Source organism: Stomoxys calcitrans, chromosome 1 (assembly GCF_963082655.1).
Source record: "Stomoxys calcitrans chromosome 1, idStoCalc2.1, whole genome shotgun sequence".
In the NCBI taxonomy this organism is placed as follows: Eukaryota; Metazoa; Arthropoda; class Insecta; order Diptera; family Muscidae; genus Stomoxys; species Stomoxys calcitrans.
The window spans coordinates 245934474-245996010 of NC_081552.1; the positions used below are offsets into that span (position 1 = coordinate 245934474).

General features: G+C 37.9%; 1 protein-coding gene across 2 annotated transcripts; it reads left to right on the top strand.

The window, feature by feature from the left end:
• Nucleotides 1-827: 827 nt before the first annotated feature.
• Nucleotides 828-57603, top strand: LOC106086947 (protein melted). Of its 2 annotated transcripts, none has more exons than XM_059360179.1 (11): nucleotides 828-2332; nucleotides 36798-37052; nucleotides 37111-37362; nucleotides 37561-38273; nucleotides 38355-38707; nucleotides 41359-42071; nucleotides 42140-42386; nucleotides 51563-51732; nucleotides 51854-51982; nucleotides 56552-56833; nucleotides 56898-57603. In XM_059360179.1, the coding sequence occupies exons 2-11, from the start codon at nucleotides 36948-36950 to the stop codon at nucleotides 57153-57155; spliced, it is 3222 nt and encodes a 1073-aa protein (XP_059216162.1). In that variant the 5' UTR covers nucleotides 828-2332; nucleotides 36798-36947; the 3' UTR covers nucleotides 57156-57603. The 2 variants fall into 2 exon arrangements, with proteins under 2 accessions (XP_059216162.1, XP_059216163.1); XM_059360180.1 differs by having other exon boundaries at nucleotides 51581-51732.
• Nucleotides 57604-61537: the final 3934 nt, after the last annotated feature.

Sequence of the window (61537 nt, forward strand, 5' to 3'; positions counted from 1 at the left end):
GAGGTGTTACAAACTGGATGATTAGATTAGTATACCTCCAACTTTTGGCGGTGAGTATAAAAATCTTAGTGAAGATAATGATTACTTTCCAAACATTATTGGTTGTTAAACGAAATTCGCCCTTAAATGATAGGCCGTTAAAGGAGACGAAATTCACTTCTTTTTTAATTTTTGGCAGAAATATCTAATTTGTACTTAAACAATTGCCAGGTAAGTCAAAACTAATGTACTATTTTTGATGTGCCTATAAACAAAAATTTAGCGCCCAAAACTATTTTTTTTAGTAATACATGGCAAATACCTCAAATGTAGTTTAGGAGTTCAAAAATATTCTATGGATTCATTCACAAGTTAAATATTAAATGCAATCTCAACAGACTATGTTCTCTTGGTTTTTTTTTCTCCTTCAAATCCATATTTCGATTTCAAATTTTTAACAATTTGTGACGCTTGTTTTCTGCCAGTCCATATTCACCATTTTCACCACTGAGATTATATGAATTTATGAATGAATTCCGACATAGGCTAGCTACTACATGCTGTTAAGAGAATCAGAAAATTTGCCATTGAGGTGAGTAGATTTATGTGTGTGTGTGTACAAGTAAGTTCTAATAACAACAGGTGTCAATTGGATTTAACCCATAACAGCGAAGAGACCAATGAATATCCAAAGAGGCCTTTTAAGAGCAAAAGAGAGAGAGAGAGAGAGAGAGAGAACAAGTGTCAGAGTTGGCAACTTAGAGTGTGTAAGTGAGTGTTGGCATCTCAGTGTTGTGTGTGCTGACAAAAGACCTTTTTGCCATTGCGCTTGGGGATTTTGTTTAGTCTTTAATTTGGCCTTAACGCGATTGGTGATTTGATTCCGCTCTTTCTTGGCTGCCTAAACCCCTTACTTAACCAGTCAGTCTCAGTTTTAGTGTTAATCTGTTTGTGGTGGCACTTAGTCTGTTGGTCGTTTCTCATACCTTTTGTTTGTCACAACATTCATTAAGCCAGACAGCCATAACCCATACGGTGGTCGGTTAAGAGTTTGTGTGTGTGTGTGTGTGTGCGTGTGCACTAAGCAGCAACGTCAACGTCGTCTCGTCAAAAGGTGATCGCGAGTGTAAAGAATTGTGAATTGGTCTGTAGAAAAATGGTGGTAGAGTGAATGGTGTTTCAGTGAAACAAGAGATAAGCGGATGCCAAAAAAAAAAATAAATGCTATAATACTAGCAGCAATAGTGTGTTTGTTGTTGTGTGGTGGCGATTCTTTAATAGTGGCTAAATAATAGTGAGTTAAATAAAATAAAAAAACCAAAAACCCAGCCCAAGCAGTTAGGCAGGTATATTAATATACAAAAAAAGATTGAATCACACCACTCAAGAAAAAGAAATAACAAAAAAAAATTAAAGATAAAATCGGGAAATATAGCACATACCTACATGCATACATACGTATGCAAATGTGTGCTGGAAAGAAAACCTGAACGTCAGTCTTTTTGCAAATAACCACCAAAAAGTATAAAAAGTCGCCAAAAGTTATCAACAAATATATTGTTTTTATTTTTTCTTGTTGAGAAAGAATCGTATGAAAATAAAACAGTGAGGTCAACAAATTTTAAATAACAACAACTCCAACAGCGAGCAAACACACTTGAAACAACAAACACGCTGTGTACTTGTTTAACAAGAACGAACACCAACACCAGCGACGCCTGCCGCGCGCCGTCAAAACCATCTTCAGTTTTGTAGTAGCAGCAGGCAGTGACAAAATTCGCAACGTCAACGAGAATTGAGTGTTGATTTCGTAGACATTGAGTAGTCAAAATAATGTGGAAAAGCAAGTAAAGATTCGCTGATCCTCTGCACAAAAAAAAAAATAGAGAAAATCTCAACATCAGCATAAAAATATTCGCCAGCAATAAAATCTTAGGCCATTTCAATTCGCCAACTAGCAAACAGCAAAATTACACCAGACAGAACCCCACCTTTTAACCGCAACAGCAAGAGCAAAAAAAAAGAAGCAGAAATTCAACCAGTTTCAGAACTCAAGCGTAAACAAGTTTACTTTAGTGGTGTGTAGTGGAGCCCCTTCATCATCTTCCGCTTGAAAACGCTGTGTGTTAAGGCCCCATTCGGCCCAAGCCGAGTGCAGAACAAGCCAGGCCTCGTGGTTTACCTTAAAAAACCGTTTTTTATTACTTTATTTTGTGTGTTTGAGTTGTGCTGTGTACGCTGCCACTCATCCAGCTAGCCATTCCATCCTATACCTGTTGTTGCTTTTGCTATTGTTGTTGGTGGTTGAGGAAACATGTTTGCCAACTCTGCTGTTACCAGAAATGAAAAAATGGTAAGTGAATACCCGGAATCTAACGGTAGATGCATGCATGCTTCTCAATTCCCCATTTAGTTTTCACTTCATCTAAACGTGACCATCAGCAGCAAACTCTACAATATGTAGTTGTGCTAGATTTTCCTCTTTCCACTCTTTCTCTCTCTCCGCAGTATTTTTTCTAACTTCTTTTTGAAAAGGGCTTGAATCTCCCCACCCACATCTGCCTCATTTCATAGTGCAGAGTTGTGCTGCATTATTTCGTCAAAATATCATAATTTAACAATTGGTTTTATTTTTTTAATATTTTCTTTTGCTTATTTGTGTTATTTTGGCATGTATTTGTATGTGTGTGTCTCATGAGTTGCTCTCTCGCTCTCAGTGAGTACGTTGGAATGGTTGTTAACATATAAACAGTGTTACCAGACTATTTGCTATTTTTCAAGAAACCTTGGAGAACACAGTAGAAGTCATTTTATAAAATTTCAGCCAAATCGAATAAGGATTTCGCCGTTTAGGTGCGGTTTCATAGGGGAGCTGTATAAGGTTATAGACCGATTCAGACCATATTTCACACGTATGTTGAAGGTGATAGGAGAAGCCGTTGTACAAAATTTCACCCAAATTAGATAATATTTGCGCCCTATAGAGGCTCAAGAAGTCTAGATTAAAGATCGGTTTATATGGCAGCTATATCAGGTTATGAACCGATTGGAACCATACTCAGTTGTTGGAAGTCATGACGAAACACGTCGTGCAAAATTTCAGCCAAGTCGGATTATAATTGCGCCCTCTAGAGGTTCAAGATGTCAAGACCCCAGATCGGTTTATATGTCAGCTATATCAGGTTATGGACCGATTTCAACCATACTAAACATTTTTGATGGAAGTCATAACAAAACGCGTCATGCTGACTTTCAGCCATATCGGATAAAAATTGCGCCCTGTAGTGGCTCAAGAAGTCAAGATCCAAGATCGGTTTATATAGCATCTATATCAAAACATCCACCATATGGACCATTTACAATTTTAACCGACCTACACCTATAAGAAGTATTTGTACAAAATTTCAAGCGGCTAGCTTTACTCCTTCGAAAGTTAACATGCTTTCGACAGACAGACGGACGGACATGGCTAGATCGACATAAAAAGTCATGACTTTCGTCATTCTGTTTGTAACTTCTCGAAATATTCGTCTCAGACCCCATAAAGTATTTATATTATTACTTTATGACGTCTGAGACGAATATTTCGAGGAGTTACAAACAGAATGACGAAAGTAGAATACCCCAATTGAGCGGTCCCGAAAATTAAATAAAATGTTCACCGAACTCGCCTTTGAATAAGTCTATTGTTACGCGTGCTATGTGGCATTTGGCACCGTCTTGTCAAAACCACATGTCATGCAAGTCAAGCTCTTATATTTCGGGCAAAAAAAAGTTGGATATCATTTCACGATAGCACTCACCATTCACAGTTACGTTACAATTCGCATCACATTTGAAGAAGTACGGTTCAATAATGGCACCAGCCCATAAACCTCACCAAACTGTGACTTTTTCTGGATGCACTTGAAATGTATCAGGCTGATCTTCACTCTAAAATCTAAAATAAATGCTTTTTCTAAAATCGACAAGGAGCTTTGTCGCGCCAAAAATGAGCGCTCGTTTTGGTAATTGAACTCAATAAATTGCAAGTGTTGTTGGTTTGTAAGACGATTCATGGTTAAATTATAGACCAAACTGAAGATGTTTGACAGTGAAACAAAACACAAAACTTGCGTGAGCTCTTTAAACCAGTGTTTCCCAAAAGATAATAGCTACAAAACCAACTTTTACAAACGGGTTTTATACCCACCAGCGAAGGATGGGGGTATATTCGTTTTGCAAAACACCGAAATATCCATTTCCGATCCTATAAAGTATATATATTCTTGATCAGCGTAAAAATCTTAGACGATCTAGCCATGTCCGTCCGTCTGTCTGTTGAAATCACGTTACAGTCTTAAAAAAAGAGAGATATTGAGCTGGAACTTTGCACAGATTCTTTGTTTGTTCATAGCCAGATTAATTTCGAAGATGGGCTATATCGAACTATATGTTGATATAGCTGCCATTTAGACCGATCCGCCGATTTAGGGTCTTAGGCCCATAAAAGCCACATTTATTACCCGATTTTGCTGAAATTTGGGACAGTGAGTTGTGTTAGGCCCTTCGACTTCCTTCTTCAATTTGGCCCCGATCGGTTCAGATTTGGATATAGCTGTCATATAGACAGATCTATTGATTTAAGGCTTTGGGCGCCTAAAAGACACATTAACTGTCCGACTTCGCCGAAATTGGAGCCACTGAGTTGTGTTAGGCACTTTGACATCCATCTTCAATTTGGCTCAGATCGGTCCAGATTTGAATATAGCTGCTATATAGACCGATCTCTCGATTTAGGGTTTTGGGGCCATAAAAGGCGCATTTATTGTCCGATTTGGGTCCATAAAAAGCGCATTTATTGTCCGATTTCGCAGAAATTTATTTGGGACAATGAGTTGTGTAAGGCCCTTCAACATTCTTTTTCAATTTGGCTCAGATCGGTCTTGATTTGGATATAGCTGCCATATAGACCGATCTCTCGATTTAAGGTTTTGGGTCCATAAAAGGCGCCTTTATTGTCCGATTTCGCGGATATTTGGGACATTGAGTTGTGTTAGGCCCTTTGACATCTACCTTTAATATGGATATAGCTGCCATATAGACCGATATCTGAATTTAAAGTATTGGCCCCATAAAGGGCGCATTTATAATCCCATTTTACTCAAATTTGACTTTTCAACATTTGTGTCGTATATGGTTCAGATCGGTTTATTTTCAGATATAGCTACTAAAAAGATCAATATTTAGTTATAGACAATTGAACAATGACATGTACTTATTAGTATTTGCTCCAAACCGGAACATATTTCAACATAGTTGCTATAGGGCATAAGGTATGCATTTTTCACCGGATTTGGACGAAAGGTGGTTTACATGTATACCCGAAACGCCAGATCTCGGAGATGGGGCCGAACTTTGGATTCCCACCACTATTCAAAGTTCGGCCCGGCCGAACTTAACGCCTTTTTACTTGTTGTTCTTAGGTTACTATATAAGAGCTCAAAAATTTTCGCTGAAATCGCATCACCCATCTCCGAGATCTGGCGTTTCTGAAAATTAGGTTAAGGGGGAGGGTCCGCTCCCCCTTCTGATATAAAAAAATAAAGTACCCTATTTTCACTACGGGCCCATAATGCAATATCTTTGAAAATTTCAAGAAAATCGTTCAGCACTATACGGAACAGAAAAACAAACAAACACAAATTGATTTTTATCTATATAAGAAGATATCATCAAAGTTAAATTTTTTTTAAGATTTATAAAACACAATATCTACTCTAACCTTGTCTTAACCAAAAAATTAATTTGGATTTATTCGAAATTTTTTTGTTGGTTAACTGTTTTTGCCCATATAAAGAAATTTTCATTAAAATGTTTTCTTAAAGGAAAATTTCATCGAAATTTTTTTTAGTATTATGTATTGGGTTGCCCAAAAAGTAATTGCGGATTTTTTAAAAGAAAGTAAATGCATTTTTAATATAACTTAGAATGAACTTTAATCAAATATACATTTTTTAAACACTTTTTTTCTAAAGCAAGCTTAAAGTAACAGCTGATAACTGACAGAAGAAAGAATGCAATTACAGAGTCACAAGCTGTGAAAAAACTTGTCAACGCCGACTATATGAAAAATCCGCAATTACTTTTTGGGCAATCCAATATATCTTTAGAGAAGATTTCATTAAAATGTTGCCCTTAGAGTTAATTCCATTGAAATGTTGTTTTTAGTGAAAATTTTATTAAAAATTTGTTTTTTAGTTTAGTGAAAATTCATTGACATTTGTTTTAGTGAAATTTTCAATCTTCAGCAGTTAACCAATATCTTTCTCGTTACTTTTCAAATAGTGTGGTAACTCTTCATTTAGCTACGTTTCTCACCTGTTTATAAAAAAAATATGAAAATCAACAACAATAGCGGCGAGTAATTTCAATTTATTTGTATTTGTTGTTTTACTTCACTAAAAGAGGAAAACAATAAAACGTACAAATACCCTCAACCATGTTTATCTAAACAGGTAAATTATGCGAGTCACCTCACATTATGTTCTCTACTGGGCAAGACCGCTCACTACTACTACGAACTACAAATTATAAACAATGTGTATGAGAAACACAAAATTCTCTTTAAGAGCGATCTCTAAGAAATCTCTTCAATCTTTGGTATAAACCTCACATATACTAATGTTTAAAAACTTGGTAAACACAATAGTAAATGAAAGAGAGAGAGAGAGAGAGCGCGCGAACAGAAGAGATCCAGAGAAATTGCTTATTGGCAATCTATGAGAAATGGTTAGTGGCTTCAGTTCCTGCTTTTAGCCATCGAGTCTAGGCATATTAACCATAAAATAAACACAACACATCTAATGGCCATGTAATAAAAGTTCATAAAATTAACGGATGTCTCTGGCATAGAGTTGCATACCATGTCCCGGTGCATTGATGCACTTGAGGTGGAGCATGCGGCTTGAAAATGACAAACCAGAAACAGACAAGCCATTGCGTTGTAAACCATCAGGAAATTAAATGGCGGCCAACTATCATTTTTGCTATTTTACAAAGCAGACTTATTTGCAGAATTTTCAGTGTCTTCTACAATGTAGAGAGGGTTTTGGAAACGGTCGAGAGGGTTTTAGGAATGCAGTATAATTGGAGGTGAATCTTGAGAAGAGAGGGAGAAGACAGAGGATAGGTCAATATGGGCGATGGGTAATTATTCAAAAAGTATTTACCCGGTAAATTGGGTAAAAACCTGTGTATTTACCCATTTATACCCAAAAGCTGGGTATTTATAATTTTGCAGATATCTTGGGTACACAAATTTTTTCAAAACTATTTTTGATGATTTGGTATTCTTTGTATACAAACCTGATCTTCTGATCTCATAAAATCGGATGTTAGTTGTATATAACCGCTACATAGACCGATCTCCAGACTTAAAGTCTTGAGGCAATAAAAATGGTAATTTTTCATCCGATTTCAATAAAATTTGGCACAGTGAGATCTGGTAGACCCCTTCCCATTTCTGTGAAGTGTGGTTCAGATCGAACTATATTTGGATATAGCTGCCCTTAGACCGTCCGCCCGATCTCCCGATATATGGTATTGAGGCCATGAAAGATCTATTTTTTACCCGAATTCGATGAAATTTGGCACAGTGTGTTCTGGTAGACCCCATACCCATTCTTGTCAAATGTGGTCCAGTTCGGACCATATTTGGATACAGCTGCCATATAGACCGTAAGACAACTCACTGTCCCAAATGTCAGCAAAATTGGATTATGGGCCTAAGACCCCAAATCGGGGGATTGGTCTATATGTCAGCTATATCCAAACCTGGACCGATCGGGGCCAAATTGAAGCAAGATGTCGACGGGCAAAATCGGATAATAAATGCGCACTGTCCCAAATTTCGGCGACATCGGACAATAAATGCGCCTTTAATGAGCCTAAAAACCTACAACCGAGATATCGGTCTATATGGCAACTATATCCAAATCTGAACCGATCTGGGCCATATTAACGGAGGAAGTCAAAGGGCCTAGCACAACTCACTGCCCCACATTTCAGCGAAATCGGATAATAAATGTGGCTTTCTATGGGCCTAAGACCCTAAATCGAGAGATCTGTCTAATATAAGGACTATATTAAGATATAGTCCGATATAGCTCATCTTCGAACTTAACCTGCTTATGGACAAAAATAGAATCTGAACTAAATTTCAGCTCAATATCTCTGTTTTTAAAAGCGTGTCTGTTGAAATCACGCTACAGTCTTTACCGACCGACGACTGACCGTCTGTCTGTCTGTCTTTCTAGATCGTCTTAGATTTGTACGCTGATCAAGAATATATATACTTTAAAGGATCGAAAATGGATATTTCGATGTGTTGCAAACGGAATGACAAAATGAAGGTATTGTATAAAGGTATTTGCCCAAAAAATACTCAAACGTTGGCTATTTACCCGGTAGAAACCCATCACCTAACCATGCATTTTAGGAAGAACTATCGCAATATCGGATAGGTGGGGGTAATCGTGGGGAGACCACCATGGCACAGTTATTAGCATGTCCGCCTATGACGCTGAACGCCTGGCGTGATAATCAGAAAATTTTTCAGCAACGGTTATGCCCTTACTGATGTTGGCTACATGTGTGAGGTATTCTGCCATGTTCAAATTTCTCTACCAAGTGATGTCGCTCTGCGGCACGCCGTTCGGACTCGACATAAAAGAGAGGTCCCCTATCAGTGAGCTTAAACTTGAATCAGACTGAACTCATTGATATGAGAGAAATATCCCCTGTTCCTTGATGGAAAGTTCATCGGGGTAATCGAGGGGTAATCGAGCACAGGGAACTGAACTGCAAGATTCGCATTAATGAGCGTACGTAGAAATTTCATACATGTAGGTCACCATGCAGGAGAGCCATACATGATACGTAATCTTTTCGGCCTGCTACGATCTGCTTCCAGGTTACATAGTAAACGCTAAGACATCTTCCTGCCTTATTATTCTCCAGTTGTGTTGCCCCGCTCAACTCACTCTCTGTAGCTGGAACCGCCGTTTTAATGTTGATTTGCTGGAATAAGTTTTGTTTTCAAAAATTCCAAAGAATCAAACGACCTTTATGAAAAAATGGAAACCAGTAAACTTTAACATTACCACCATCTACCTAATGTTGAAGCTCATTTTTATAACCAGAACATGCTCATCAGCAAAGAGTGATGTGGTCATCGCTGCTAATAATAAACATCAGATGAAACCTCCACAAAACAGCAGAAGGCAAAAAGGTTTGAATTCAGCTTAGCTAAAGAGCAGTAGAAATTTACGCAAAAGCGTTAATCATTACGCCAAACTGCCTTTCAATGTGGTTCAATTACTCAGATCTGTATACCCTACTCCATGACTATGGTACAGGGTATTATAACTTGGTTCGTAATACCCAGAAGGAGAGATGGACCCATTGATAAGCATACTGATCGACTCAGAATCTCTTTCGATTTAGCTATGTCCGGCTGTCTGTCCCTGTTAATTTGTGTACAAACTACAAGTCGCAATTTTCATCCGATTGTCTTTAAATTTGGCACATACATTTTTATTCTTGGCGCAGAGACGAAACCTATTGAAATTGGAAAAATCGGTTCAGATTTGAATATACAATAGCTCCCATATATATGCTCGTCCGATTTGCAATAATATTGCAATAAAATGGTCATTTGTTAACCGATTCTCACGAAATTCGACAGGAAGGATTTTGTCTTAAATTTCGACATTTCTGGTGAAATTCATAGAAATCGGTTCAGATTTAGATATAGCTGCCATATATGCATATCGACCGATTTTCACTTCTAAAGCCACTGCAAGCGCATTTATTGGCCAATGTTGCCAAAATTTCGTACAACGCCTTCTTCGACGACCACCACAATATCTGACAAGTTTTGGTAGAAATCGGTTCAGATTTGGATATAGCTCCCATATATATGTTCGTCCGATATGCAGTAATAATACAATAAAATGGTTATTTGTTAACCGATTCTCACGAAATTTGGAAGGTAGCATTTCCTCTTGAATCTCGACATTTCTGGTGAAATTCATAGAAATCGGTTCAGATTTAGATATAGCTGCCATATATGCATATCGACTGATTTTCACTTCTAACGCCACTGCAAGCGCATTAAGACCACCACAATATCTGACAAGTTTGGTAGAAATCGGTTCAGATTTGGATATAGCTCCCATATATATGTTCGTCCGATTTGCATTAATAATACAATAAAATGGTCATTTGTTAACCGATTCCCGCGAAATTTGAAAGGTAGGATTTCCTCTTGACTCTCGACATTACCATTGAATTTTATAGAAATCGGTTTAGATTAAGATATAGCTGCCATATATGCATATCGACCGATTTTCACTTCTAAAGCCACTACAAGCGTGTGCCCGCTCAAGTTGAGACGGATTGTTTAAGAACCCACCTTTTTTTGATATATGCCGAGTTACATTAAAATTGATTCAGAATGTGTAATAGCTCCCAATTTATACTTATAGTGTAGGTGTCGGGCGGTGACGACTGTCTTTTGCCTTTCGTTACTGGTTGTATCTGCTGGATTTGGGTATTTTTGACTTTTGTTTTATGCCCTCTACCATCCGATGGGGGTACACTAATTCCGTCTATTGTAACACTCTATTTGTAACACCTCGAAATAGGCGTCTAAGACCAAATAAGGTATATATATTCTTGATCGTCATGGCCGCCCGTCCGTCCGTCCGTCCGTCCGTCCGCCCGTCCGTCCGTCCGTCTGACTGTCGAAACTAACCTTCGAAGCTAAGCTAACCTTCGAAGCAGTAAAGCTAGCCGTTTGAAATTTTGCACAGATACTTAAAATTGATGTACATAGGTCGGTTGGGATTGTAAATGGGCCAAATCGGTCCATGTTTTGATATAGCTGCCACATAAACCAATCTTGGGTCTTGACTTCTTAAGCCTCTAGAGGGCGCAATTCTCATCCGATTTGACTGAAATTTTGCACGTGGTGCTTTGGTTACACTTCCAACAACTGTGCTAAGTACAGTTCAAATCGATTCATAACCCGATATAGCTGCCATATAAACTGATCTTTTGTGTTGACTTCTTCAGCTTTTAGAGGGCGCACTTCTTATCCGACTTGGCTGTAATTTTGCACGTGGTGTTTTGCTATCACTAAGCCGCTAGAGGGCGCAATTCTCATCCGATTTGGCTGAAATTTTGCATGAGGTGTTTTGTCATCACTTCCAACAATTGCATTAAGTGTGGTGTTAATCGGTCAGGTTATAACCTGATATAGCTGCCATATAAATCGATCTGGGATCTTGACTTCTTGAGCCGCTAGAGGGCGCAATTCTCATCCGATTTGGCTGAAATTTTGTACAACGGCGTCTCCCATGACCTTCAACATACGTGTTCAATATGGTTTGAATCGATCTATAGCTTGATACATATAAATCGATCCGAAATTTGAAACAGTGAGTTATGTTAAGCCCTTCCACATCCTTCATCAATTTGGCCCAGATCGGTTCAGAATTGGATATAGCTGCTATATGGACCGATGTCTGGATTTTAGGTTTTAAGCCCATAAAAGGCGCATTTACTATTCGATGTCGCCGAAATTTGGAACAGCGAGTTATGTTAAGCCCTTCCACATCCTTCATCAATTTGGCCCAGATCGGTTCAGAATTGGATATAGCTGCTATATTTACCGATGTCTGGATTTTAGGTTTTAAGCCCATAAAAGGCGCATTTACTATTCGATGTCGCCGAAATTTGGAACAGTGAGTTGTGTTAAGCCCTTCCACATCCTTCTTCAATTTGGCCCAGATCGGTTCAGATTTGGATATAGCTGCCATATAGACCGATCTCTCTATTTAAGGTCTGGGGGCCATAAAAGGGCATTTATAATCCGATTTCCCTGAAATTTGACACAGTGACTTATGTTAGGCTTTTCGACATCTGCGTCGTATATGGTTTAGATCCGTTTTTTTAGATACAGCTACTAAAATGACCAATATTTTGTTGTACACAATCGAACAATGACTTGTACTCATTGGAATGTGGTCCAAATCGGAACATATTTCGATTTAGCTGCTATGGAGGCATAAATTGCACATTTTTCACCGGATTATGACAAAAGGTGGCTTACATATATAACCCAGGTGGTGGATATCCAAAGTTCGGCCCGGCCGAATTTAACGCCTTTTTACTTGTTTTGTGTTATTTTGCATTCAATCTTTTTTAGCAGTTTGACTTTGGTTCAAATTAATGAATGGCATAGGGTTTGGTTATGCATTTAAGTTAAAAACACCACAAAAAAAAGAGTTTTGGTAAAATTAATTTGAAAATTAGTTTCATTCACACAATACTCGTTGAAACTAGTTTTGAATTTTACCTGAGAGTTTTGTTTTTGCTAATTAAATTCCATTGGCTGCTGTTTTCGGTGCACCTTTATCAGATGTACGTGCCCAGCACTAAATCGTTGGACTGATTTAAGTTTTTAGGGTTTGACATTAGGCTTGTTTTTTGTTTCGTTGTAGGTTTGTTTTTTATAGATTTTTGTTGAATGAGTTTTTGTTTCTATTTTGTGCTCTTGTTTTGCCTGATTTCAAAATTAGCTTTGGAGATTTTCTAAAATAGCCCTGCATTTGAGTGTGTAAATAGATTACAAATGATGTCATCATCATCATGATCAAGAATGATTTCATCTAGCAAGCAAAACGCCCTGGAGTTATAAGCTTAACCATGTAATATCGTCAAAAGTTTTTGTGTTTTTCTAAAAAAAAAGCAAAGAGTTTAACAATGAATTCCAAATATTTGGTTATTCGTTGTCTTTTTCGCAACCCTTCAAGGAATGTTTGATTTGATTTTTGTTCAGAAACAGGGTTGTGGAGTTCAAGTTTTGTAGCCGAACTCGCAGTCCGCTTAGGAGTTGAGCAAGCGATTCTGAGAAAATACAACGACTTCGACTCCAAACCGGAATTGGTCGGAGTCCATTTTGCTCAACTATATTTTGCGCTACCCATTCCTGAATTCCGGTTCCGGATGGGTTTTCATAAGACTACTCAACATGTCTGTTGCGCCAGGTATTTGGAACATATATGGTACAGTTGTTGAAGTCGATCCATTATATGATATACAAAAGTTCCCTAATAAACCAATCTCGCCCTCTAGAGGGCGCAATTCCTAACTGATTTGGCTGAAATTTTGAAATAGCCCTGTCAGTCCTTCTTTCAAAAGCACTCTTGGTTTCGAAGGAGTAAAGCTAGGTGCTCGAAATTTTGCATAGATACTTCTTATTAGTGCAGGTTAGTTTTTTTTAACTTTTTTCATATATTCGCGTGTTTAAATCGAATGTTCCACACAAATGTTCGATCATTTCAAATAGGGTTTCAAGAAAGAAATTACCAGTTTTTCATATAAATCAGGACACATATGCCACACCACTGGTGGACGCGTTTCGATTATTGGTTAGATAATTATTTTCAACATCATCGTGGATCTGTCTGTCCATCTGTCTGACCAGCCTATAGTTAACATCGCACAGTTTGTTCTTGTTTAGTTAAGATTATGTAAAATCTTTTAACTAATAAGTTTCAGTGCAATGTTACTCTGAGCAACATCTCTGAAGATGGGTTTGCATTTAATCATACTTAAATCGAATAGAATCCCTGTTGGGTAAACTTTCCTCCGTCGCCTATGAAGTTAGAAGAGAATGAGCAATGGAAGCTACCTTAAACATGTTTAATCAACAGAAAGACCATCCTGAATAAGGTGAACTCAAAACAAATAACCCGATTTAGACACTTAAGCGAAGTCTATATAAACAATACATTTACAAAACAAAAACACAATACTTTATTGTTGCATATCTGTGAAATTTAGGCTTACCCTTCTCTCCTTCATTTTTGCTTCAATCACAACTTGTATTTCCTTATTTTATTGTATTGTCTTGGATTGGTTTTCATTTCACCACAAAAAGCAGAAAAAGCGCCAGACAGCAACCACCACAACTCATTAAACCGGAAGTTAATTGGTATGTATACATATCTGGTGTTGCGGAGCAGCTTCATTATACACTCATCGGCAATTCAAGATTTCAGTAACAACAAAAGTCATGATGATTGTCGACAATCCGACGATTGTGATGATGACAATGACGATGGTGATGATGCTGATGTTGTTTAGTAAAAACAACTCCAAAGCAAAGTTAATATCGTAGTTGTTTATTTATTTATTGGCTGTTAATTTGTCACTCTTTCTCTTGGGAGTGTAACAACTCCATAAAGAGGAGAAATTCAATAAACGGATTTACAATTACAAAGAAAAACTCCACTAACCACATCCTGATATTCAACCAACAACTTTTTTTTCCCACTTACCGGTTGTCTGATTTTATAATCAGTCAATGACATTTGTACAAATTTAGGGTTTTATAACCATAACGAAATTTAAAACTTTTCCTATTATGAATGCAGAAGTTTGCTTTTTAATTGTGGTACAAGTTTTTGCAAATAAAGACATTTTGTTTTGTTATGTGCGTATTATGTAAGGGTGATGTACCAGCAGTCAATGTTATGCGAATAATATGCAATTTATCCAATTGGTATGATCAACGGCGAACACTGACCTACTCGAGGTATCACCTGGAGTAGCTAATTTGTAATTTAAATTAAACTAAATTAATTAATTCAAATTAAATTAAATTAAATTAAATTAAATTAAATTAAATTAAATTAAATTAAATTAAATTAAATTAAATTAAATTAAATTAAATTAAATTAAATTAAATTAAATTAAATTAAATTAAATTAAATTAAATTAAATTAAATTAAATTAAATTAAATTAAATTAAATTAAATTAAATTAAATTAAATTAAATTAAATTAAATTAAATTAAATTAAATTAAATTAAATTAAATTAAATTAAATTAAATTAAATTAAATTAAATTAAATTAAATTAAATTAAATTAAATTAAATTAAATTAAATTAAATTAAATTAAATTAAATTAAATTAAATTAAATTAAATTAAATTAAATTAAATTAAATTAAATTAAATTAAATTAAATTAAATTAAATTAAATTAAATTAAATTAAATTAAATTAAATTAAATTAAATTAAATTAAATTAAATTAAATTAAATTAAATTAAATTAAATTAAATTAAATTAAATTAAATTAAATTAAATTAAATTAAATTAAATTAAATTAAATTAAATTAAATTAAATTAAATTAAATTAAATTAAATTAAATTAAATTAAATTAAATTAAATTAAATTAAATTAAATTAAATTAAATTAAATTAAATTAAATTAAATTAAATTAAATTAAATTAAATTAAATTAAATTAAATTAAATTAAATTAAATTAAATTAAATTAAATTAAATTAAATTAAATTAAATTAAATTAAATTAAATTAAATTAAATTAAATTAAATTAAATTAAATTAAATTAAATTAAATTAAATTAAATTAAATTAAATTAAATTAAATTAAATTAAATTAAATTAAATTAAATTAAATTAAATTAAATTAAATTAAATTAAATTAAATTAAATTAAATTAAATTAAATTAAATTAAATTAAATTAAATTAAATTAAATTAAATTAAATTAAATTAAATTAAATTAAATTAAATTAAATTAAATTAAATTAAATTAAATTAAATTAAATTAAATTAAATTAAATTAAATTAAATTAAATTAAATTAAATTAAATTAAATTAAATTAAATTAAATTAAATTAAATTAAATTAAATTAAATTAAATTAAATTAAATTAAATTAAATTAAATTAAATTAAATTAAATTAAATTAAATTAAATTAAATTAAATTAAATTAAATTAAATTAAATTAAATTAAATTAAATTAAATTAAATTAAATTAAATTAAATTAAATTAAATTAAATTAAATTAAATTAAATTAAATTAAATTAAATTAAATTAAATTAAATTAAATTAAATTAAATTAAATTAAATTAAATTAAATTAAATTAAATTAAATTAAATTAAATTAAATTAAATTAAATTAAATTAAATTAAATTAAATTAAATTAAATTAAATTAAATTAAATTAAATTAAATTAAATTAAATTAAATTAAATTAAATTAAATTAAATTAAATTAAATTAAATTAAATTAAATTAAATTAAATTAAATTAAATTAAATTAAATTAAATTAAATTAAATTAAATTAAATTAAATTAAATTAAATTAAATTAAATTAAATTAAATTAAATTAAATTAAATTAAATTAAATTAAATTAAATTAAATTAAATTAAATTAAATTAAATTAAATTAAATTAAATTAAATTAAATTAAATTAAATTAAATTAAATTAAATTAAATTAAATTAAATTAAATTAAATTAAATTAAATTAAATTAAATTAAATTAAATTAAATTAAATTAAATTAAATTAAATTAAATTAAATTAAATTAAATTAAATTAAATTAAATTTAATTTAATTTAATTTAGGGTTTTATAACCATAAACCATTAATTTAATTTAATTTAATTTAATTTAATTTAATTTAATTTAATTTAATTTAATTTAATTTAATTTAATTTAATTTAATTTAATTTAATTTAATTTAATTTAATTTAATTTAATTTAATTTAATTTAATTTAATTTAATTTAATTTAATTTAATTTAATTTAATTTAATTTAATTTAATTTAATTTAATTTAATTTAATTTAATTTAATTTAATTTAATTTAATTTAATTTAATTTAATTTAATTTAATTTAATTTAATTTAATTTAATTTAATTTAATTTAATTTAATTTAATTTAATTTAATTTAATTTAATTTAATTTAATTTAATTTAATTTAATTTAATTTAATTTAATTTAATTTAATTTAATTTAATTTAATTTAATTTAATTTAATTTAATTTAATTTAATTTAATTTAATTTAATTTAATTTAATTTAATTTAATTTAATTTAATTTAATTTAATTTAATTTAATTTAATTTAATTTAATTTAATTTAATTTAATTTAATTTAATTTAATTTAATTTAATTTAATTTAATTTAATTTAATTTAATTTAATTTAATTTAATTTAATTTAATTTAATTTAATTTAATTTAATTTAATTTAATTTAATTTAATTTAATTTAATTTAATTTAATTTAATTTAATTTAATTTAATTTAATTTAATTTAATTTAATTTAATTTAATTTAATTTAATTTAATTTAATTTAATTTAATTTAATTTAATTTAATTTAATTTAATTTAATTTAATTTAATTTAATTTAATTTAATTTAATTTAATTTAATTTAATTTAATTTAATTTAATTTAATTTAATTTAATTTAATTTAATTTAATTTAATTTAATTTAATTTAATTTAATTTAATTTAATTTAATTTAATTTAATTTAATTTAATTTAATTTAATTTAATTTAATTTAATTTAATTTAATTTAATTTAATTTAATTTAATTTAATTTAATTTAATTTAATTTAATTTAATTTAATTTAATTTAATTTAATTTAATTTAATTTAATTTAATTTAATTTAATTTAATTTAATTTAATTTAATTTAATTTAATTTAATTTAATTTAATTTAATTTAATTTAATTTAATTTAATTTAATTTAATTTAATTTAATTTAATTTAATTTAATTTAATTTAATTTAATTTTTAATTTAATTTAATTTAATTTGATTTGATTTAATTTAATTTAATTTAATTTAATTTAATTTAATTTAATTTAATTTAATTTAATTTAATTTAATTTAATTTAATTTAATTTAATTTAATTTAATTTAATTTAATTTAATTTAATTTAATTTAATTTAATTTAATTTAATTTAATTTAATTTAATTTAATTTAATTTAATTAAAATTAATTAAATTAAATTAAATTAAATTAAATTAAATTCAGTGTAAGCGGATAATAAATGCGCATTTTATGAGCTCAAGACCTTAGATCGGGAGATGGGTCTATATAGCAGCTATAGGCCGATGGGGGTCATATTGAATGCCGATATCGTAGGGCCTAACACAGATCACTGTAACACCAATCAGCGAAATCGGGTAATATATGCTGCTTTTACTGGTCAAAGGAAACAAATCGGGAGATCTGATTTGATTCCTTAGGTCCTGGTGCTAAATTTCAAATGCGCTTTTCATGGCCCCAAAACCCTATATTGGGAGATCAGTCTGTATAGCAGCTATATCCAAATATAGATCGATCTGAACCATATCGGAAACGGATGTCGAGAAGCTTAGCATAGCTCACTATGCCAAATTTCACCGAAATCGGGTAATAAATGCTCTTTTCATGTGCTCAAGTCCGTAGATCGGGAGATCGGAGATGTGGCAACTATGTCGAAATATAGCCCGATCTAACCATACCCAGTACGAATGTCGAGGAGCCTAATGCAAAACATTGCGCCAAATTTTAGCAATATCGGACAATAAATGCGCCTTTTATAGCCTCTTGAGCTTAAATAGAAAGATCGGACTATATGGGGGGCTATAAGATATAGTCCGATATAACCCATCTTCTAACATTACCTGCCTATGGACAAAAAAAAAAACAATCTGTTCAAAGTGTCAGCTAATTATCTGCATCTTAAAGCCTGTAGGGTGACTTCAACAGACAGACGGACAGGGATAAGTTGTCTTAGATTTTTACGACGATCAAGAATGTATATATTTTGTAGGGTCGCAAATGTGTGGAAATGCGGAATGACAATATGAATATACCAACATCCATCGGTGGTGGGCGTAATAAAATGGGAGATTAAAATATTTTATAGGAAATTCCATGGAAATATACACTCGACGTTTTTTTACTATCCTAGCAACTATTTTTTGCCTGCTCAGCAGTAATACGTGTTCAACAAATTAGCAAGTTTTGTTGTTGAAACAGCAGTTTTTGCTAGTTGAAGTAGCAGGCGGAAATGTTTGCTGAATCAGCAGTCCTTTGTTTGCTGAAACCGCAGTCATGTCTGGTTACCCATTTACAGCAGACAGAAAACTGCTGTTGTAGCAAACATTTTTGCTGTTTTGAAGAACAAATTTTGTTGAGTGCATGCATATCAAAATGTATCTCACAGCTGATGTTCCAATTAATTAATTAATGGATTTTCCCAGACAATTTCTCCCACTTTAAGTCTTTCGTGATACGTGCTTTAGAACTATGCACATAAACATTTACAGCATATTAATTATTTGCAGGCATTGACATTGCCTTTAAATGTCTATTGGCTGTCTGTCATTTAACGTTATCTTCAAAATCCGTGTTTGACTACAGAGACATGGTCCATAAAATCTGAACTGAGTTAGAAAACCGCTAAAACGTTTCGTCAAAATGAAAGGGGCCTGCACTCCTCGTTTTAGGAACATAAAATAATTTAGATTCGCCGTTGTCAGTATCATTGTGGCTGGTGTTTAATTTATTTAACTTTAATTTGCATTCTGTCCCGTCTTCTCTCGTCTATTGTATTTTTGCTGAGGCAATGAGATTCTTGTGTAAACAATGCCAATGTTATTATTTTGTTTGCACTCACATATCGTGTATTCTGTACACCCTTGCCTATTTTAAAGTTTCTCGCATCTTGTTTTTCATTTTGTTGCGTGGGGATTCCCCATAAATGCTAACCAAAGGGGCCAAATGAATGTCAGACAAGCAATCAAATAAGAACATGGTTACTGATAGCATTCACCAGGTAATGGGGGAAAAAAGCAGCAAATTCGCAAAAAAAAAGTGTTTATTAAAACTGATATGGTGACAAATTAATATTGAAGGAAACATTTTGAAAACTAACAATCTTTTTGGAAGTGGCAAGAAATGCAACTCTAGCCTTATACACCTGCAAGAGAGCCATTGGCGAATGTTGGGGGTTTAAACGGCGCCTCATGCACCGGCAGTATACTGCAGTTCTCAGACCTATAAGTCCAAGTACTTTTCAATACCCCTTGCCGAAGGATGGGGATATATTCATTTTGTCATTCCGTTTGCATCCCATCGAAATATCCATTTCGAACCTATAAAGTATATATATATTCTTGATCGGCGTAAAAATCTAAGACATGACTCTATCAAAAATCCACTAAAAATCTAAATTTCACTTGAAAAACTTAAAATGGCTGTATCTCCTAAACTATGCATCGTAGAGGGTAATGGGCCTTAATTCGTGACTACATCAAAAATCCATTAAAAATCTAAATTTCACTTGAAAAACTTAAAATGGCTGTATCTTTTAAACTATGCGTCGTAGAGGGAAATGGGCCTTAATTCGTGACTCTATCAAAAATCCACTAAAAATCTAAATTTCACTTGAAAAACTTTGAAAACTTAAGCCATGTCCGTCCGTCTGCCTATTGAAATCACGCTACAGTCTTTAAAAATAGAGATATTGAGCTGGAACTTTGCACAGATTCTTTTTTTGTTCATAAGCAGGTTAAACTCGAAGATGGGCTATATCGGACTATATCTTGATATTGCCCCCGTATAGACCGATCCGCCGATTTAGGGTCTTAGACCTATAAAAGCTACATTTATTATCCGATTTCGCTAAAATTTGGGACAGTGTGTTAGTTAGGCCAATCGACATTTTTCTTCAATTTGGCTCAGATCGGTTCAGATTTTGATATAGCTGCCATGTAAATCGATCCACCCATTAAGGGTCTTTGATCCATAAAAGTCACATTTATTATTCGATTTTGCTGAAATTTGGGACAGTGAGTTGTGCTGGGCCCTTTGACATCCTTCTTAAATTTGTCCCTGATCGGTTCAGATTTGGATATAGCTGCCATATAGACCGATCCTCAGATTAAGGGTCTTAAGCCCATAAAAGTCACATTTATTATCCGATTTTGCTGAAATTTGAGACAGTGAGTTGTGTTGGGCCCTTTGACATCCTTCTTCAATTTGTCCCTGATCGGTTCAGATTTGGATATAGCTGCCATATATACCGATCCTCCGATTTAGGGTCTTAGGCCCATAAAAGCCACATATAAAAGCCGATTTTGCTAAAATTTAGGACATTTCGTGTGTTGTGTTAGGCCAATCGACATTCTTATTCAATTTGGCTCAGATCGGTCCAGATTTGGATATAGCTGCCATATATACCGATCCTCCGATTTAGGGTCTTAGACCCATAAAAGCCACATATAAAAGCCGATTTTGCTAAAATTTGGGACATTTGGTGTGTTGTGTTAGGCCAATCGACATTCTTATTCAATTTGGCTCAGATCGGTCCAGATTTGGATATAGCTGCCATATAGACCGATCCTCAGATTTAGGGTCTTAAGCCCATAAAAGCCACATTTATTATTCGATTTTGCTGAAATTTGGGAAAGTGAGTTGTGTTGGGCCCTTTGACATCCTTCTTCAATTTGTCCCTGATCGGTTCAGATTTGGATATAGCTGCCATATAGACCGATCCTCCGATTTAGGGTCTTAGGCCCATAAAAGCCACATTTATTACCCGATTTTGCTGAAATTTGAGACATTGAGTTGTGTAAGGCTCTTCGACATCCTTCTTCAATTTTGCTCGGATCGGTCTATATGTGGACATTGCTGCCATATAGACCGATCCTCCGACTAAGGGTCTTAGGCCCATAAAAGGCGCATTTACTATCCGATGTCGCTGAAATTTGGGACAGTGAGTTGTGTTGGGCCCTTTGACATCCTTCTTCAATTTGTCCCTGATCGGTTCAGATTTGAATATAGCTGCCATATAGGCCGATCTCTCGATTTAAGGTTTTGGCCCCATAAAAGGCGCATTTATTGTCCGATTTCGCCGATATTTGGGACAGTGCGTTGTGTTAGGCTCTTCGACATTTTTCTGCAACTTGACCAAAATCGGTCCAGATTTGGAAATAGCTGCCATGTGGACCGATATCTTGGCCCCGCATTTACTATCCGATTTCACTGAAATTTGACACAGTGACCTATGTTAGGCTCTTCGACATCCGTGTCGTATATGGTTCAGATCGGTTTATTTTTAGATATAGCTACTAAACAGGCCAATATTTTGTTATACACAATTGAACAATGACTTGTACCGATTAGTATTTGGTCCAAATCGGAACATATTGCAATAATAACTGCTATGGGACATAACGTATGCAATTTTCACTGGGTTTCGATGAAAGGTGGTTTACATATATACCCGAGATGGTGGGTGTCCAAAGTTCGGCGCGGCCGAACTTAACGCCTTTTCACTTGTTTCATTTCATTCTTAAGTGTGTGTTGGCGCCCCAAGTGGATAAAAATAATGCTGCAATAATTTATTTTTAATTCCTTTTGAATTCTTCGAGTCTCTTGACGACTTACAACAATTATGACAAATAATTTTGAATGACCACCATTGTCGTTGCTTGGACTTGAATCGAGTGGGACGTGCACTGCAGCTAAGCATAGGGGGCTGCTGCTGGGTTGATTTAAAATTAGACTGTATGACTGATTCTGATGTTGTGTTTGACGGTATTTTTGGTTGCGGCCAACTCATTTGAATTTTCTTAGCTTGTTGCTGTATTTTCTGCTGAAAAATAATTGTCGTCATTGCGGATTAGCTAAACATTTGCTGCTGCTTTTGCGGCTGTTGCTGCTTTTTGGTGCTGCCTTCTAAGATGCCGGTACTGCTTTTTGGTCTCCATGCATTTCAAGCATGCAAAATATTTGCTCATTTGGGTGATGGATGGGATGATGGAAAGGCACATACCATGCTTGATTAAATGGTATGTGGCTAATCCCTGGCTTTTGTACGCTCAAGTTTTTTTTTGTTTGTTTTTTGGTATTTGCTTAGCTTAGCTCATTCCTTGGGGTAATTACATTTGAAAAGTTGCTTAAATACCAAACAAAAGCATTGAAATAGAATTCGTGTGATTAGCATTGACATTTCTATTGGTTTAGAAAAGGTAAAAAAGGAAAGTAAATAAAGTACTTGGCAATATGAAATGACACCAATTATCGCTTGAACCCACTTTAAGCACTGAAAATAAAGTTTGCCCAAAATTTAAGATTTTTTCTTATTTCTTCATGGATGACTGTTCAATTATTAATTTTTGAAAAATTATTTTTTATACCTTCCGCCATAGGATGGGGATATACCAATTTCGTCATTCTGTTTGTAAGACCTCGAAATATGCGTCTAAGACCGCATAAAGTACATATATTCTTGATCGTCATGACATTCTATATCGATCTAGCCATGTCTGTCCGTTTGTCTGTCTGTCCGTGCGTTCGTCTGTCCGTCCGTCTGTCTGCACTTTCGAAGGAGTAAAGCTAGACGCTTGAAATTTTGCACAAATACCTTTTATTAGTGTAAGTCAGTTGGGATTGAAAATGGGCCATATCGGTCTATGTTTTGATATAGCTGCCATATAAACCGATCTTGGGTCTCGACTTCTTGAGCCTCTAGGTGGCGCAATTCTCGTCCTATTTGACTGATATTTTCCACGTGGTGTTTTGTTAACATTTCCAACAACTGTGCTAAGTATGGTTTAAAATCGGTTTATAACCTGATATAGCTGCCATATAAACCGATCTTGGATCTTCACTTCTTTAACCGCTAGAGGGCGCAATTCTTATCCGATTCATAACAAGAAGTCCCCATGGGTTTTGAATATGCTAGGATAAGAATAGCATCCTCTTGAACCTCAAGAGGTATATTCGGTAGATCGGTTTATATGGAAGCTATATCAGGTTAAGGATCGATTGGAGCCAAACTTGGTACATCTGTTCGATGTCAAAGGAAAAGGCAACGTGCACAATTTCAGACAAAACGGATAAGTGTTGCGGTAACTAGAGGCTCAAAAAGTATATTCGAGAGATCGGTTTATATGGGAGCTATATCAGGTTTTAGACCGATTGGAACCATACCAAGTGCATCGGTTTGAGTTCATAGGAAAAGTCATCGCGCATAATTTCAGCCGAATCGAATGAGAATTACCCCCTCTAGAGGCTCAAAAAGTATATTCGAGAGATCGGTTTATATGGGAGCTATATCAGGTTTTAGACCGATTGGAACCATACCAAGTGCATCGGTTTTAGTTCATAGGAAAAGTCATCGTGGTCCAGATTTGGATATAGCTGCCATATAGACCGATCTCTCGATTTAAGGTCTTGGGCCCCATAAAAGGTGCATTTATTGTTCGATGTCGCCGAAAATTCGAACAGTGAGTTGTGTTGGGCCCTTCAATAGTCTTCTTCAATTTGGCTCAGATCGGTTTAGATTTGCATAGATTGTAGCTGCCATATAGACCGATCTCTCGATTTAAGGTTTCTCGACGACTGCCACAATATCTGAGAAGTTTGCTCCAAATCGGTTAAAATTTAGACTTAGCTCCCATATAAATGTTCGTCCGATTTTGAGAAATATTGCAATAAAGTACTCATTTGTTAACCGATTGTCTCGAAATTTTACAGGAGGAATTTTCTTATGACTCTTGATATTACTGGTGAATTTTATAGAAAGCGGCCCAGATTTAGATATAGCTCTCATGTATATATTGGGTTGCCCAAAAAGTAATTGCGGATTTTTTAAAAGAAAGTAAATGCATTTTTAATAAAACTTAGAATGAACTTTAATCAAATATACTTTTTTTACACTTTTTTTCTAAAGCAAGCTAAAAGTAACAGCTGATAACTGACAGAAGAAAGAATGCAATTACAGAGTCACAAGCTGTGAAAAAATTTGTCAACGCCGACTATATGAAAAATCCGCAATTACTTTTTGGGCAACCCAATATATCGCCCGATTTTTTACTTCTAGAGTCATTGCAAACGCATTAATTGACCAATCTTGCCAAAATTTCACCCAACACTTGTCTCGACGACTACCACCATATTTGAGAAGTTTGCTCGAAATTGGTACAGATTTAGATTTAGGTTAGGTTAGGTGGAAAAGAGGGTTCAGATATTAATCCGCCCCATGTCACTGATGTGTGCTTTAAAAAGAAAATTTTAAGTTAGAAATTCCGTGCTACTTACAAAATCCTTAATTGTTTTCAATACCACTCCCCTAGGTTGGTTCATGTCTGGTATTGTTTCTCCACCTAAGTGCCGGTATCTGTTAGATGCGAAAGCCGGGCAATGACAAAAGATATGCTCCAGCGTCTTATAATCCTCCCCGCATGCCCCACACATGCTATCACTTGCGGCACCAATTTAACATAAGGTGAGCTCAAAGTCCGAAGGCCGCCGTAGCGCAGTGGCTAGCATATCCGTCTATGACGCTGAACGCCTGGGTTCGAATCCAGTCGAGACAATCAGAAAAAATTTTCAGCGGTGTTTTTTCCCTCCGAATGCTGGCAACATTTGTGAGGTACTAAGCCATGTAAAACTTCTCTCCAAAGAGGTGTCGCACTGTGGCACGCCATTCGGACTCGGCTGTTAAAAGGAGGCCCCTTATCATTGAGCTTAAAACTTGAATCGGACAGCACGCATGTGTGTGTGAGAAGTTTGCCCCTGTTCCTTAGTGGAATGTTCATGGGCAAAATTTGTTTTGTTTTGAGCTCGAAGTCCTATGTGTCCCATTATAATACCAATAGCTACACTGACCTCCTTCTTACTTCGTTTCAGTAATAGTCTCGTCTTCTCACTCTGGACATTACTGGAAATTTTCCAGTAATGTCCAGAGTCAAGAGAAATTCCTTCCTGCCAAATTTCTAGAGAATTGGTTAACAAATGACTATGAGCATATGGGCTATATCCAAATCTGAGCCGATTTTTTCCAATTTTAATAGGCCTCGTCTCTAGGCTGAAAAAAACATGCCTGTACCAAATTTGAAGACTATCGGCTGAAAACTGCGACCTGTAGTTCGTACACAGATTACCATGGAAAGACAAACGGACGGACAGACAGACATAGCTAAATCGAATCAGAAAGTAATTTTGAGTCGATCGGCATACTTATCAATGGGTCTAGCTCTCTTCCTTCTGGGTGGGTAAAATTCACTACCCTGTACCCTGGAAAGTAGAACACTTTTAAAGTTTATTTAACACAAACTATAATGCTGCTTACCAACGAGCACTGTTTATGTCTGGGTAATGGCGCATGCGTGTCTACGTGATTGTATTTTCAAGTAAATTTCATTCCCCCCTAGACCCAAAGCCTAAGAAAACTTAGGTTAAGCCACTTAAAATGCTACTCAAAAGTGGCAAATAAATTACATTAACTTGACAACCCTGTAGCATTGCATTTGAATGTTTGTTCGCTTTGATTGCGTGAAAATTTTATGTTTTTTTTCCAAATCTCGCTGTCTGTCTCTCCGTTCCACCGACAACAACAGTTTAGCTGTCTGCATTGACTGGCTCCTAACCCATCCTACCGGTTCCGAAGTTTTAGCCATGCTCGTAACTCTTTTTCGCTTCATAGCGAAATTATTCCATGTTAGACAGACAATTAGACAAACAGGAGTGGTGGCAGTGTTGCTGGTCTTAATTTGGCTGCAGACTGATTTATGGCCCCATGGCTTTATTATTTCAGTTAATGTCTTAAATGGCTAATATTTGCATTTTCTTGTGTTTTTTACCCACCACAGAAGGATGGGGGTATACCAAACAAGTCATTCCGTTTGTAACACATCGAAATCTCCATTGCCGATCCGACAAAGTATTTCGGATTGTCGAAAAATTCTAAAGCGATTTAACAATGTCCGTGTCTGTCCGTCTGTTTGTGTGTGTGTGTGGCCGTCAGTTGTAATCACGCTACAGTCTTTGACATCGCAGCGCAGACTCGTATTTCTTCTATATGCAGGTTAAGTTCTTGATCGGGCTCAATCGGACTATATTTGGATATAGCTGCCATATAAACCGATCTGGAGATTTAGGGTCTTAAGCCCGTAATTGGTGCACTTTTTGTACAGAAAGTTCTGCTAGAGGCTCCGATATTCAAATCGAATCGCGGACCATATCGGACCATATCTACAATAGCTGCCATATAGACCGATATGCCGGTTCAGGGTCTTAAGCCCGTAACAAATATACAAATTTTGCCCATGAACATTCCACTAAGGAACAGGGACAAACCTCTCACAGGGGCCTCCTTTTTATAGCCGAGTCCGAACGGTGTGCCACTGTGCGACATCTCTTTGGAGAGAAGTTTTACATGGCATAGTACCTCATAAATGTTGCCAGCATGCGGAGGGGAAAACCATCGCTGAAAATTTTTTCTGATGGTCTCGCCAGGAGTCGAACCCATGCTAACCACTGCGCTACGGTGGCCTTAAGCCCATAACAGGCGCATTTATTGTTCGATTTGAATGAAATTAGAAAAAAGTTTGGTTTTAGGCCTCCCGGCCATCGTAGCGCAGAGGTTAGCATGATGGTCTCGCCAGGATTCGAACCCAGGCGTTCAGCGTCATAGGCGGACATGCTAACCTCTGCGCTACGGTGGCCTTAAGCCCATAACAGGCGCATTTATTATTCGATTTGAATGAAATTAGAAAAAAGTTTGGTTTTTTAGCCTCCCGGCTGTCGTAGTGCAGAGGTTAGCATGATGGTCTCGCCATGATTCGAACCCAGGCGTTCAGCGTCATAGGCGGACATGCTAACCTCTGCGCTACGGTGGCCTTAAGCCCATAACAGGCGCATTTATTATTCGATTTGAATGAAATTAGAAAAAAGTTTGGTTTTTTAGCCTCCCGGCTGTCGTAGTGCAGAGGTTAGCATGATGGTCTCGCCATGATTCGAACCCAGGCGTTCAGCGTCATAGGCGGACATGCTAACCTCTGCGCTACGGTGGCCTTAAGCCCATAACAGGCGCATTTATTATTCGATTTGAATGAAATTAGAAAAAAGTTTGGTTTTAAGCCTCCCGGCCATCGTAGCGCAGAGGTTAGCATGTCCGCCTATGACACTAAACGTTTGGGTTCGAAACCTGGCGAGGCTATCAAAAAAATTTTCAACGGTGGTTTTTCCCTCCTAATGCTGGCAACATTTGTGAGGTACTATGCCATGTAAAACTTATCTCCAAAGAGATGTCGAACTGTGGCACGCCGTTCGGACTCATCTATTGGGTTGCCCAAAAAGTAATTGCGGATTTTTTAAAAGAAAGTAAATGCATTTTTAATAAAACTTAGAATGAACTTTAATCAAATATACTTTTTTTACACTTTTTTTCTAAAGCAAGCTAAAAGTCACAGCTGATAACTGACAGAAGAAAGAATGCAATTACAGAGTCACAAGCTGTGAAAAAATTTTTCAACGCCGACTATATGAAAAATCCGCAATTACTTTTTGGGCAACCCAATATAAAAAGGAGGCCCCTTCGTGGGCAAAATTTGCGCTTTTTTAAGCCTCCATAGCTGTCATATAGCCCGATCTGCTGATTTTGGGTCTTAGGCTCATAAAAGCCACAATTATTAACCGCTTTGGCTGAGTTTATTAAAGCCTCCCGTTATGCGACTCAAATATGGTTCAGATCGGTCTTTGTTCAGATATTGCTGTCGATCTGCCGATTAAGGGTCTTAAGCCCATAAAAGCTTCATTTATTATCCGATTGCGCTGGAATTTGACACAGTGACTTGCATTAAGCCTCTCGTCATCCGACCAGCATATAGTTCAGATCAGACTATGTTTAGATATAGCTGCCATATAGGCAGATCTTCCAAGTAAGAGTCCTAACCCCATAAAAAGCCCGATTTTCCGATTTCGCTGAAACTGTGACTTGTATAAGAGTTATGGGGACCTGAATCAAATATGACCCCGACCAGCCCCCATTTACATATTTCTATGAATGTGGTAGTGGAGTTGTTATAAAAGAGAATGGTCAATTTATCCATGGTGGTGGGCACTAACACTCGTTTTGCTTTATTTTGACTCCATTTGATTGCAATTTCATTAAGAGGTCTTTTTTATGTGCTGGTTTTTTCATTTTACTTTTGCTTAAGTTTTAAGTGAATGTTGCAAATCTATTGCAAATCATTATGCACAACTTGTTTGTTTTGTTGTTGTGTGTGTGTGTTTTTTAATAGACGTTAACTAATTGTTGCTAAGACCAAATGGCAAAAAACATTAACGCTATGTCTATGTTAATCATAAAGCAATAGTCATATCCAAATCTGAACCAAATTTATTTATTGGGTTGCCCAAAAAGTAATTGCGGATTTTTTAAAAGAAAGTAAATGCATTTTTAATAAAACTTAGAATGAACTTTAATCAAATATACTTTTTTTACACTTTTTTTCTAAAGTAAGCTAAAAGTAACAGCTGATAACTGACAGAAGAAAGAATGCAATTACAGAGTCACAAGCTGTGAAAAAATTTGTCAACGCCGACTATATGAAAAATCCGCAATTATTTTTGGGCAACCCAATATTTATTAATTCGTTTAGTGTCTACACAACAAGATACAACAATTTAAACTAAGCAAAAGCGTTAAAAAGCATTAAGTTCGGCCGGCCCGAACTTTGGATACCCACCACCTCGGGTATATAACCAACTTTTGTCGAAATCCGGTGAAAAATTCATATCTTATGCCCCATATATCGAAATATATTCCGATTTTGACCAAAAACCAATAAGTACAAGCATTGTGCAACTGTGTTGAACAAAATATTGATCTTTCTGGTAGATATATCGAAAAATAAACCGATCTCAATCATAAACGACACGGATGTCGAAAAGACTAACATTACTTTCTGTGTCAAATTTCAGTGAAACCGGATTAAAAATGTACCTTTAAAGGGGCCAAGACTTGAAATCGAGATATCGGTCTATATGGCAGCTATATGCAAATCTAGACCGATTTGAGCCAAATTGCGGAGAAATGTCGAAGGGTCTAACACAACTCACTGTCCCAAATTTCAGCAAAATCGGACAAAAAATGCGTCTTTTATGGGCCCAAAACCTTAAATCTAAAGATGGGTCTATATGGCAGCTATATGCAAATCTAGACCGATTTGGTCCAAATTGCAGAGAAATGTCGAAGAGCCTAACACAACTCACTGTCCCAAATTTCAGCAAAATCGGACAAAAAATGAGTCTTTTGTGGGCCCAAACCCTTAAATCGGGAGATCGGTCTATATTGCAGCTATATCCAAATTTATACCACGTATGTTGATGGTCATGAGAGGATCCGTCGTACAAAATTCCAGGCAAATCGGATAATAATTGCGACCTCTAGAGGCTCAAGAAGTCAAGATCCCAGATCGGTTTATTTGGCAGCTATATCAGGTTATGCACCGATTTGAACCTTATTTGACACAGTTGTTGGAAGTAAAAATGAAATACGTCAAGCAAAATTTCAGCCATATCGGATAGGAATTGCGCCCTCTAGAAGCTGAAGAAGTCAAGACCCAAGATCGGTTTATATGGCAGCTATATCAGGTTATGGACCGATTTCAACCATATCAAGCAAGGTGGCGTATGATGTATGGTTTATATGTGACTAATTACCGAATAGTAATTATACGCCACCCAGGCCAAAAAATTCCTATAACGAATAACAAAATTGAAAGCACAACTTTTTTTCCCACCACCATAGGATGGAGGTATACTAATCTAGAGATGGCGTTTGTAACTCCTCGAAATATTCGTCTAAGACCCCATAAAGTATATATATATTCTTGATCGCCTCGACGTTCCGAATCGATCTAGCTATGTCCGCCCGTCTATATGTCGAAAGCACGCTCACTTTCGAGGGAGTAAAGCTAGACGCTTGAAAATTTGCACAAATACCTCTTATTAGTGTAGGTCGGTTGGAATTGTAAAAGGGTCACATTGGTCAATGTTTTGATATAGCTGCCATATAAACCGATCTTGGGTATTGATTTCTTGAGCCTCTAGAGTGCGCAATTCTCGTCCGATTTGACTGAAATTTTGCATGGGGTGTTTTGTTATGATTTCCAATATCTGTGCTAAGCATGGTTCAAATCGATCCATAATCTGATATAGCAGCCATATAAACCGATCTTAAATCTTGTCTTCCTGAGCCACTAGAGGGCGCAATTCTTATCCGATTTGGCTGAAATTTTGTACAACGGATTCTCCCATGATTTGAATATACGTGTCAAATGTGGTCTGTTGAAATCACGCTACAGTCTTTAAAAATAGAGATTTTGAGCTGAAACTTTGCACAGATTCATTTTTATGTCCATAAGCAGGCTAAGTTCGAAAATGGGCTATATCGGACTATATCTTGGTATAGCCCCCAATATAGACCGATCCGCCGATTTAGGGTCTTAAGCCCATAAAAGCCACACTTATTATGCGATTTTGCTGAAATTTGGGACAATGAGTTGTGTTAGGCCCTTCGACATCTCTCTGCAATTTGGCCCAGATGGGTCAAGATTTGGATATAGCTGCCATATAGACCGATCTCACGATTTAAGGCTTTGGACCCATAAAAGGCGCATTTATTGTCCGATGTCGCCGAAATTTGGGACAGTGAGTGATGTTAGGCCTTTCGACATCCTTCTTCAATTTGGACCAGATTGGTTTAGATTTGGATGTAGGTGTTATATTGACCGATCCGCCCATTAAGGGTCTTAGACCCATAAAAGCCACATTTATTCTCGGCTTAAGGTTTTGGAGCAACAAAAGGCGCATTTATTGTCCGATGTCGCCGATATTTGGGACAGTCATTTAAGTTAAGCCCCACGACATATTTCTTCAATTTGACCCAGATCGGTGCAGATTTGAATATAGCTGCCATATAGACCGATCTCTCGATTAAGGTTTTGGCCCCATAAAAGGAGCATTTACTGTCCGATGACGCCGAAATTTGGGACAGTCAGTTAAGTTGAGCCCCACGACATATTTCTTCAATTTGGCCCAGATCGGTGCAGATTTGAATATAGACCGATATAGACCGATCTCTCGGTTTAAGGTTTTGGGCTCATAAAAGGTACATTTATTGTCCGATGACGCCGAAATTTGGGACGGTGAGTAAGTATAATCCCCTCGACATAGTTTTGTAATTTGACCTAGATCGGTGCAAATTTGGATATAGCTGCCATATAGACCGATCTCTCGATGTAAGGTTTTGATCCCATAAAAGGCGTATTTATTGTCCGATGTCACCGAAATTTAGGACTTTGAGTTTTGTTGGGACCTTCGAAGTCCTTCTTTAATCTGGCCCAGATCGGTCCAGATTTTAAAATAGCTGTCATATAGACCGATCTCTCGATTTAGGGTCGTGCGTCCATAAAAGGCGCATGTATTGTCCGATTTTGCCAAAAATTTCGGACAGTAAGTTGTGTTAGGCCCTTCGACATCCTTCTGCAACTTGGCCCAAATCGGTCCAGATTTGGATACAGCTGCCATATAGACGGATATCTCGATTTAAGGTATTGCGTCCATAAAAGGCGCATTTATTGTCCGATTTTGCCAAAAATTTCGGACAGTGAGTTGTGTTAGGCCCTTCGACATCCTTCTGCAACTTGGCCCAAATCGGTCCAGATTTGGATATAGCTGCCATATAGACGGATATCTCGATTTAAAGTCTTGGCCCCATAAAAGGCGCATTAATCCGATTTCATTGAAATTTGACACAGTGTCTTATGTTTGGGTTTTCGACATCCGTGTCGTTTACGGTTCAGGTCGGTTTATTTTTATTGGGTTGCCCAAAAAGTAATTGCGGATTTTTTAAAAGAAATTAAATGCATTTTTAATAAAACTTAGAATGAACTTTAATCAAATATACTTTTTTACACTTTTTTTCTAAAGCAAGCTAAAAGTAACAGCTGATAACTGACAGAAGAATGAATGCAATTACAGAGTCTCAAGCTGTGAAAAAATTTGTCAACGCCGACTATATGAAAAATCCGCAATTACTTTTTGGGCAACCCAATAGATATAGCTACTAGGAAGATCAATACTTTGTACACAATTGAACAATGACTTGTTGTACACCATTGAACAGTGACTTGAACAATGACAATGACTTGTATTTGGTCCAATTCGGATTATATTTGAATATAGCTGCTATGGGGCATAAGGTATGCATTTTTCACCGGATTTTGACGAAAGGTGGTTAACGTATATACCTGAGGTGGTGTGTATCCAAAGTTCGGCCCGGCCGAACTTGACGCCTTTTTCTTGTTCTTCCAATGAATCCGGTGTTATTTCTATACCGTATGGTAGTGATAAGAGCACACTTCATTGTTATTTCTCCTTCGGTGTATTCTTGTGAATTTACTATAGACATCCTCGTTCTAAGTATTAAGCAGTCACTATTCTTTTCCCACTAAAATATAAAATTCAATTCAGTTTTTCTCCGTTCTTGTTCCCACCTTTCACCCACGGTGCGTCGGACAGGACCACAAACACATTTAACTTTCATTAAATTGCAAATGGAATCGTGTAACTTGAAACAAACTTGAAATCTACGATAAGATAACCCTAAACATTCTCTACACTCATACAAACAAACAGCAAACAAATAAGCGCCCATTGTTTGCTGTTGTCGATGAATGCGAAAAACGAGACACACACACACACACACACACAAACCAAAACATTGGCAACAATTTAGACGTCAAAGTGGTATTGGCAACTAACCAAAAAGTCGTTACTAAGTATTTAACAGCAACGAATTTGTTGTCTGCTAGGCTTTCAGTTGTCCGTCCGACTGTCACACGCATCACACATCACATCAACCAAGAATAGCAGCCGCAGAAAACAGCAGAGTAAACAAAAAAAAAAACATCGCACAAGATAATGACAATGAACGACATCTTAATGATCTTCAAACGCCACTCGTCTTCTCACGCAGATTGCATAGGCAAAGACAAACTCAAATAAAAACACCAAACACAAAAAACAAGGAAAGAAAATATCTATGCAAAATAGTAGCGTGAGAAATGTTTTTGTCCATTCGATGTTTATTTTGCTGTATTTTTTTTTTGTTTTCAGTTTGGCATGCCTCAAAATCCAAAATATACGAATAGTTAGACATTTAAATTTAGAACTGAGAGTACAACACATCTAATAAAACAAGTAAAAGCGTGCTAAGTTCGGCCGGGCCGAATTTTGGGAACCCACCACCATGGATTCTGATAAAAATTTTGTCTGCTGAAAATGGGAAATCAGACATTCCTGCTGTCTCAGCAAACTTATGCCTGCTGTGTTAGCAAACATTTCGGTCAGCTAAACAAGCAAACAGTTTTAAGTACAAAAATCTGCTAAAAACAATTGTACGCTATTTTTATACCCACCACCGTAGGATGGGGTGTATTGATTTTGTCATTCCGTTTGCAACACATCCAAATATCCATTTCCGACCCTATAAAGTATATGTATACTTGATCAGCGCAAAAATCTAAGACGATCTAGCCATGTTCGTCCGTCTGTCTGTTGAAATCACGCTACTGTCCTTAAAAATAGAGATAATGAGCTGAAACTTTGCACAGAATCTTCTTTTGTCCGTAAGCAGGTTAAGTTCAAAGATGGGCTATATCCGACTATATCTTGATAAAGCCCCCATATAGACCGATTCGCCGATTTAGGGTCTTAGGCCCATAAAAGCCACATTTGTTGTCCGATTTTGCTGAAATTTGGGACAGTGAGTTGTGTTAGGCCTTTCGACATTCTTCTTCAATTTGGCCCAGATCGGTCCAGCTTTGTTAGGACCTTCGACATCCTTCTTCAATTTGGCCCAGATTTGAATACAGCTGCCATATAAACCGATCTTTCCATTTTGAGGTTTTGGGGCCTTAAAAGGCTTATTTATTGTGCGATGTCGCCGAAAATTGGGACAATTAGTTAAGTTAAGCCCTTTGACATACCTCGCCAATATGGCACAGATTGGTCCAGAGTTGGATATAGCTGCCATATAGACCGATCTGTCGATTTAAGGTGCTGAGGCCAAAAAAGGCGCATTTAATTTCCGATTTCGCCTAAATTTGGGTGCTGAGGCCAAAAAAGGCGCATTTAATTTCCGATTTCGCCGAAATTTGGAACAGTAAGCTGTGTTAGGCTCTTCGACATATTTCTGCAATTTGGCCCAAATCGGTCCAGATTTGGATATAGCTGCCATATAGACCGATTTCTCGATTTAAGATTTGAGGCGAAAAAAGGCGCATTTGTTTTCCGATTTCGCCGCAATTTGGAACAGTAAGCTGTGTTAGGCTCTTCGACATATTTCTGCAATTTGGCCCCAGGTCGGTCCAGATTTGAATATAGCTGCCATATAGGTCGATCTTTTAATTTATGGTTTTAGGGCCATAAAAGGCGCATTTATTGTCCAATGTGGCCGAAATTTGGGACAATGAATTAAGTTAAGCCCATTGATACACTTCTGCAATTTGGCCCAAATCGGGCCAGATTTGAATATAGCTGCCATATAGACCGATCTCTCGATTTAAGGTGTTGAGGCCAAAAAAGGCGCATTTAATTTCCGATATCGCCGAAATTTGGGACAGTAAGCTGTGTTAGGCTCTTCGACATTTTTCGGCAGTTCGGCCCAAATCGGTCCAGATTTGAATATAGCTGCCATATAGAGCGATCTCTCGATTTAAGGTATTGAGGCGAAAAAAGGCGCATTTCTTTTCCGATTTCGCCGAAATTTGGGACAGTAAGTTGTGTTAGGCTCTTCGACATATTTCTGCAATTTGGCCCCAGATCGGTCCAGATTTGAATATAGCTGCCATATAGACCGATCTCTCGATTTAAGGTTTAAGGGCCATAAAAGGCGCATTTATTTTCCGATTTCGCGGAAATTTGGGACAGTAAGTTGTGTTAGGCTCTTCGACATATTTCTGCAATTTGGCCCCAGATCCGTCCAGATTTGAATATAGCTGCCATATAGACCGATCTCTTTATTCAAGGTTTTAGGGCCATAAAAGGCGCATTTATTGTCCAATGTGGCCGAAATTTGGGACAATGAATTAAGTTAAGCCTCTTGACACACTTCTGCAATTTGGCCCAAATCGGTCCAGATTTGGATATAGCTGCCATATAGACCGATTTCTCGATTTAAGGTTTTGAGGCGAAAAAAGGCGCATTTATAATCCGATTTCACTGAAATTTGACAGGTTTTAGGGCCATAAAAGGCGCATTTATTTTCCGATGTCGCCAAAATTTGGGACAATGAGTTAAGATTAATCCCTCGACACACTACTGCAGCTTGGCCCAAATCGGTCCAGATTTGTATATAGCTGCCATAGAAACCGATATCTCTATTAACAGTCTAGGCCCCAAAAAATGCGCATTTATAATCCGATTTCACTGAAATTTGACACAGTGACATTTGTTAGGCTTTTCGACATCCGTATCGTATATGATTCAAATCGGTTTATTTTTAGATATATAAGTGTTTTGATTCAAATCGGAACATATTTCGATATAGCTGCTATGGGGCATAAGGTATGCATTTTTCACCGGATTTTGACGAAAGGTGGTTTACATATATACCCGAGGTGGTGGGTAAGTTCGTTAAGTTCGGCCCGGCCGAACGTTTAGCGGTGATTATAATCATTCACTGAGACACACATTTGTATTTTTCCCCTTCACTTTAAAGCAGCACTCGATTTCAGCAAACAGCTGACTTTTCAGCAGTCAGGCTGCCGCTCTGAAATTGTACAACTACTGCTATAATAGTGGTAAAATTAACTGATAATATTCAGCAGACAGTATTTGCTGTTTTCAGCAAACTTTTTTCTGTGAGTGTAACAGTCAGCTGACAGTGTTTACTATAATCAGCTGACAAATATCAATTCCCTTAGGTATCATTCATTCCATCTGTAATTTATTTTCCCTTTGTTATTTTTATCGAGACCCCACTGTATTTTCGCTTTGAGAGCGAAATCCGCAAACATAAACTATTTTCTTGCTGCTCTTACTTTAATTTGCTAATAAGACTCTGATTTTCTCTTTTTTTCTCATTATAGAATTTTTCAAATCATCTCCTTAACTAAGAGAATAGCTGTGCCAAACTTCAGTACCTCCACCACCATATGCATGAAATAAATTGATTTATGTTTTTTTTTTTTTTCATCAAGAGTACATCAGGGTTTTTAGGAGAATTTTGAAATATAAAAATGCATGAACTCTTTACTAAGGTACTCTCTAAGCGTGATTTGTCCCGAGCCGGAGATCTGTTTTCGGTGCCAGACAACGATATTGTCAACGATATTACCGATGTGGTGAGTTTGACATATTGCTGATGATATACTTGGCTATGAACTCATTTCATTTGTATAGCTCTCTGATATAAATGCCATAATTTCTTTGGCCGATTACCTGAAGAACAATAATGACCAGTCTGTGGTGGAGATTTGTGTGACCCGTGTCTTGTCCTGCATTCGAGAAACAAAGACTGCAGAACGCTACTGTGGCGCACTGATTGATTTGCTGAAGACATGTCTGCTATGGAATCTCCAACCTAGTGGCAGCAATAAAGAGGACCCACCTCATGCAAAAATTGCTGCAGATATAATTTCTAGTATTTTCTTGGTAAGTACAGCATAGTTAGTTGTGAGAAGTTTGCAATCTGTTGCATTTCGAATTTTTTTTTTTTTTTTATTTATTTTATCTAATATCTACCTTAAATCATTTACAAACTCCTGCGGCTGACAAGATTGAGCCTTGATCTTCAATATTCCCCAAACATGATAAAGTCCTCCTTTTGTTCTTTCTCTTGTATGCTTTCAGAATTATGATAAAAAGGAAGTCATGAAGTTGGCCCTGCCAGTGGCGGTGCAATTTCTACCCAAGGGTAACCGTGAACTGTCGCGTAATCTGGCAAGTTATCTCTCCCTGGCGGCCATTGACTATGCCTATCTACTTAGTCCCCATGTGGACTCCATTATGAACTCCATCCTAGCTGGCAATTATGGCCTACTAAGGGTACTATCGCAAATTTATGAAGTCTCTCCGGATACAGTTTCGCCGCATGCACCCCAATTGGTGGCCTTATTGCCAGAATGTGATTCCCAAGAAAGACTAGCTGTCTTTCAGTTGTATTTGTTAATAGCCCAAAGAACACCTTTGGTCCTGGAATCCTGCATATCACCGCTCTGTGAATTTCTCTATGACAGCGAAACGGCCAATACAACTATGCAAATTCTATTGAAATTAGCCGAACAAAGACCTCTATTGGTGGCCGAACATTTCGATAAGATACGTTTGGCCACCAAGACCAATGCCAGCACCATGACTGTGGGTGCCCAAGTATTGGCCACCGCAGGGCGAACAAATAAAGAGAATGCCCAATATGCCTTGGATTTTGTATTGGAGCAATTGCCTCATGCCGATAGAACTTCACAAGCAGTGCTGTTGCAAGAGGCCACCAAATTGTGCTCCTCATTTCCCATACTTTTTACAGACAAAGTATTGGCCTGTGTGAGACAGAAAAATGCCTTAAGGTGAGTTTCTGATAGATGTTCATTCATTCATCATTGTCATAATTTTTCTCCTTCCATATATACACACAAATGTATGTATAGCCAACAAAAATTATCCTCCTCTGAGACCAGTGTCGATGTGGGCAATAAGACTTCCGGTGGTGTGACCATTGTCAATCTGAACATATCCCATGATCCTACAGCCATACAACAGCCCATAGCTTCCAAGGCCACAGGCGTTGTGGTTAACTCCAATGCAGCTAATGTCATACCCCAACATTCAACCATCATCAGTGCTGATCCGGTAACCAGCACTACTACCGTTTCCGTGGCATCCAATCATCTGAGTCATGCCACTACGGGTCGCATGCACAAGAGTAAACAAAGCCGCAGTAGTCCCAGCAGTCCCAAGGATCCGTATAGGCGAACCATAACAACGGGAAACATAAAAATACGTAAGTTTAGAATTTGATTAAAAAAAAAAAAACAAGTAAAAGCGTGCCATGTTCGGCCCGGCCGTATCTTATATACCCTCCACCATGGCTTGCATTTGTCAAGTTCTTTGGCCAATATCTGGTTATAGATAAACAACGGATAATGCATGAGACTTGCTATGCTATTGTATTTCAGCTATACCAAGTTATGAAGCGATTGGGGCCATACTTCGTTTGACTGTTGGAGAACAAAGTGTAATTCATTTTGGGGGCGCATTTCAATTGCGCCCTCTAGCGGCTCAAGAACTCATGATACGAAATCGGTTTATATGGGAGCTATATCAGGTTGTGAACCGATTTGGGCCATTCTTGGCACAGTTGTTGATGATCAAACCAAAACATTTCTTGCAAAATTTCAGACAAATCGGATAATAATTGCGACCTCTAGCGGCTTAAGAAGTCAATATCCGAGACCGGATTATATGGGAGCTATATCAGGTTGTGCACAGATTTGGGCCATTCTTAACACAGTTGTTGATGAGCAAACCAAAACATTTCATGCAAAATATTAGCCAAATCGAATAATAATTACGCCCTCTAGCGGCTCAAGAAGTCAAGATACAACATCGATTTATATGGGAGCTATATCAAGTTGTGAACCGATTTTGGCGCAAAGTTTCAGCCAAATTGGATAAGAGAGATCGGTCTATATGGCAGCTATATCCAAATTTCGACCGATTTGGGCCAAGTTGCAGAAAAATTTCGAAAAGCCTAACACAACTCACTGTCCTAAATTTCAGTGAAATCGGATTATAAATGCACCTTTTATTGGGCCAAGACTTTAAATCGAGATATCAGTCTATATGGCAGTTATATCCAAATCTAGACTGATCTGAGCCAAATTGAAGAAAAATGTCGAAGAGCCCAACACAACTCACTGTCCCAAATTTCGGCGACATCGGCCCGTTTAATGGGCACAAATCCTTAAATCGAGAGATCGGTTTATATGGCAGCTATATCCAAATCTGGACCGATCTGTGCCATTTTGCAAAACATTTTCGAACGGCTTAACTTAACTCACTCTCCCAAATTTCGGCGACATCGGACAATAAATGCGCCTTTTATGGGCCCAAAGCCTTAAATCGAGTGATCGGCCTATATGTCAGCTATATTCAAATCTGGACCGATTTTGGCCAAATTGAAGAATAATGTCGAAGGGCCCAACACAACTCACTGTCCCAAATTTCGGGGACTTCGGACAATAAATGCGCCTTTTATGGGCCCAAAACCTTAAATCGAGAGATCGGTCTATATGGCAGCTATATCCAAATCTAGACTGATCTGAGCCAAATTGAAGAAATATGTCGTGGGGCTTAACTTAACTGACTGTCCCAAATTTCGGCATCATGGGACAGTAAATGCTCCTTTTATGGGGCCAAGACTTTAAATCGAGATATCAGTCTATATGGCAGTTATATCCAAATCTAAACTGATCTGAGCCAAACTGAAGAAAAATGTCGAAGAGCCCAACACAAGTCACTGTCCCAAATTTCGGCGACATCGGACAATAAATGCCCGTTTTATGGACCCAAATCCTTAAATCGAGAGATCGGTTTATATGGCAGCTATATCCAAATCTGGACCGATCTGTGCCATTTACCAAAACATTTTCGAACGGCTTAACTTAACTCACTCTCCAAAATTTCGGCGATATCGGACAATAAATGCTCCTTTTATGGGCCCAAAGCCTTAAATCGAGTGATCGGCCTATATGTCAGCTGTATTCAAATCTGGATCGATCTGGGCCAAATTGAAGAAGAATGTCGAGGGCCCAAGAAAACTCACTGTCCCAAATTTCGGCGAAATCGGACAAATGCGCCTTTTATGGGCCCAAAACCTTAAATCGAGAGATCGGTCTATATGGCAGCTATGTCCAAATTTGGACCGATCTAAGCAGAACTGAAGAAAAATGTCGAATGACCCAATACATCTCACTGTCCCAAATTTCGGCGACATCGGACAATAAATGCGCCTTTTATGGGGCCAAGATTTTAAATCGAGATATCGGTCTATATTGCAGTTTTATCCAAATCTCATTTGGACCAAGTTCCAGCAAAATGTCGAAGGGTCCAACACAATTCACTGTTCCTAATTCCGACGACATCGGACAATAAATGAGCCGTTTATGGGCCCAGGACCTTAAATCGAGAGATCGGTCTATATAGCAGCTACATCCAAATCGGGACCGATCCGTGCCATATTGGAAAAAATTGTCGAAGGGCTTAACTTAACTCACTGTCCCATATTTTGGGAAAATCGGACAATAAATGCGCCTTTTATGGACGCAAGACCTTAAATCGAGAGATCGGTTTATATGGCAGCTATATCCAAATCTGGACCGATCTGGGCCAAATTGAAGAAAGATGTCGAATGGCCTAACGCAACTCACTGTCCCAATGGATTTTGAAATATTTTTCACATTGTCGCTGCTACATAGGATAATGGAACTAAAAACAAGAATGTCTATTAGGAAGTGTATAGAAATTCGGCAGCCCACAGGGTTGCATTGTTGATGTCGTTGTTGTTCGGGTGCGGTTCTGCGGCACACTACTCAAAGGCAAAAGTTGTGGGAGAAACATTCATATTCACTCTCTTTCTCCCTTTTATTGTAGCATCCAATACCGCTGCTGCCACCATTCCCACTGTCATTACCCAACCACCACCGCCGCCGCCAAACACCAGCACTACAACTGTGCCACCTACCCCGCCTCATACTGGATATACGAGAAGAGTTAAACTCGGTGATTCTCGTAGTACAGGACGTTTACATCCTTCGGGTAATACACATCGTAGTATGACACGTCTCAATGTGGCCGGAGGATCCGTTGGAGGCCTGCATAAGAGTATGACTCGCCTTTCGTCGTCGCAACATATCAATCAAAATGGTTCCGCCTCTGGATCGGGGTCAAATACTGCCAACAATTCCACCTCCAGCAGTAATGTGGTGGTACAGACCGGAGCTGCCATGGCTAAAACTTCAACATCACCCAATAGTGCGGGTTATGTGACACCTGTGCCGCCATTAAGTAATAATGTCATCATAACGGGACACAATAAATGGGGTATACCCTCGACGCAAGTGACATCGGGCGGGGTGACTGTGACCACCTCACCCACAAAACTTCGGCCGCAATCGCAAGGGCCTACAACTTTATTGAATACAAGTACAGCTTTAATGAAATACAGTACAGATGCATTGAATCAGTCCATAGGATCCATAACATCGCCCAATAATCCGGTGTCGGTGCACCATGCTTCGCCGGCATTGCCACATCAAAATAATGGCAATCAAAAATCTGTGATGAAATTACCAGTGAATGGAAGTGTAAGTGTGGCCTTTGCAAATTGTTTTAAAAATTGGAAATTATATTAAAAATATTTCATATATTTCAGAGTGATCATGAAGTCATCGTTTCCGGCCCCACCACCAATGTTACCCCGCGCCGCAATGACAATACCAGTCGCACTTTGCTGAATGCCAATAACAGCATATTGGACCAACGCATGAGTACCTTTGAACCATATCAGATAATGCGCGATCCGGTGCAACAGTTTTGTGAAAAGCATTTCTCCTCCATCAGCAGTTACATGGATGAAGTATCTCAGATGTTGCCACCACCAACTCGCTGTAGTATAGAAGGTAAGTTGAAGGTTTTCAAGCATCCAACGAAGGAGGCAATCCAAAGAGTGTAGAAGCAGCACAAAGAAGACAATCCAAATGTATGTTCAACTTTTTTGTGGTCAACATTTTGTGATTCCGAGAAATCAATTCGCATATTAGCACCACCTAAGTACCGGTGTCTGTTAGCCGCAAAAGCCGGTCAATGCCATAGGAAATGCTTCAACGTCTCATAAACTTTCCCATATGCCCTACACATGCTATCACTTGCCGCACCAATTTTGCATAAGTGAGCTGATAGTCCTGACCTCCTTCTTACTTCCATTCATTAATAGCTTCGTCCTCTCACGATCTGGATCCCCCCCATAGGATTTTCGCCGTCCTACCGACCGTTTCGCTGTTCCACAGGATTGCATGCGCATTCGTCGCCCACGCCCTTAACTCGGACTGCGTCGACCCAAAAGGTTTCGGGTTTACCAAGTTTATTGACGGCAGTCCTCTGGCCAAATCGTCTGCCCTTTCATTTCCCCTTACTCCGTTATGGCCCGGCAACCAAACGATGCGGATCGTATCATCCTCAGAAAAGGCGTTAATCATCTTCTTTCATTCCAAGACTGATCGTGACCTTACTGTCCTGGTTGTAATTGCCCTTATGGTCATTTTTGCTGTTCGTATAGAAGTTCACACTCGACGTCCTCGTGTTAGTACCACACCATCTCATGTATTCCGTGATTGCCCGAATCTCTGCCTGCAGGACCGTATTATGGTCCGGCAGTCTAAAACAGATTTCAGTCCCTGGATTCTCAATATAGACCCCCAGGCCCACTCTGTCCCCTAGCTTCGATCTATCCGTATAATATGAGCTTCCGGATGGCAATACTAGGGTTCAGTCAGTCCAAGACTGTGGCGCTGGCAGTAGTGCCTCGCACACGACCTGAAGTGTCTTCACAGGTATCCGATGGGAAAACTCTTCCCTTCCTTCCAGGTTTCCTATCGTCGCCTCGATTATACTGCGATGGTATGAGCTGCTCCCATCCTCAATCTATTCTCCCATTGCCTTAAGTCTCACAGCCGCAGTGGCTGCCTCACACTTAATTTGTATGTCAATGCGGTCGGATATCTAAAATAGTCTCCCTAGTGCCCTAGTGAGCGTGGTCCTCATCCCTCCGCCTATGCCAAGACAACACGTTGCACTTTTTCTCCATAGCAGTCCACCAAACTACTCTACTGAGGCGTTAGTAATTAGTAGTTTAATCAAACTCCTGAAGAACAAGTGGACTATCCTCGGATTCTGGCCCCATTTAGAGCCTAAGGCCCGTTTACATAGCGCCCAACATCTGTGAGCCTTTTCACTCTGTCCTCTAGCTTTGATCCATCCGTGTTACATGATTGTACAGACGGCAAAACTAGGGTTCAGTCAGTCCAAGACTATGACGCTGCCAGTAGTGTGCGAGGTCATGGTCTGAAGTGTCTTCTCAGGTATCCGATGGGAAACCTCTGTAGAACCAGTGGACTATCCTCGGATTATGGCTCCATTTAGAGCCTAAAGCCCGTTTACATAGCGCCCAACATCTGTGAGCCTTTTCACTCTGTCCTCTAGCTTTGATCCATCCGTGTTACATGATTGTACAGACGGCAAAACTAGGGTTCAGTCAGTCCAAGACTATGACGCTGGCAGCAGTGCCTCGCACACGACCTGAAGTGTCTTCTCAGGTATCCTCTTCCCTTCCTTCCAGGTTTCCTATCGTCGCTGTTCCCATCGTAGCTGCTCCCATCCTCAATCCATTCTCCCATCGCCTTAAGTCTCATAACCGCTGTAGCTGCCTCACATTTGATCTGTATGTCAATGGATCGGATATCTAGTATAGTCTCCTGTGACCTAGTGGGCGTGGTCCTCGTCGCTCCGTCTATGCCAAGACTACATGTTCTATGAACCTGTTGTATGGTCCTTATGTTGCACTTTTTCTCCATAGCAGTCCACCAAACTACTGAGGCGTAAGTAACTATTGGTCTAATCACGCTCCTGTAGAGCCATTGGATTATCTTCGGATTCAGGCCCCATTTCGAACCTACGGCCCGTCTATATAGTGCCCAATATCTGTGAGCCTTATCAGTGCGCTCTTGAATTTGACACTTCCAATTAAGTTTCCCATCCTAGATCACTCCTAAGTATTTGACCTTGTCAGATATCACAATCGTTTTATTGAGAAAACATGGCGCGTCAAATTGGCCCACCTTCGTCTTTCTCGTGAACAGGCATATTTCAGTCTTCTCTGGATTTGCATTGAGATCCCTGGGTCTAGCCCAGTCATATGCCATAAGCAAGACCCTTTCGGCCCTTCTGCATAGCTGGTTCAGATTCTTACCCCTACGAAGAATGATAACATCGTCGGCATAGCAGTCAGCATCCGTAATAGGTTATTTATGGTGGTCACCCATAGGAGTGGCGATAAAATGCCCCCCTGTGTATGCTGGCAAAATATCGATGGCACTATCGATATTTTATTTTTTGTCTGAATATCGATTGACATTTTTCCTATCGATACTATGGGAAAAGTTATTTTTTTTTGTTGCAAAATTGAACAAAAATAAGCGAACCGACACCGATGGTATCTGTTACGTTACATTGCACCTATAGATGGCGCAATTTTCACACGATTGGACTAAAATTTTGTACAATGATTTCTCTCATGACAACCAACTGACGCATTCAATTTTGTTTTATTCGGTCTGTGTATTTATATTGCTTCTATATAAATCGATACTATCGATATTTATTATGAGAATTATCGAAAATATCGAATGTTGCGTATATCGTTGGTTTGTCAGCACTACCCCTGTGTCGTGCCCTGTGCCACTTGAGACCCGCAATTTATCCACCAGTTTCTTATCATGTGATTTATCCAGTCTCTAAGGACCTGGTCCATCCGGTATTGGCCTAAGGATTGGATCAATGTGTTGGTCCGCCAATGTGTACGTCTTGGCATCGAAGTATTCTTCTATTTTATGCACAATCTCGTGCAGGGCAGTCGCCATCGACCTTCCCTTGACATAGGCATGCTGTTTGTATTTGAGCAGTTCACTGGATGTCCTACTCTTTATCATGGTATCCACAATGCGTTCCAAGGTATTGAGCAGAAAGGACGTAAGGCTTATGGGTCTGTAGGCCTTTAGTGTTGCATAACTTACCTTGCCAGGCGTTCGGAGTGAAAATAGTGGCCAAATGAGCTGCCACATAGTCGGGCTCCTTTTGTAGTAACGCCGGAAATATACCATCAGATCCGGACGATTTAAATGGTTTGAAGCTCCTCTAGGCTTTCTTGATCATAAATTCCGTTATGATAAACCTTCGATCGACCTCATTATTCCAAGATTCCGGTGTCTCCGTGAGTCCTGTCGCATGCTGTGGAAAATGCGTTTTCGTCAAGAGCCTCAACATGTCCTCCGTTCTTTCTGCTCTCACTCCCATGTAGTTTCGGTTTGGAGATGGGTTTTTGAGAGAAACTTTTTCATCTCGGCGGCGTTATTAATGCTATCGACCTGGTCACAGAATAGCTTCCAGAAGCCACGTTTTGCCGCTCTGGTAATCTTATTGTATTCCATGATAGCGAGTGTAATACACACTCCAATAAACTTCCGCTTGGTTACGACGTGCTCTGTTATAAAGTCTGCGGACCTCTTTCCCAAATATAGCGAATCTCCCCAATCATCCAGGGTTTTTCAGGGGCTGATGTACTTTCTCGAAGAGGACAACTACTTTGGAAAGACTCCACTAGTGCAGTCTTAATAATGTTGACATTGTGGTCAATGTCTTCTATGCTTGGACAATCAAAATCATCCTGCCCGCAGTGGTTTGTATGTCCGCCTATGACGCCGAACGGCTGGGTTCAAATCCCGGCGTGAACATCAGAAAATTTTCAGCGGTGGTTTTCCCCTTACTAATGCTGGCTGCATTTGTAAGGTATCCTGCCATGTTAAAACTTCTCTACCAAGTAGTGTCGCTATGCTGCTCGCCATTCGGACTCGGCATAAAAAAGCAGGCCCCTTATCATTGAGCTTAAATTTTAATCGGACTGCACTCATTGATAGGAGAGAAGTATCCCCCGCTCCTTAGTGGAATGTCCAAGGGAAATTAAGTTTCCAGTATCACAGTATGTCGGTTGGACCCCCAGACACTTTGTTCCGAAAGTGGTTATCAATTTCGAGCTCTACTCCCAAATTGCTTTCATTTGAGCCCCATATTGTCATGGTTGAAAAATATGGCCGATGGGGGTTGGCCCTTCTGCTCGTGAGTTTCTAAGATGATCTATCCATGTCCATCCTTCTGGCTATTGAAATCTCGCTACAACCTGGACCTTCTAGGTCCACAGGCAGATTAGTTTCGACGATGGGCTATATGGGAATATACCATGATATAGTCCCCATATAGAAAGATCTTTGGGTTTGAGATCCAGTTACCATACAATGCGCATTTATTATGCGATTTTACTGAAATTTTACCCTTGACATACGTGCCGAGTATAGTCCAGATCGGACTATATTTAGATATATTGCTGTCAAATACACCGATCTCCCGATTTAAGGTCTAATGTCCATAGCAGCTGCTTTTATCAGCCGATTTCGCTGAAATTTCGCACAGTGAGTTGTCTTAGGACTCTCGTCATCCGTACCGATGACGGACAATATCTTGATATAGCCCCCATATAAACCGATCTCCCGATTTAAGGTCTAAGCCGCATCTATGACCCACTTTCGCCGACATCAGTGTCGTATACGGTCTAGATCAGACAGTATCTTGAAATAGCCCCCATATAGACCGATCTCCCGATTTAAGACCTAAGGTCCATAGAAGTCATATTTATTACCGAATTTCGCTGAATTTGAACACTGTGAGCTGTGTTAGGCCTTTCGTCGTCCGTGCGGAGAATGGTTTAGATCGGACAATATTTGCATATAGCTGCCATATACACTGATCTTCCGATTTTAGTCTATCAACCAGAAATGGCTTATTTATTAAACGATTTCGCAGAATTATCGAAGTGTGAGCTGCTTTAGACCCTAGACCTCCGTCTTGGATTTGACCTAGATCGGACCATATTTTGATCCAGCTGCTACGGGTTCATAAGTGGTGTCTTTGCTCCTGATTTTTTCGAAATGTGGACTTTATATACACGGTACCTGAGGTGTTGAGTATTTAAGGTTCGGCCCAGCCTGTTTAATTATTATAGAGCAGACGATTTGGCAGTGAAGGCCAGAGGACTGCCGTCAAAAAACTTGGTTAACCCGAAGCCTTTCGGGTTGACGCAGTCCGAGTTTAGGGCGTAGGCGACGAATGCGCATGCAACCCTGTGGAACAGCGAAACGGTCGATAGGACGTAGAAAATCCTATAGGGAGATCCGGATAGTGAGAAGACGAGGCTATTACTGAAAGGAAGTAAGAAGGAGGTCAGTAGAACTTTCGGTACCATAACGGGACACATACGACTACGAGCTCGCTCATGTAGGATCCGTGCAGCAAGTGATAGCATGCGTTGGCTGCATGGGAAAGATGATAAGACGTTGCACTCTGCAGGTTAAGTTCGAAGATGGACTATATCGGACTATATCTTGATATAGCCCACATATAGGCCGATCCGCCGATGTAGGGTCTTAGGCCCATAAAAGCCACATTTATTAACTGATTTTGCTGAAACTTGGGACAGTGGGTTGTGTTAGACCCTTCGACATCTTTCTTCAATTTGGCCCAGCTCGGTCCAGATTTGGATATAGACCGATCTCTCGATTTAAGGTTTTGCGCCCATAAAAGGCACATTTACTATCCGATTTTGCTGAAATTTGGTACAGTGAGTTGTGTTAAGGCCTTTAACATTTTTCTGCAATATTACCCAGATCGGTCCAGATTTGGATATAGCTGCCATATAAATCGATCGCTCGATTCAAGGTTTTGGGTCCATAAAAGGCGTACTTATTGTACGACTTCGCCGAAATTTGGGACAGTGAGTTGTGTTAGCCCACTCGACATTTTTTTTCAATTTGGCTCAGATCGGTCCAGATTTGGATATAGCTGCCATATAGACCGATCTAACGATTTAAGATATCGGGGCCATCAAAGGCGCATTATTTTTCGATTTCGCCGAAATTTTTGACAGAGAGTTGTGCTAGGCCACTCGACATCTCTCTGAAACTTGGCCCAAATCGGTCCAGATTTGGATATAGCTGTCATATAGACCGATCCGCCGATTTAGGGTCTAAGGCCCACAAAAGCCATGTATTATCCGATTTTGTTGAAATTTGGGACAGTGAGTTGTGTTAGGCCATTCGACATCTTTGTTTGGCCCAGATCGGTCTAAATTTGGATATAGCTGCCATATAGACCGATTTCTCAACATAAGGTTTTGGGTCCTTAAAAGGCACATTTACTGTCCGATTTTGTTGAAATTTGGGACAGTGAGTTGTGTTAAGCTTTTCGACATACTTCTTCAATTTGGCTCAGATCGGTTTAAATTGGGATATAGCTGCCATATAGACCGATTTCTCGATTCAAAGTCTTGGCCCCATAAAAGGCACATTTATAATCCGATTTCGCTGATATTTGACACAGTGATTTATATTAGGCCACTTGACATCTTCCTTCAATTTGGTCAAGATCGGTACAGATTTGGATATAGCTGCCATATAGACCGATTTCTCAACATAAGGTTTTGGGTCCTTAAAAGGCGCATTTACTTTCCGATGTTGCCGAAATATGGGACAGTGAGTTGCGTTAGGCGGAGGCCACCGTAGTGCAGGGGTTAGCATGTCCGCCTATGACGCCACACGCCTGGGTTCGAATCCTGGCGAGACCATCAGAAAATTTTTAGCGTTGGTTTTCCCCTCCTAATGCTGGCAATATTTGTGAAATATTGGGTTGCCCAAAAAGTAATTGCGGATTTTTTAAAAGAAAGTAAATGCATTTTTAATAAAACTTAAAATGAACTTTAATCAAATATCCCTTTTTTACACTTTTTTTCTAAAGCAAGCTAAAAATAACAGCTGATAACTGACAGAAGAAAGAATGCAATTACAGAGTCACAAGCTGTGAAAAAATTTGTCAACGCCGACTATATGAAAAATCCGCAATTACTTTTTGGGCAACCCAATACTATGCCATGTAAAACTTCTCTCCAAAGAGGTTTTGCACTGCTGCACGCAGTTCCGAATAGGCGGACATGCTAACCTCTGCGCTACGATCGAGGTCCAAAAACATACCTGTACCAAATGTGAAGACGATCTGATGAAAACTGCGACTTGTACTTTGTACACAAACTAACAGACAGACAGACAGACATAGCTAAGTCGAATCAGAAAATGATTCCGACTCGATCGGTATACTCATCAATGGGTCTATCTCTCTTCCTTCTGGATGTTACAAACAAATGCACTGCACAAGTTGGCTGTAACAGCTGTAACAAGTCTTTCAAAGAACTTATCAAATGGAAACCTAGGTGGATTCCGGCCGAGGGCGCAATTCTCCTCCAATTTGACTGAAAATTTGTTTTGGTATCACTTCCAACAACTGTGCAAAGTATGGTTCAAATCAGTTCATAACCTGATAAAGCTGTCATATAAACCGATCAGGGATCTTGACTTCTTGAGCTGCTAGAGGGCGAAATTCTTATCCGATTTGGCTGTAATGTTGCACGTAGTGCTTTGATATCATTTTCAACAACTGTGCCAAGTATGATTCAAATTGGTTCATAAACTCATATAGCTGCCATATAAACCGCTCAGGGATCTTGACTTCTTGAGCCTCTAGAGGGCGCAATTCTCATCCGATTTGGCAGAAATTTTGTACAGCGGCTTCTCTCATGACCTTCATCTTATGTGTCCAATATGGTCTGAATCGATCCATAGCTTGATACAGCTCCCATATAAACCGATCTCCCGATTTTTATTAGTGTAGGTCGGTTGGGATCGTAAATGGGCCAAATCGGTCCATGTTTTGATATAGCTCCCATATAAACTGTTCTTGGGTCTTCACTTCTTGAGCCTCTAGAGGGCGCTATTCTCCTCCAATTTGACTGAAATTTGGCAAGTGGTGTTTTGGTATCACTTCCAACAACTGTGCAAAGTATGGTTCAAATCGGTTCATAACCTGATATAGCTGTCATATAAACCGATCTAGGGTCTTGACTTCATCAGCTTTTAGAGAATGAAATTCTTATCCGATTTGGCTGAAATTTTGCACGTAGTGCTTTGATATCACTTCTAACAACTGTGTTCAGTATGATTGAAATTGTTACATAACCTGATATATCTGCCATATAAACCGATCAGGGATCTTGACTTCTTGAGCCTCTAGAGGGCGCAATTCTCATCCAATTTGGCAGAAATTTTGTACAGCGGCTTCTCCCATGACCTTCAACTTATGTGCCCAATATGGTCTGAATCGATCCATAGCTTGATACAGTTCCCATATAAACCGATCTCCCGATTTTGCTACTTGAGCCCCTACAAGGCGCAATTCTTATCGGAATGAACAATGACATTCAATTCATTTATGGTCCGACTATAACTTGATACAGCTCCAATAGCATAACAGTTCTTATTCATTATTCCTTGTGTGCCTAAGAAGAGATACCGCGCAAAGAACTCGACAAATGCTATCCATGGTGGAGGGTATATAAGATTCGGCCCGGCCGAGCACGCTCTTACTTGTTTTAAAATTTAAAAAAAATCTTTGGTATGCCTCTTTGAAGGGTAGATTTTTTTTATTGCATGTGTTCTTTGATTTGTAATTTTTATTCATATTTGTTTTTTCTGCTCACTCACTCACACACCACACACACACACACACATACACATCAACCTATTCATCTCACTCTAATATATTCAATGCATGTGCCATCTATTCCATTCACTTTATCTAACGTATTATGTTTTCAATACTTTTGTTTTTTCTATCTCTCTCTCTCTCTCTTTCTCTCTCGCTCTTGGCAAACACTTCTGTGTAATTCAATTTTGATCCACCAACCAAATAATCCAACTGAAACTATGAATGCCCCAATCTATGTAACGTTAATATGTTCTATGTATCCTTCGTACTATGTTCTATGTATCCTTGCACCCGATCTTTGTTCCGATCTTCCCACACCTCTACAACACCACGACCCCAACCAAAAAAAAAAAAAAAAACAAACAAATTTACACAAAACAAGTTTCAAATGAATTTGCAGAGAGGCGTTCGAAAAAAGTTGCCAAATTGCATTTTGCCTGTCAGATACGTGGACCACATTGTCTCTATTCGAAGACTTGCTTCACCATGAGAACCCGCAATCCAAAAACTTGGATACATTTGATGTTTCTCGATTTTCAAGTGCGACATTATGTGAGTATATCAACGATTTGTTTTAAATGTTGACCAACAGTATCGTTAATATAAGGATTATTGGTGTTAATATAACTCAAAAAAAAAAACTCTAAATTATCTGTATTTTTCTCTTCCATAGGTCAAAGAAAAAAGCGTGCTCAGCACTCGCGAACCTGGTATTAGTAATCTTAAGAATATCTGGCAAATACTCAAATGTGAAAATAGAAGCTTCACGGAATTGGTCACAAGTCAGTTTCCAAGTTTGAAAGTAAGTACCTAGATAAGTAAATGGAATCTTCTTATATATGACAAGCAAGAGCGTGCTAAGTTCGGCCGGGCCGAATCTTATATACCCTGCACCATGGATCGCATTTGTCGAGTTCTATGCGCGGTATCTCTTTTAAGACAAACATAGAATATTGAATAAGAACTGTTATGCAATTGGAGCTATATCAAGTTATAGTCCGATTCGGACCATAAATGAATTGAATGTTGAACATTGCAGAAGTCATTGTGTAATATTTCAGTTCATTCCGATAAGAATTGCGCCTTGTAGGGGCTCAAGAAGCAAAATTGAGAGATAGGTATATATGGCAGCTGTATCAAGCTTTTAATCGATTCAGACCATATTAGACACGCATGTTGAAGGTCATGAGAGAAGCCCTTGTACAAAATTTCTGCCAAATCGGATAAGAATTGCGCCCTCTAGAGGCTCAAGAAGTCAAGATCCCAGATCGGTTTATATGGCAGCTATATCGGGTTCTATACCGATTTACGCCATACTTAGCACAGTTGTGGGAATTCATAACAAAACACCTCATGCAAAATTTCAGCCAAATCGGATAAGAATTGCGCGCTCTATTGGCTGACAAAGTCAAGACCCAAGATCGGTTTTTATGGCAGCTATATCAGGCTATGTACCGATTTGAATCATACTTAGCACAGTTGTTGGAATTGATACCAAAACACCACATGCAAAATTTTGGACAAATCGGATGAGAATTGCGTGCTCTATTGGCTCACGAAGTCAAGACCCAAGATCGGTTTATATGACAGCTATACCAGATTATAAACCGTTTTGCATCACACTTAACACAGTTGTTGAAAGTGCTACCAAAAAACTACGTGCAAAAAAAATCGGATAAGAATTGCGCCCCCTAGAGGCTCAAGAAGTCAAGACCCAAGATCGGTTTATATGGCAGCTATATCAAAACATGGACCGATTAAAACCATACTTAGCGTAGTTGTTGGAAGTACTACCAGAACACTAAGTGCAAAATTTCAGTCAAATCGGACGAGAATTGCGCCCTCTAGAGGCTCAAGAAGTCAAGATCCAAGATCGGTTCATATGGGAGCTATACCAGGTTGTGGACCGATTTCGACCATACTTCGCACAATTGTTGATACCAAAACACCACGTGCAAAATTTCAGTAAAATCGGATAAGAATTGTGGCCCCTAGAGGCTCAAGAAGTCAAGACCCAAGATCGGTTTATATGGCAGCTATATCAATTAAAACCATACTTAGCGTAGTTACTGGAAGTGCTACCAAAAAACTACTTGCAAAATTTCAGTAAAATCGGATAAGAATTGCGCCCTCTAGGGCCTCAAGAAGTCAAGACCCAAGATCGGTTTATATGGCAGCTATATCAGAACATGGTCTGATTTGGCCCATTTACAATACCAACCGACCTACACTAATAAGAAGTATTTGTGCAAAATTTCAAGCACCTAGCTTTACTCCTTCGAAAGTTAGGGTGCTTTCGATAGACAGACGGAGGGACATGGCTAGATCGACTTAAAATGACATGACGATCGAAAATATATATATACTTTATGGGGTCTCAGACACATATATCGAGGAGTTACAAACAGAATGATGAAATTAGTATACCCCCATGCTATGGTGGGTATAATGGCTATGGTATAAAAATGAATTTGTGTTTGTTTGTCGGTTTGTTTAGTATTTGTCCCGTATAGACCCAAAAACGACTGAACCGATTATCTTGGAATTTTTCACAGATTATGTAGGTTAGTCTGGCAGAACCCATAGGCTATATAATTTTTTGATATCGAAAGGGGGGACGGACCCTCCCCCTTACCCAAAAGTACCACCCTAAAATAAAAGTGGACAATATGGGATTGAAATGAAAGGTATTCAGGAGTAGAATACGAATATGGTAATAAAAATTGGGTCCAAGTACCCAGGAAGTCGCCCTATCTCCAAAATGTCTAAAATCAGACAAATTGGTCGTCCATATCAATATGGGGCTTAAATGAAAGGTATTCGGGAGAAGATTATGAAGTGTAGGGGGTTTGGGTCCAAGTACTCAGCGGGCCACCTCAGTCCCAAAAATACCTCTAAACGTTCCTATCAGTATGGGACTCAAATGAAAACTATCAGGCAGTAAAAAATTACGTCCATGAAATGGGAGGTCTCCCCACCCCCAAATGGGCATATCAGCCGATCATGGCTATATGGGACTCAAATGAAAGATACTTGGGAACAGATTAAAAATATGCGTTCAAGTCAACGTGGCGCTTTGCCTCCTAAAAATACATCGAATAGGTAAATTGACCCATTTAGCAATATGGGACTCAAATGAAGGGTATTTGAGAGTAGAAAGCGATTTTGATATCAAAATTTGGTGGTACGCCCTAAATCACCCCTTAAACTGAACTTCATTTCCGACTATAGCAATATGGAGCTTAAATCAACGGGATTTGGGAGTAGAGAACGAATTTGATATCAATTTTCAGGGCAAAGTGCCGGTGGGCGCCCAGCCCAAAAACATTCTCCAAACGGTTCGTACTTACCGATCATGACAATATGGGGCTCAAAGTCGATTTGGGAGTGGACACGAATTTGATATCCATATTTGAGTCGAAATGTTTCCCCTAAAAAGCACTTCTCATTACCCTAATTTCAAAAATACCAGATCTCGGAGATTGATAATGCGATTCGTTCGAAATTTTTTGCACTCTAACAGTCACCAAAACAAAATGGTGTCTATTGTTGGAAACGGGAGCCGCGGGGCCGCCCAAAACCCGCAAAATGGGTTTTGGCGGATTTTGGAACAACAACCCTGGGATTTTTCTTCAATTTTGCCCAGATCGGTTTAGATTTGGATATAGCAGCCATATAGACCGATCTCTCGATTTAAGGTCTTGGGCCCATAAAAGGCGCATTTATTCTCCGATGTCGCCGAAATTTGGGACAGTGAGTTGTGTTGGGCCCTTCGATATTCTTCTTCAATTTGGCTCAGATCGGTCCAGATTTGGATATAGCTGCCATATAGACCGATCTCTCGATTTAAGGTTTTAAGCTTATAAAAGACGCATTTATTGTCTGATGTTGCCGAAATTTGGCACAGTGAGTTAAATTAAGCCCCTCGACATAGTTCTGCAAATGGCACAGATCGGTCCAGATTTAGATATAGCTGCCATATAGACCGATCTCTCGATTTAAGGCTTTGGGCCCATAAAAGGCGTCCGATTTCGCCGAAATTCGGGCAGTGAGTTGTGTAGAGCCCTTCGACATTCTTCTTCAATTTGGCTCAGATCGGTCTTGATATGGATATAGCTTCCATATAGACTGATCTCTCGATTTAAGGCTTTGGGCCCATAAAAGACGCATTTATCGTCCGATTTCACCGAAATGTGGAACAGTGAGTTTTGTTGGTTGATGTATATACCCGAGTTGGTGGTTATCCAAAGTTCGGTCCGGTGAACTTACGCTTTTTTACTTATTGTAATTATTAAATAGAATTTCTTTCAATTGCCTTTTTTTGCAATAACGGTTTGGTACTAAAATCAATACCAGCTTGGTGCGAAAACCAATAACAGATTGGTATTAAAACCAATACCAGTTCGGTAATAAGTCTGGTACCAAACGGTACTTATCATTTTATGTTTTATCCATACCAAGCGGCATTATTTTTTTGTACCATGCGGTGTTTCTTTACTATCAATACCGTATGGTACTGACATGAGTACGTTAGGTATTAACTTTTATCTTGGTGTACTTAACTTAAAGAGTTTAATTTTCTCGCAGTTAAAGTTGGAATCCCTCTCGGCCTGGTGCGAAAAGCAATAACAGATTGGTATTAAAACCAATACCAGTTCGGTAATAAGACTGGTGCCAAACGGTATTAATCATTTTATGTTTCATCCGATATTGTTTTTGTATCATACGGTGTTGCTTTACTATCAATACCGTATGATACTGACATGAGTACATTTGGTATTAACTTTTATCTGGGTGTACTTTACTTAGAAAGCTTGATTTTCTCGCAGTCAAAGTTGAATGTCTGCGGGGTCTTGCGTTCATGAAACACTAGTTTGAAACTACGTTTTATTCTAAGTAAATACAAAAAAAAAAATACAATAAATTCTTATGCATACATATATGTATGCGCGTTCTTCTATCTAGATTGTAAAAACAAACTAAGCTACATGCCTTTTGTGTGTGTGTGTGTGCCTCTTCAGCATTAATTTGCTCAGCTGTCAATCCGTCGGCTCCTGCTGCCTTATTCTTTTGCTGTTTTGCCTTTATAAATTCTTGATTAGACGGATCTACGCTGGATTGTTCTGGGTCTCTCCGTCGTTGCTACATCAATGAAGATTTTGCATAACATTTGGATTGAAAAGTCGTACGACATCAGAAGAGATACATATATTTAGTTTCGATTTATAAATTATCAAATTTGGCAAACTTTTGCGAAACACTCGTAACACTCAAAGCAATGAGAAAGTCAACCTATATTTTTGTTATAATTAACCTTCTATTCAAACTTCCAATGAATTTCGTTTATAAGCACATCCTTTTCCCTTTCCAGGACCGTGAAATTCTTGTCAATGAACTAAGACATTCGGGCTTCTTAGATGTCTTTGAAGTCTCCAAGACTGATAAATCCAATCCTAACTGCAATGAACTGGAATATCAATGGGGCTGCTTTTTGTGCAACCATCCGGATAAGGCTATGGGTTTTCTCAATGGCAGCAATCAGCCAATGATAGAGGGACAATTGAAGGAGAAGAAGGGAAAGTGGCGATTATTCCGCAGATGGCGTACCAGATATTTCACATTATCGGGGGCACATTTGTCATGCAAAGGATCGGTGAGTTGAAAAACATAAAAATTTGTAATTATTGAAATTCCAATTGGAAGTTTCTTGTTTTCAGAGTGGTGGAGAAAGCATTGATGTCAATCAAATACGCTCGGTCAAGGTGTCTCGAGGAGCCCGTAACATACCCAAGGCTTTTGAAATCTTCACTGCCGATCAAACTCTAATACTCAAACCCAAGGATGGCAAGAATGCCGAAGAATGGGTTCAATGTCTCAGCATAGTGGTGGCCCATTCGCAGGCCCGTGATAATCCGCACACAAAGACAAACAGTTTGCCTGCCCGTGGCATGAGCAGTAGTAAGCCCTCTTTTTGAGATTTTTTTTTTTTTTTGGTGGGTTTATTCCCTAATTACCCTGAGCCCCTCAAACAACTTACAAGGATACTTAAAATTTTTTCTGATTTACAGACATACATGCGTACATATATAGACACATAGTTATTATGAATTATAAAATTTAAGCTTATTCTCAATACTTTAAAAAAGTTTTGTTTAGTTTAAGTTTAGCCTTCTGCCAAAAGAAGAATGTAAAGAATTTAATTTAATTATGATAAGATTACTTTTCATTTTATCTACGCCCAAGAAGGAGAAGAAATGATAACCACTGTTAGATCAAATTTGATTATAGCGGCAATTTGGCTTGAAACCGAAATTAAATTGGAAATTAATGTCATACTATGTACTTAAATATTGTTATGTTTTCTTTTTTAATTATTTAATCTAAAGACATCTTAAATTTTAGCGTTATTATTATATTTAAAGAAAAAATCTATATTTATTATATGATATTATTATATATAATGAATACTATATACTGAAATGATTGCAAAATATAAAAGACATTTTCATATACAACTACAATTGCATTCGAAATATTTCAGAATTATCTAAAACAACGCTAATACCAACCACTAAAAGTTTGGGGGCATACCAATCTCGTCAAACCAATTCGAAATATTGATTTGCGACCCTATAAAGTTGTCCATCTCTTCTCTTCTACTATTGCAAATTTTGCCCATGAACATTCCACTAAGGAACAAGGGCAAACTTCTCACACATCAATGAGTGCAGTACGATTCAATTTTAAGCTCAATGATGAAGGGACCTCCTTTTTATAGCCGACTCCGAACGGCATGCCGCAGTGCGACATCTCTTAGGAGAGAAGTTTTACATGGCATAGTACCTCAGAAATGTTGCCAGCATTAGGAGGGGACAACCACCGCTGAAATTTTTTTCTGATGGTCTCGCCAGGATTCGAACCCAGGCTTTCAGCTTTATAGGCGGACATGCTAACCTCTGCACTACGGTGGCCTAAACTATTCTACTATTGCTACTGCTATTCCACTACTACTCTACCCTACCCTAACCTACTCTACGCTAACTCTACTCTACTCCAACTCTACTCTACTCCAACTCTACTCTACTCCAACCCTACTCTACTCCAACTCTACTCTACTCCAACTCTACTCTACTCCAACTCTACTCAACTCCAACTCTACTCTACTCCAACTCTACTCTACTCCAACCCTACTCTACTCCAACTCTACTCTACTTCAACCCTACTTTACTCCAACTCTACTCTACTCTACTCCAACTCTCCTCTACTCCAACTCTACTCTACTCCAACTCTACTCTACTCTAATGCAGCTCTACTCTACTCCAACTTCAACTCTACTCTACTCCAACTCTACTCAACTCCAACTCTACTTTACTGCAAATCTACTCTACTCCAACTCTACTCTACTCCAACCCTACTCTACTCCAACTCTACTCTACTCCAACCCTACTCTACTCCAACTCTACTCTACTCTACTCCAACTCTCCTCTACTCCAACTCTACTCTACTCCAACTCTACTCTACTCCAACTCTACTCTAATCCAACTCTACTCTACTCTACTCTACTCCAACTCTACTCTACTCCAACTCTACTCTACTCCAACTCTACTCTACTCCAACCCTACTCTACTCCAACTCTACTCTTCTCCAACCCTATTCTACTCCAACTCTACTCTACTCCAACTCTACTCTACTACAACTCTACTCTACTCTACTTTGCTCCAACTCTACTCTACTCCAACTAGAGCCTAGAGTAAAGCGTACCTCGTACTCCACGCTCTACTCTACTCTATGCTCTACTCCACGCTCTAATCTACGCTCCACTCTACTATACTCTATGCTACGGTCTACTCTACTCTACGCTCTACCCTACTGCGAATGTAGGGTCGAAAGACTCGGGGACTTGGAAATTGAGAGGTTTCGAATGCTGAAGTACCAGAAAAACTGGGAGGTGATGATGAGATACGGCGAATATGTACGGCACAGAAAAAACATGGACCTGGATGCAGCGGCCTAGAGTATGAATGCGATAGGCTGGACGTAGACACAATGAAATGGATAATCAGCAGACATGGGGTCAAACTCAAAGTATTGTAAAAGAGGTTACGAGAATGAAATAATTCTTCGGGATGACATGTTATTGACCGATATAGACCGTACTTGCCATGGCTGTTAGAAGTTATAGAAAAACACCACCTCCAAAATTTCAGGCAAATCGAGTAATAAATGCGCCCTCCCGAGGCTCAAAAAGTCTGACTGGGAGATCGGTTTATATGGCATCTGTATCAGGTTATTAACCGATTTAGACCGCACTTGGAAAATTTGTTGAAAGTCATACCAAAAAATTTAACCATATTGGATAAGAATTGAGTCCTCTAGAACCTCAAGAAGTCTAATCGAGAGATCCGTTTATATGGCGGCTATATCAGGATATGGGCTGATTTACACCATACTCGACACAGTGGTTGGAAGACAACATAAAACACATTATGCAAAATTTCGACCAAATCGGATAATAGTTGCTCCCTCTAGAAGCTCAAGAAGTTAAGACCCAAGATCGGTTTATAAGGCAGCTATATCAGGATATCAACCAATTTAGACCATACTTGAAACAGTTGTTGGAAGTCATACCAATACACTTCATGCAAAATTTCAGCTAAATCGGACGAGAATTGCGCCCTTAAGAAGCTCAAGAAGTCAAGACCCAAGGCTTATATGGCAGCTATATCAGGTTATGTACCGATTTGAATCATACTAAGCACAGTTGTTGGAAGTGATACCATAACACCAGGTGCAAAATTTCAGTCAACCCGGACGAGAATTACGCCCTCTAGAGGCTCAAGAAGTCAAGACTCAAGATCGGTTTATATGGCAGCTACATCTAAACATGGACCGATTTGGCCCATTCACAATCCCAACCGACCTACACTAAAAAAAAGCATTCGTTCAAAATTTCAAGCGGCTAGCGTTACTTCTTCGAATGTTAGCGTGCTTTCGACAGACGAACGGACGGACATGGCTAGATCGACTAAAAATACCATGACGATCAAGAATAAAAATACTTTATGGGGTCTCAGATGCATATTTCGAGGTGTTACAAACAGAATGACAAAATTAGTATACCCCCATCCTATGGTGGAGAGTATAAAAACGGCTGAACCGATTTTCTTTAAATTTTCACAGGTTGTGTAGGTCGGTCTGGAAGGAAACCTAGTCTATATAAGTTTTTGATATCGGGAGGGGGGCGGACCCTCCCCCTTACCCCAAAAATACTACCCAAATATAAAAGTGGAGCGATCGGGATTCAAATGAAAGGTATTCGAGAGTAGAATACGAATATGGTATTAAAATTTGAGTCTAAGTACCCATCGGGCCGCCTTAACCCCAAAACTCCCCCAAACAGACATATTGGACGTTCATTTCAATATGGGGCTCAAATGAAAGGTATTCGGGAGCATATTTCGAATCTGGCATACAAAATCAGATCGAAGTATAGGAGGTTACGCCACCTCTCAAAAACGCCATTAGACCCATTATGACTATATGATACTTGGCTGAACCGATTTTCTTAAAATTTTTATAGATTGTGTATTTACCGGCCATGGCAATATGGGGCTCAAATTAAAGGGATTTGGAAGAGCAGCACGAATTCGATATCCATATTTGAGTCGAAATGTCTGAGGTGCCATCTCTCCACTAATGATGACATTACCCTAAGGAAGAACATTACCATCAGGAACCGAGAAGGAACAAATTCTCACACATCAATGAGTGCTTCCCGATTCAAGTTGAAACTCAATGACAAGGGACCTTTTTTCTAGCCGAGTCCGAACAGTGTCCCGCAGTGCGACACCTCTTTGGGGAAAATTTTTTAAATGACCATGTATGGCACTGCACCTCGCAAATATCGCCAACATTAAGAGGGGATAAACACCGCTTTATTTGATGTTCTCGCCAGGATACGAACGCGTTCTGCGTCACAGCCTACAATGGCACGAATTCGATATCCGCATTCAGGGTGAAGTGTCCCCATCCTAAAAAGATATTAGAGAGTTAGAGAAAGTGCAGCGGAGCGGACCCGTTTCGACTAGTTTTGTATAAACTTGTAAGAGAATCCATGGTGGTGGATTCCCAAGATTCGCCCCGGCCGAACTTAGCAAGCTTTTATTTGGACATTTGATATTGAGCGAAGCCCAAAGAAGGCACAATCATAGTCGCTATGAAACACATGAATTTCTACGCAAAAAAGCCATCACTGTGGACCTTATTGCAATTCAACGTCATTAGTATTAGTGGCCATTCACTAAGCCGCTTGAAACATCCCATGTTTTCTCAGGAACATGGAGGTCTATCCAAAATT

Excerpts from the sequence above, each read along its gene's own strand:
- LOC106086947 (XM_059360179.1), top strand. The coding sequence starts at position 36,948 with ATGCATGAACTCTTTACTAAGGTACTCTCTAAGCGTGATTTGTCCCGA. Across the intron at positions 37,363-37,560 it reads TAATTTCTAGTATTTTCTTG|AATTATGATAAAAAGGAAGT; the intron begins GTAAGTACAGCA and ends GTATGCTTTCAG. Across the intron at positions 38,274-38,354 it reads AGACAGAAAAATGCCTTAAG|CCAACAAAAATTATCCTCCT; the intron begins GTGAGTTTCTGA and ends ATGTATGTATAG.